The sequence below is a fragment of the Parasteatoda tepidariorum genome, chromosome 5 (assembly GCF_982258835.1).
Source record: "Parasteatoda tepidariorum strain Cologne lab strain chromosome 5, Ptep-v5.0, whole genome shotgun sequence".
Lineage (NCBI taxonomy): Eukaryota > Metazoa > Arthropoda > Arachnida > Araneae > Theridiidae > Parasteatoda > Parasteatoda tepidariorum.
The window spans coordinates 109,008,470-109,080,558 of record NC_141759.1 but is presented as its reverse complement, the minus strand read 5'-3'; the positions used below and the strand labels follow the sequence as shown (position 1 = coordinate 109,080,558).

The following is a 72,089-nucleotide window of genomic DNA, read 5'->3' as shown; positions in this document are numbered from 1 at the left end:
GGTTGGTAGGACGTCGAGCACGTGCTCACGATAATGAGAGTTCGCCTCCGGCCGACCAAAAAGTCCCCGTGTATTAAGTAGTGACTGATGCAGGCTAAATCAGTCGGGGTCACAATGTCCAAGTGCTCATAACAAATTAATACCTCTGGGGGTACTGGATTAGAGATTAATCGTTCTCTGGTTCAGATCAAAATTACGCTGTGTGGATGAATCAATGAAGTGTGATTGGGTTCTAACTGTAGAACAGGCTGTGACGTGTGTGTGGCTGAAGTCGTATTTTTGGCCATAGATGGCGCCACAGAAAGAAAAACAAGAAACGCACTCTCTGTCTTAGAAAATCACTTGCTTTCAAGCAGGCTTGCTAGCTGGCAAGTGGCATAAGTAACATCATTTCTTCAACGGTAACGAGAGGTTCTGCATGAAAAAACTCGTAAATCTTCGCTCCTTACGTTGAAAAATCCAGATATTTACCCTTGATTTAATTAGTAGGCTCGCTAGTGTAAATACTTTTTGATATGTCTGTCAGTTTATGTAAAAAAATGGTCAAAATGTTAAATGGCAATTGATTTTACTGGCGGTTAATCTTTTTTGTAGCAATCAGGAAAACTATGGGCACTATTTATACTATACAGCAGAATTTCGGCTGAAAATTTCCATCCTCTAGCTTGTCGGAAAGTTGTTGAAATTGCGAAAGATGAATTACCATTAGCAATTCGAGTTCTGCTATTGTAGCCAAGCAATTGTCGTTAGACACATAGCTGAAGAAGAATTTAAGCTCTCGAGATAGGAGAGCTGTCGAATCTCGAGTGATGCTACACTCCTTTTCGCCATTTTGTGAAAATGAATTACACTTGCTACAAAATGAAACAATTGCATTTCTTTTTCTCCTTCAAAATCTCAAAATAAGATCTGTTAAATTAACAATTGTCAAACTTCTCCAGATTCTGAGTCTACGGTTGTGAAGTGAAGTTGGATTCTGCCCACTCTGACACACAATCTTCACTTAATCATAAAAGATATTTGGATTTAATTTCCGCAACTTCATGTTTTCCATCCCAAATAGAAGAATTCTTTTTCTTTGTGAGGAAAACCCAAGATGTTAAAAAACATGTTCGTCACATCTCATAACATAGATTTCAGTCTTTTTGAGATGTAAATATTTGCGCATGTTTTAATAATCTTTTTTAAAACTCTTGCTCACCATATTTGTCAACAGCAAGCTCTGGGGAAACCATGGTAGTTTGAAAAACAATATTTAACAAGACAAAACGTACTCGTCGGCTCTTAAAATTATCATCAATGGCGAGCTGTAGAAATTTCGCCCCCTTGGCTAGATGATCAGTAAAAGTGAATAATCAAATCATATAATTGAAGACGAAACCCTAAAAAGCTCAAAGTTTACCAGTTCCATCTCGAAACAGAAAACTATTAATTGCAATCACTCTCTAACACAGTAACGTGAAATAACTTCAATGTTTCTACTAAATTCTAATGGATACACAGCATAGCAAAAACAGTAAAAACTATTCTTTCATGGGAAATGACTTTGTGACTCATTCTGAAAAATAGAAACCTTTTCTTGCTCTAACAAGACCGAATCATAAAAGTTGACAGATGTTCGAGTCACTTTAGCGTGGCTGAAGAATCTTATTTAGTCCAAAGCTTTGATCTGCCAACGCTCCTTCAATTCCAGTTTTTATGTAACCTCGATTTCAAATTTCATATCAGGATCGAGGTGGCGCTGGGAATAGAGAGTTTTCTTTCCAATGAGGTGACCCGGGTTTGAATCCCAGCGATGACTGTTCGATTCGAATTTCGCACCCAGGTCGCGCCGACCAGCATGCTGAAGTAAAATATTTCCAGGGGTAGGCGGATCATGGTCTAGAGTTTGCTAGCCGCTGGGCAAACCATGGGAGGTTTTCCACTCCAAGTAACGCAAATGAGGGTTAGTTTCATCAAAAATTCCTACACGAAAGTAAATTTCTCCAGGATTATTTTGGCTTTCGGGATTGGGTTAAAAATTAATAGGCTACTGAATTGAACATTGATAGTTTAAACCCAAAATTGGGTCGGTGTATCAAAAACGGATGTAAAATAAAATTGATTCATACCATTCATTCCTTGACCCAAAATCGCTTTTTAATGATGGACCGACAGTAACACCCCACTTCAACAAATAATGCCAGTTTTACGCAGCATTAGCTGCCATTTTAAAAATAAAATTTAGCGCTATTATGAGTAAAATTCTTCCATGTTTGCGTCTTGTGATAAAAATAGGGATTATTTCGAACGCATTCTTTAACCGTCAATTATTAAATTGTGTTAAACATGCGATTTCGCTTTTCACACAGTCGGGGATTGGCGATATTAAAAACTGTATTCGGAAAAGGCTCAATACTTTCAAGACAACCTAATAAGAACATGACAACCATTGTGCAATGTTTACAAATAACCGACTTAACATATTTCCCCAGCATGCACACCATTCTTTTAAAGTATAAACTGAAGCTCACATACGAAAGATACAGCAGTCCAGAGAGTAAACAACCTTAACAAATCTGCTTGTCATGAAACGAATAACAGAAAACCTTTTATTATACAAAACGTTACACCACATCTTACAATACAAAAACGTTATACTGCCATTTTGCTTTAGTAACAGTATTAGTAACAGTATTAAGTACTCTCTGTCTCCGTTATCGAAGTAAACAGTGAGCGTGGTTTTTTTAAATCATTCATCTCTACACAGGTAGAGAGAATTTGAAGCTCTGGCTTCCAGGGCGTTGGGAATACAATTGAAGAATTAAGTTACGTTTCCGTTTGGCAAACTAAAGAAGTAATAATTAAGTCCTACATTCTATTTAAGCAGATACAAATGGCTGTCTATTAAGCAAATGGCTGTCTAGAGATTCAACATAATAGAGACAGGGGTCTGTCCAGACATTTTGTGAAAGGTCCGTTTTTCGTGAAATTGTGAAAAAATTACTCACATTCTTTCAACCAGGGTCCGCTTTTATGAATTTGTGCAAATAGGGTTCGTTATTGCAAAAAAAAATTTCTTCAAGGAGTTTTTAAATTGTAAAGACATACAAGATTATGCTCAACACTGTAAAATTATAATTAAAGAAATTAAATTTTAAAAAATAAACAACAATTGCTGCTTCTAAATTAGAGATGCAACATACAAATATTTGGTATTTAGCCTATACTGCTGAACGCAGAATATTAATTCCCGACGAATAATGGAAAAATCGTCTGCCGAAGACAAAACTTAATTCGTTTACATCTATCTTTCTTGTTTTCTGCCCTGGAAAGTGTTTATTCGATTAACAAAATAATAATGAAGATAAACAAATTTGTGAAGGGTCCGATTAAAAGAAAAATCATTTTGTGAAGGGTCCGTTTTTAAGTTAAAATATTTTGTGAAGGGTACGCTTTTATTAAAAGATATTTTGTGAAGGGTCCGTTAACGGACCCAAATTTCTTCTAAACAGACCCCTGAGAGATAAACGCTATTATCTTCCAAAAAAATAAAGAATTTAATGCTTTGTTACTTGAAGGTAATTTATGAGCAAGGTAGGATTTTAGACAGGATATCGAAAACCAATAGCAAAGTGCGACCGCGTGTAATTTTATATGTACTTTTATAATTACTTCATATTTATTATAGATAATTTTTTTATACAACGCAAGTTCTGCTTTTAGTCAAATATAGTATTTTTCATATTTTTGCTGCATTTTTCTTATTTGCGAGTATAGTAAAATAAAGTGCTGTATCTTTCATTTCTATAAAACTCAGTTTATACATTTAGGCATTTTTTCCTCATAGCATACTATCTCAAAAGTAATAAGACTGGTCAGATATTTAAAAAAAATCGGGCGGTACATATCAGGCAGACGCTTTACTATATATTTTTTTCAACAACAGCGAGAAATGATACTTGATGCCAAGGATGATTCGATGAGTTCTTCTCAAGCCCTACTTCTACTAAATTAGGACTTCTACTGAATTGGGGCTTTTAACATAATCAATGCCAATGTTATAAGTCCTAAGTAAAATGTACTCGCTTCACATTTTCATCTCTTTTTTAATGTATACTGGAATACTGGAGTGTTCCTTTTTTCCATGTGTTCAGACCATATTTGGCAGCAATATGCCACTTAAAACTAATGGACGAGACAGGATATCACCTCTGCAAAATTCTGAACGTGTTCACACAGAAGCTGTCGAAACTTAGTTTCAGAATTCGTTGGCATAACGTTGCTCCAATTTTTCTTTCTGTCTTGAATCGTGTCGAGACGAACTAAAAATCTTCAGCAACTGCGATATCTTGATCATTCCAAAGTTGTAGCCAAATTACATTTTATTCGTTAGAGGGCGCTCTACTGCTGGAGAAACGTTGTATGAAAAATTCTGTTTTATTTACGTTAGTAATTTAAAATTTAAAGTATAAAAAAATAGTTCAGATAAACTATGAGTCAAACAAAGTATCAAAAGTTGAAATTCTTTTTGTTCAAATATCAAAATACAAACAAATTCAGACAGGATTATGCAGAAGGCGATTAATCCTGCCATAATTTGTATTTTGATAGTTTGAAAAAAACATTTCCGCATTTGGAACTCCAAATTTTACTCTTAATTTATCTGTACTTTCTATGTTTATAATCAATAATGTAGGTAAAACAGAAATTACCATAAAATGTTTTTTTCCGCATTATAGCGTCCTCTTAAGACCATCCAGCATCAAATAACCCAGTTCTTTCATCAACCCAACATACGCTTTGTACTTAGAAAGCGTACAACTTATATACGCTTTCCATGCGATGGGTGACCATAGAATATTAGTCTCATTACTTTTGAGGCAGAACCCTACATGTATCAATAACAAAACCAGTTTCTGAACATTTCACAATGGTATGCATTCCATTAAAACAATTACAAAGAACAAAGATTAACAGGGCTGCTAGTGAGGTATCATTAATTTAAATAAATGAGATATCATTTATTTAAATAGAAAAATTAAATTTTACCTTTTAAAATGCGAAATATGTGGATCGATTTTTGACGCAGAATAAAAACAGTAACTAGTTAATCTTGAAAAATATTTACCCTTTACTACAAAAATACTAATGAAACAAGTGTTAAAAAATTTTAAAGAAAATAGGAGGATGATTTCGTATGCATCTTGAAGAGGATCAATAACGAGCAACGTGCTCGGTTCTAAAATAATAATTGGAAAGAAAAAGAAAAATCTAAACTATCACTAACATTTTTTTTTTCTCTTTTGGCTACTTCTGTTAATTAACCCTACTATATCTTTTTATAGTAAAACAGCAATAAATTGATTGCAAATATCTTTTTTTTCAAATAAAAGAACAAGTTCAATAGTACAAACAAAATAACGAAGGGAGAATTTGAAAAAGGAATTTCAAAAATATTATAGAAGAAAAACGGATTTTTTAGCTTTCTATAAAAGGATTTTTAGCATTGAATTTTGAATAAAGGTACTGAAATAAAACCTTGGTCAGAGGTTAGGAGTGAGTTATTACAAGTGAAACACTGAATTTGAATAAATGTATTGGTATGAAACCTTGCTCAGAGGTTTAATTCCTTTAGAAATTAAACTATTATTTTTATCTTTAAAAACTAAATTACTTCATTTTCATACTTTTAATAGGGCAACGTCTACACCTCTGTAAACTACCTCAAAATTTATTTTTTGTATTAACATTATTCTAGGTATTTTAAATAGCACATTGTATGTAGTGTTATAAGTCGAATTTTATATATACTTGTTTTTTATATTGAGTACGAAAAAAACTTATAACTATATTAGAATTCAAATTTAAGATATCTGGCCGGTCTCGAAGAATTTTTTTTTTAAATGAAGATTTGTTTAAAATTTTAATTTTATGCTTGGTAAGCAGGGGTCCTAAAATTATAAATTTTTAAGTTTAGAAATTTGTTAAATTATTTTTCAAAATAAGAGCAAGTTTGAGCTTAAAAACTACAAATTTTTAATTTTTTCTACAACAAATTGGAATGTATAAATTTCAAAATTTTTTTTTTTACAGATCAATAATATGGTTAGCTTTGTTTTGAACTAAAATCCTAAAATTTAAGAAAAAAAACTATGAAATAGCTTTTAGTTAAAAATAACGCTAAATTTATACAAAATCTACATTTAAAATTTGAAGAATTATTTAATAAACTTGTTTTTTGTAATGTGTGTTAGAGTAAAGAAATTCTCAAAATCAACGTTCGCCGGAAAATGCCTTTAAAATGCAAGAAAATGTTGAACGTGAAAATATTCTGACAACACAACAATTAAAAATCCGAAAATTTCATTTTGAAAAAATGAATTTTATTTGTCTTAAATCTATAATTCATTCAAATAAAAAAAAAAGGTTCCAATACTCAGTGTAAAACTAACATTTTAGTTTCGTTTTCGTAAATTTATTTTTGTTGTGGTTTCACATACGAAAAAATAACTTCATTTCTAAAAATCGGAGATTAAAATTTTAAGGTTTTGGGAAAGCTAAAGAACAAAAGTTTAAATATGAATAACAAAATAAAATCAAACAATTTTTTATCGTAATTGCTGATTTTCACCCAGTCTGATGCCTAAAAAGAAAAGTTGTTGATGTAATATTCGAAAATTACAAGTTTATCTAAGCAATATCCAGCTATCAATTTAGCTATAAATCACTTTGTGCTCACAAAAAAGCAGAATAAATGTGAAGTTGCTTTAAAATAAACTATAATTAATGAAAAAGATGTTTAGATATTTTTATATCTATGCTATTTTTTTTTCTTTTAAACAATCTTAAATGAAAAAAGCAAAGTATTTTTTTCTGTAAGCAAATACAAATTTTAGAGTAATTTCTTAAGCAATTTTTTTTTATAAAAATACAAAATTTATTATGTTGCTATTGAAATTAATATGTGGCTTAAAAAACCTATTTCATGTCGTCAAAGTTTTTATTTATTTAATTCTAATATGGAACAAAGTTAAAAAATTAATGGAAGTACAGATTTATCATTCTGTAATTATTCTTCATTTCAAATATTTTTCCCCTTAAGAATTTTAAAAAATCAATCCTATGTTATGCATTATATAAAAATTACATCAAAACTTAAGATTCCTTAAAAAGATGAACTAATGAAAAAAAAAAAAACGTATATTATAAAATTTTTACACAACAAAACATCAAATGTAAAGAAGTGAAAAAGTAAAATCTTATCTGCCATTATACTTGAGAACGCTTTAATTGAAATTTTTTATATATATATATATCAGCCCCAATCACTCATGTCAAAATCAAAAACCAAAGGGTTAAAAATCCTTGTCTTCTGGGCTAGGTACGACGGAGTTGAGAGTGAGGTCAAAAATGGGTCGGCTTCTCAAAGCCGGTTACAAAGTAAAATCTAAATAAGCATTGTTCACATAATTTAACCAGATTTCAGTGACCCCTAGCAGCCTGTGACATTTAAATACAATTAATAAGAATTAATACAAAAAGTACTTATCCATAATATTCCATTAACATCAGAGAATGGCATTCACTTTCTGAGAATCAGGTTGTGTTGGTCAGCTTTCAAAACAAGTTGAGGCTAGACGAATCTAAAATATGCCAAAGTAAAATAAAATTTCAAAAAGGAAAACGTTCAATTTTTTACTTTGTTTGTAATTAGAACTTCATAACAAAACTCATTAAGGACAAGGCATTTAAAATTTTCAATTATAGATATCTCATTACCCCAGCGAAAATATTGTAAGTAACCTTAGTAACTGTAAAATAACTTATGTTTTAAGGGGAAAAAATTAATAGTCGCAATCGACCTTTGGGCAACTAAATATGACAAATGAGATTTTTTAAAAAAATTGCATCCCATGTGCACTTTATTATTAATTTTAATAAGTATGAAATTATTGTGAATATTTTATAGTATTCTAAAAATTACTTTATTTTAAGAAGTTTTCTTAAAATTTTTCCTTCATTTTTAATAGTTGTTCAATGTTTTTTAAAAAAAATCAAGATAAAAATTTACATGTTACATTAAGTCACGTTTATATTTTTACAGTTTTAAAATTCTTAGTAAATATATTGCTGTGTTAATAAGTTTCAGGTAGCAAAATCATATTTCTACTTCTTTCGAATTTAAAAAACTTACAATTGTTCGAATTTTGCAGTATAAGAAAAAAAGGAATATTTTCTTATACTACAATTTTGTTTTATACTTCAGTAAATAGTATGGAATTTTTTCGGAAAAATGAAAATTCTATACCATTTCCACTATATTCAAAAACTATTCTACACTATATTCAAAAACACATTTTATTTTAATACCTCAAGTATATTTCTGAATTTTAGTTTATAACTAGGATTTTTTGTGCGATTTCTTTTATGATTAAATTTTCGTAAGTATTCTATGTATGTTTTGTATGCATTCACGTATGTTTCTAGCAACAGTACTTAAGTTTGTTACTTATATATTTTTTCATACCGATGCAGGGAACAGAAACCTCTGAATTAATCTATAACGTCATGAGAAAAACATTACTTCTAAGAATATTCCTTGAGATAAAGTAAGAACCCTTATTATACTAAGAATAATTGCTCACGAAATAACATAGATTTAGTAAGAAAAATTCCTATTACTCCTGTAACAGTAAAATTAAAATCAAAGATTTTTTTTAAAAAAATATCAAGCGATTTAACTCATTTGTGCTTGGCGTCCTTTTGAAATTATTCAAAAAGGAAAAAGTGGTAGCACAAGCGTCTCAATTTCCCGAATTATTTTGTAGAAACTAGATAGTTCTATACATTAATTATGTATAAATATTTATGTTTCGATCTCAGTTCATCGAATAGTTCTTTTCTTAAGCTTAAGTGGTTGGCAACAGAATGAAATATCCACTTGATGTAGTGTAGATAAATGTGCTCTATAACTTTTTTCACCCAAGTAGTTTTCATAGATAGACTACTATTTGTGGCTAGGCACATTAATGGGTTAAATCATTATTTAGTACTTAGCTGAATTTTAAACTTTACTTAATGAAAAATATAAGAAAACAGTGGGAGAATATATTTTTAAAATACTGAAGAAATTTCAAGCTTGTGTTTACCAGGAGATAAATCCCACTGAAAAGCATGGCGCTTACCAATTACTCATATCAAATAAAATACAATCGAACGCATACAGTATAAAATTTTAAATATCTGAACATTTAACAGAACGGTACAGTTTTTCCATGAAAAGTGTAAAATTAGACGTGGAATTATAAACGCAAAACTTTAAAAATAAAAAAAATGGAATGAAGAAGGTGGTGGAAAAAAGATCATATTACATTTTGACTTAGGAAGGGCAAGCGGAAAGAAGAAGATCAATGAATTATTTGTTGATTAACTATTATCTGAATCGATGAGAACAGCAGTTCCCAAGTTGTGTTCCGAGGAACCCTATGGTTCCTCGGTATGAATTATGAAAAGGATATGGATTTAAAAAAAATTCTTTTACTATTTCGCATCGATTAAAATTAACCAAATTCCACAATAAAAAAGTCTGTTTCCCTGATAACCAGCCTCAACGTTTATTTCTTTTTATTTTTCCGTTTTCATTTTAATGGAAACCATATTCCAGCTTTTTTCATTTTCAGTCTATGCATTAATTGAAATCAAATTAAGACTTATACTAGATGCTACTCTAGAACGGTCAATTCAACCATCGGGCGTTAAAAACTCCATTTTAAGATTAATTCTGAAAAAACGAAGACAATTAGAATTTCCTATAGAATATTAAAATGTGTTGAAAATTCTTTGCAATTTTAAAAAATGCTGACAAAGATCAGACCTAGAAACAAAACATTTTAAACTCAATTTCAAAACATTTTATACCCAATTTCAATCATATAGTCGAAAATGTAATACTTAAATTTTTTAAAACAAATGATTTTGTATAGGTTTATGATTTTCGAAACAGTTTTTTATATCTCGAATTTTTAAACCGTTGTTTAGAATAAAACAATATCTATCTAAATTTCTTTTCTAATCTATGTAAATTTCTTTTTGATCAAAAATGTTAAATTTCCTTGAAGGGTTTTTATTTACAGAATAACTTTATTACTTTTTAGTCAACTTGTTTCTCTGCCTTAATGGATAGAAAGTTATGATGAAAAGTTCAACTTTCCGATTGACTAGAGTGCTTGAATTTTATTCAGAGCACCTTACTTCATCCCAATTTGATTCCTGTCTACATTTTATGACTAAAATGAGTTTATCGTCATAATAATTTCTTTTGACGAATAAAGAGCTTTTTAGAACTTTTAAAACTAATCGAAATATTTTTAAACACAGTACTAAAATTCTTTTAACCAAATATAGTTATAAACTACAAATGATTTTTCAGAAATATTTCTTATTTATTTAATATTAGTAAAAAAACTTTAAAAATTTTAACAAAATTTTTTACATCTTTTCTAAAAAATTTTATTTCAAATGGCAAAATAAAAAAATTGAACAAAATGGGTCGAAAAGTTTTTGAGCTGTTGTAAGATCACAGGAGTTCCGTGAGTTGAAACATTTTTAATTAGTACCTAAATGTTAGTTAATATGCAAGCAATAAAACTGACCGATAAACTAGTGAGAAAACAGCGCTTATTTTAAAAAAAATCTAGTTTTTATAGATTAAAAGTTCATCTCTCAAAATATTTTTGTAATAATTTTCAAACTAAAAATCTAAATAAGGAAAAGGAGAGAAATGAAGAAATTTAATCATACAAAAAAGAAAATGAAGTTATATATCAAAGTCATTCAAGGTTATTAACCAAAGTTGGCCGCCGATTACAGAAATCGATTACATCTGTAATTGATTACAGATAATCACTGCTATGTAATCAATTACTTGTTATCACGATTACAAATAATCGCGATTACAAGTGATCATAATTTTAAATTACATCAGAGTAGAGCAAAAATGTAATCGATTACATTTTTCACTTACAGTAATAAGTTACTTGTAATCATGATTGCAAATTTTGATTTCAACTGTAATCATGATTACCCGTAATCGTTTTTGTTGTGATTACTTGTAATCGAAATTACTTGAAATCATGATTACAGTTGCAATCAAAATTTTGATTACAGCTGTAATCAAAACTACAAAATAATTTATTACTGTCATCGACTATTGTAATCACGATTACAGCTGTAATCAAAGTTGTAATCACGATTACAAGTAACTGATTACTGTAATTGTTTATTGTAAGGACGATTACAGTTGTAACAAATTATGTTTTCTTGTAATCATGATTAGAAGTAATTGATTACTGTAATCGAAAAATGCAATCCATTACATTTTTGTCCAACTCTCTTATTAACTTTTAAAAGCTTTGTAACATCCTGAATGCCAAAAAATACATCGAAACTGCCCTGAAACCTTCCATCAGCGACCTCTTCAACAACAATGCATCCGGAATCTGCAACAGAAGACTTTGGCCAACCTGAGGCTGTCGTGCCAAATACGATGTGCAAAAATACAACTCGACATCATTTGCTGCGTTTCTCTGCCGACTGAAAACAGTCGAAAAACACAAAAATAGCTTACAAAAAAAAATATCTAGAAACTAGGTTTACCCTGAAAAATTTCGAGCACAACTACAAAACGTAGTTTATGCTCGTGAAATTAATGTAACTGAAAATTACAAAATCAAGTTGTATGGTTTTTGTTTAGATTGATGTATGGTAAAGGTCATTTTGATTTCCTTATGTTAAATTAATTAGCTCAGAGGTAGTAATAAAGTAATCTCTTTTTTTTAAATTACGGAAAAATATCGAAACAATCAAGACAGCACAAGTTCTTAGAAGAAATAAATAATATAGGCCTAGAGCTCTCAGAAATTGATGAAGATGAATTTTCTGAAAATGTAGATATACTGGTTGAACGTAAGACATGCCAAATAGGATGTTGTAACGACAATAAAACCATCAAAATCTGTTCTAAATGTGAAAAATTTGTCTGCGGAAAATGTACAATTCTAACATACCTGTGTATGTAAACTATGCGCTGAGCAATAAAATAAAAATTATTATTCGTTGCGTTTGTAATATATAAAAATTGGCAATATGCAATTTTGTTTAATTATAAAGTTTCTTTTAATGTTTATTTCCTTTCTAACATTAATATTTCATACATTCAATCAAGAAACAAAGTCCGCTCATTCGACCGGCTATGGTAGAAATAGGTATAGATTAAGTGTTGGCATGTTTAGTATTAATATTGTAATTCATTTAAGTCGCACTAGAGCAGCACAATGGAGTATTGGCGACGGTCTGGGAAGCATCCCTGAGGATGATACGAAGACATGCCATCACAATTTTGATCCTCTGCAGAGGGGATGGCTTCGGTAGTCCGGCGACCTGCACGCGAAGTAGAGCACTTTACATTAGAAAAGTTTAACGAGGACCGATACCGCACACCTTCGATCCCTACGCAGACTGATCCAAGTGGTCACCCACCCGCAAACTAAACGCAGCCAGTGATGCTTGACTTCGGTGATCTGCTGGGAAACGTGTCTTAACTATCAGTCCACTGCGGGACTGTTTAGAGTTAATAGTGATCAAAATATTCTGATAAAAATGTTTGCGTGAAGAAAATATTTTTAAATGAATCAATATCGAAAGAAGAAATTGAGAAATAAATTTAAAAGTATGTATTAATAAATAAAACTTGCTTTAAAATACAAAGAATAAAAGTCTAACAGGAGTCTACAAATGGGCGAACAGTATTTTATTTAAAACTTGCACGAGTTACAACTCAATAAAAATAAAAACACCGCACTTAATCGCCAAATTCAACTTCACCTACCAAAGGCTATAAATTTCGTTTTTAAATCATAGAGAAATTCATTTTACCGTGAAACCATTGTATCATTAAATTAAAAAGTTTCTTGATTTATTTGTACTTTTTCAATTTTATAAAACAATGCATAGCCAAAATATCATTTTTTATGCGTCAGATAGGAAACATCGATTAAGCAGATAGAGAAAAAAAATTACGCTTTAAATTAGTTATTTCAAATTTGAGTACTATAATAGAAACTGTATTTTACAATTCTAAGACTACAATTCTCATGAAATATACCAGGGCTGTCCAACTAGCGGCCCGCCAACTTCTTATTCAGGCTGAACGGTCTTTGTTTTCCCATTAAAATGTAAGCAAATTGTTTTATAATCCTTCTGTTCTATTGTTTTATCTATCTATACATCTATACATAATAATAAACGCGGCTGTGTGTGTGTGTGTGTGTGTCTGTAATCACAATATATCGCCCCAGAAGCCTCGCCCGGGCACGAAACTCGGCCCATAATTGTGTTTTGACATAATGAAGAAGTATTTTTTTCTTTTTCAGAAATTTTGATTAGTTATTTAGTTATCAGTCATTTTGTAAGTCTATGCTTTTCGTCTGCTTTTTCGTCTTCAAAGAGCCATATTCAAAAAACTATTAAAAAATACATATACTTTTCCCCACTCTTATAAATGTATGCTAATGCGAACCTCACAATTGAAATATTAATTTTCGACAACTTAAACCAATAATATACGAAGGAATTAATAATTTAACTGTTAAGTTCGCATTAGTTTACATTTATTAAAGTGGAGAAAAGTTTAACTTTTGTATTAAAAATGTGGCAACATATTCGATACGTAAATAGAACGCTTCGCTTTGATATATTTGTCGCTGTTCATAATTGTTATAATAAGTTTTTCTTCTTCTTTCCACGCTCTATTTTTTTTTTTCTTAAGCGAAGACGATAATTTTTATAGCGATATTGTAGTACTTTGTACAACTAAAAATTCTTTTCACAACACTTTAAAAATATTTACTTTATTTTCTTTATATATACAGAGAACAGTCGGCAAAGAATTCGATTAGATTGAAAAACATTTCGCTAAAAAGGAACGAATTCCAAAAGAAAAAATAAACAACTTAAAGAATAAAAATGCTGATGCCAGCCAATTTTTTGAAAGTTAACTTAGAAATAACAAACCAAACGATGTTAAATAACAAACCAAACGATGTTCACAAAATGACGTAGAAAGCGCAACTAGATCAAAATTATACAAGCGCAACTAGATCAAATTATAATACCTGAGTGCTTGACGTAACAGATATAGAAATAGAATTTGATACCATAAAAATTATATAGAAATGGAAATTGATACCATAAAAAATTTATTCGTTTTCGTGTTCTTTTCATATATTTAGCATTTTAGTTTTTTTTTCTTGAGCGTTGTAGCTATATAATTTCAAACATCCTCAAGAGCTATAACACATCTGCAGCAGAACTGGATATGAAGACAAAATTGCTGGACAGGAACACGTTAATTGTCCACTAATCTTCAGATTTCCTGCTATGTTTTAAAAAACTTTATTTGTGAAAACCTTCAGCGTGGCGGACAGATGGCCGCCTTAGGCGGCTAGTACATAATAATAAACGCGGCTGTGTGTGTGTGTGTCTGTAATCACAATATATCGCCCCAGAAGCCTCGCCCAGGCACGAAACTCGGCACATAATTGTGTTTTGACATAATGAAGAAGTATTTTTTTTCTTTTTCAAAAATTTGGATTAGTTTCTTAGTTATCAGTCATTTTGTAAGAAAATCTATGCTTTTTCGTCTTCAAAGAGCCATATTCAAGAAACTATTAAAAAATGCATATACTTTTCTCCACTCTTATAAATGTATGCTAATGCGAACCTTACAATTGAAATATTAATTTTCGACAACTTAAACCAATAATATACGAAGGAATTAATAATTTAATTGTAAGGTTCGCATTAGTTTACATTTATCAAAGTTGATAAAACTTTAACTTTTGTACTAAAAATGTGGCAACATATTAGATACGTAAATAGAACGCTACCCTTTGATATATTTATTGCTGTTCATAATTGTTATAATAAGTTTTTCTTCTTCTTTCCACGCTCTTTTTTTTTTCTTAAGCGAAGACGATAAGGGAAAATTATACTTGAGGATGCCCCTTGGCGAAATTGGTGACTTATGTTTGGCGCTATTCCTGTTTGCGCGGAACACCGTGGTAACAGAAATAACGGCCAAAACATAATGATATTTCAAAAAACATTGGAAAATTTCAACAAAACATCGGATAAAGCTTGCAATGAACTCAATATAAGCAAAATTAATAAATCCAATAAAAAGGATTTTGAATCGAAGCAAAAATTAATGGAGTAGGTGCAGAAAGAAAAGGAAAAAAAAACAACTCCTTCATTAAGCTTGAATATACTCAGATTTAGGTGCACAGAATTATCTAATAACAGTTAGATACTGTCTAAATTTATCGTGAATAGAATCTGTGTACCTCCATCGTCACATAAATTCGGCGAAATATGAATCGAAAATGGCGTTTGTGGTACCGAACTGGTGATGACATTTTTTTATAAAGTCCCTTTTTATGACTGCCCACATACCTTCGATCTTATTGACCAGAAGTAAAAGTAACCTTACCAGCCGGTATCTAACGAAGAACTAATGGACCTCTGAAATTACGTATACCGTTGAACATTAATAACGCTAAAATTTAAACCGTTGAGAATCACAATTGGGTTTCAACATCGCCCAGCTTGGCGCTCAACCGCGATCACAACTTGGCGAGAATCAAGGGGCACCCTCAAATATAGTCTACCCGACGTTAATTTTTGTAGCGATATAGAAATAGAAATTGATACCATAAAAAAATTATAGAGAAATAGATACCATAAAAAATTAATTCGTTTTCGTGTTCTTTTCATGTATTTAAAGCAACTTTTGTATGCTTTTACAATTTCTGAGGCCTTTTTTTAAGAAAAAAAAACAAGTCTCCACCTGATAGTTATATTATAGGTTAGGTTACCATAGCAAAGTTACATCTTCAAACATCCTCAAGAGCTATAACACATCTGCAGCAGAACTGGATATGAAGACAAAATTGCAGGACAGAAACACTTTAATTGTCCACTAATCTTCAGATTTCCTGCTATGTTTTAAAAAACTTTATTTGTGGAAACCTTTAGCGTGGCGGACAGCTGGCCACCTTAGGCGGCTAGTAATTAATAATTCAACTATTAATTGTTATTGTATAAGAGGTTATTGTTCAACTTTTTCAAACTGCAGCCCGTCAGGTGATCAGTGACCGGAATTCTGGCCCGTGGGCTCTTTGCAGTTGGAGAGCCCTGAAATATACTATACTTAGACATATAAAAAGAGATTTCATCATGAATTAAATTAAAATTTAAAAAATTTCGTTTTTTTAAGTCGAATTAGAGCGAAAAAAGAAAAAAATTCTATCTGTGCCTTAATTAAAAAGATAAATGTAGAGCTAAATATTCTGAAAGACGGAAGGGGGGGATTTGGGGTATTAGCAGTCATTACAATGAAATTACTTTCTTCTTTTAATCAACTTTAAAAATATTAAAAAAAATTTCCATTTTATTACTTTTCTTTTTATCATTGTTTAAGTTTACGTCAGAAAGTGGTTAACATCCCATACAGCAAATTTCGTCCTAAAGACATCCCAAAACATTCCGAACACTCCTGGAACAGTCATATCCGTAAAGTGTCAGAAGAAAGAATTTCGTAGGATGTCACAAATAGACAGCAATATGACAGGCCTCTCAAAGGAGTGTTTTAGGAGTCTTGTAGGATCATCGTTCAGCGCATGCGTGTTAACTTCAACTTTGCCGTTAATGTTATTTCTTTTATCCAGTGACAAGAGCAATTCTGCTAGTGAAATCTAAACAATAAGGTATTTATAAGCTCAAATATCTTATTAGTTTCTTTTTTGTTTATCTTTCTTTTTTTTTTATTATCTACTTATATATTTGATTTATAAGTGTACTTGAACCCCCGTCATTATCTTTAATATCTCAATTGCAATGTTTACACGCATGTTTGCAATGTTTACATACATTACTAAATGTTTAAATGCGTGGTTTATTTAATTTTTTCATAATTATTGAGGAAGTTTTACTTTTATTATTTCGTGAGGCAAATTTTTATCTGTTCTGATAACTCATTCTTTCTATTATTTTTGTTTTCTTCCTTTAAGTTCAACTTGTTATTTGGCATGTTTTTTTGGTAACCCTAAATTAATCATTTCTTCTAACTACAAATGAAATGACATTTAAATTATTTCAATATTGCTATTCATCTTCATTATTTAGTATATTGTTATTTTACCATTTTTTACAAAATTTTGTCTATGAATGGTGTTTTCAATATAAATGTAAACAATAACAATCTCCAACTCAATACTTGCTACTGCTTATTCCACTAGGCTATATTTTCAAACTGATAATTTTGTTTTTAACAAAAGAAATAAATTATATAATTTTTAAGCTCAAATCTGTTGTATTTCATAAGATAATAACGATAAGTAATTCTGGTGAGTAAGAAGTGAAAATTTGTTTTATTTCTTTAGAGATGTATTGCGAAAAAGGTGACATGGTTGCTAGATTTTGAATAACTCCCTTTTTTGGCAATCCTGATTTGGCCTCTTTCAATTTGTTTATTATTGTTTGTTCTTGTTGCAAGCTGTGCATCATCTTACGTTAGTGTTAGCACCTTTAGCATTGTAAACACAAGTAATAAGTAATCAAATACCACGTTTGCAAGAATCACAATGTTCTCTTGCAAGTTCTCAAAACACAATGATCGCGTTGTGAGCCAAATGGCTTTAAAATACGCCCGAAACAGTAACCTGGAAGCAGGGTTGGCAAAGTTTAGGACAGAAGGGATTAATCCACGGTTTAAACCGTCCTGTCCAAAACCCCTTTGTCCAAAACTATCTTAAACTGTCCAAAACCCTTTCACTCAAATTATGCCACAATTTTATCTGAACAATATTTAAGAGGTAAAATAAACATAGAACTAATAACATATTGATAATTAAATATACTAGAGAATATTTGTTTTTAAAAGAATAATGTTTTATTAATATTGTTTGACTCTTCAATTTAAACAAAGGAAGATTAATCAAGTTCAATTGGTCCTCTCACTCAATAGTACATAACTGAAGTTTGGTCTTGCCATACAGGTTAAAATATTAGGGACTAAGTGCTTGGTTTGTCATAAACAGGTTTATTTATCTATTGTACTATTCAAGAATACTTTTATTTCATTCATGTTCAATTCTTTTAGCATAGTGGTGATACATCATCAGTGTCAGTAACAGAAACTGATGTTATGCCCTTCAAAACTGTGAATACATTTTTCAGTTATTTTGTATTTTCAATTTAAACTAATATATTTATATTCAAAAACAATTTTTTTTTAACAAGATGTCTTTTTTATCATCCTGTGATGCAGAAATTATAAAATTTAAAAAAAAAAAAAATTGTGAAAAATAAAAGGATAATTTTTGAATAATTTTAGTATTTTTTTTAAAGAAAAATTCTTATTTTTTAATATTGCCATATTTATCCTTATGCAAAAATATTATTTATCAGTATTAAAAGCATATTTATATTTATAGGATTAGGTATTCACTTTTGATGTTCAATGAATTGTGGAGCTTCAAAAATTATAAACCTTTTCCTATTATATTATTTTCCTTTAATAAGTTATAGTAAATTGTGTAAAAAATATCAAATATTTACTGATACATGTAATTATTATGTGTACAATGGTTACACCTATAGAATTTTTACCTTTTAACAAAGTTCAAGGTTTTGGACAGTTTTACCCAGTTTAAGACAGTAAAACCCACGTGTCCTGTCCAAAACCAGTGTAGGACGTCCAAAACCCCAACCCTGCCTGGAAGTATAGGCGTATAGAGCTTGCAGCGTTCCCTTGTGTAAAAAATGCGGTCCATAGGGATTTTTAAAATTAGAGATACTTAGCCAAGTAAATAACCAGGCAAAAGGGCTGCAGGTTTTTTTTTCCGTCCTAGTCTGAGTAAAGTGCAGCATTTGCTGCAATGAATTCAATTTTTCTCCTTATATGATTGTTCATAATCAATCTGTCTTAAAATTAATAAAAAGTTGCAAAGTTATTTAACTATTATATTAAATTTAATCAGGCTACCAATTTTAACTGCTGAAGATAATTACACATTATTTTCACTATCTCAGTAATTCATATCTTTTTAAAAATAGTTCTTAAATTATATTTATATTAATATTAGTTAAGTTTATTATTTAAAAAAGAATCATATGGACGCGATCAAAATGTCTATACGTGTAACTAATTTTATACAGAATAGTGTCTACATTTTCTCATTTTAATGTCATTGTTTCAAAAGCAGTTATTAGAATTTCTCCTGCTTAATGCTTAGTTTCATGCTCACTACTTAGTATTTCAAGAAATACTTTTTTTTAAAAAAATATTGAAAAGTTAATAAAAGTATTGAAAAAAGTTATTGAATCTGTAAGGAGTTTATTTTCTTTTAAAAAGTTCTTGTAAATATATTTGTCATTATTCACCTCTTGCATTGTGAAGCTGGTTTAAATATATGTGTTTACATTTTAATTCTTAGTTTACTTTTATAGATATATTTTAGGTAGGTATCTTGTGTTTCATAATATGTATTTTTTGATGGGGTTAAAAAATATTCAATGATCTCTTAAGATAAAATATTTAGTGCTTTAAAAGGCATATAAAACTTACTTGTAGTTGATCTGCATATTTTCTCAATTATTAAATTTTTGTTAACATTTTTAACTGATAATTGTGGTTGAAACATTTAATTAGTATTTACATATTTGTATTTTTACAAAAAAAAATTGTATGCTAAATTTTAGTATTGTCTTTTTCTTGATTCTCCAAGAGCTCGTTCTTTTACAAGGACAGATTTACGATAAACTATTTTCAGAATGAAATTTTGTTTTCTTTAAAATAAATTTTTATTAATTATATCATTTACATGTCAATTTGCTTTTTTAAAATATTGTTATTTGTATAATTTTTTTTCTTTCTCATAGTCTGCTAGATTGCAAAGTCTTGATGGAACTGATTTTAAAGAACGTACAAGACGAGCTATTCGTCACATCATGCCTGATGATGTTGTTGAACTCTAAAGCTGGATGGGCAATAATGAAAAAAAAAGATTTTTTGGTTACAGAGTGTCAGGTGCAATTATTGGTAATATTTAATCTCTGTTTATATATATATATATATTATTCCATTTGTAGTTTGACAGTATATAGTTAAAATTTGTGCTGCTAAACTTTTTAATATACTATAAATTTAGTATTCCATGAATTTTCAATGAGTTTATAAATTTCAAACATTGGAATAATTTATGAGTGTGTTGTTTGAAATAATATTGTTATTAGTATCACCATCTTTTCCAGTCATAGTAGAATGGTAATCATACGATACTTCAGTTATCCAACACTTTTTTTGACTTGCACTTTAAAATATTCTGATCATTGTTACATGTGTTTGCACTAATAGCTTTATCATTATTACAGTTGTTGTTACTAGATTATTCTTATAACAATGAATCAAACATGTATCAAATCATTTTATTTTTTGTGAACTAGTATTAAGTTACGTATGATGGGCAATTGAAAAAGCAGCTTAACAAGGTTACCCCATAATATTTTTCCTGAGAGTAACAGAAATCTGGGCTTCTACTAATTTAGTTTGAGATACCTTTTAAACAGGTTCTGAAATAATTTTATGTTTATTCATGAAAATACCTACTGGTTTGTTTATATTTTCTTTTTGTTACGATTTAGAAGCTGTTTGCAGTGTTTTCACATGCACTAAAGTAAATGAAGTTGGAAGCATTATTAGAGGCTGGTTGCGCCATGCTAAAGAAAGAAGAGTTTATTCTGTAAAAAAATTAAGGAAATAATAGTGTAAATAAAAGTTTCACTTATGTGATTCTAATATTGTTTATTTTTTTCTATTCTCATATTTATTTGCATACACTAAATTTATGCTGCAAAAAATAGATAAATCCTTAAAACAAGTTATTTTTAATATTTTCAAGATACTGATTTAAGTATGCCTTCAGCTAACAATTCTTCAGCAAAACATGGCAACAGCTGTTTTAGTTTGTATATCAAAACAGATAATTTTCTAATTTTAATTGTTTTTTTAAATTGCATCATTGACACAATAACTAAACAATAAAGTATGTGATCCATAAACATCTATTTTGAGTTTTTGATAAAATAGTCACAACTTCATTTAAACTATTTATAATATAAAATGTTTTTTAGTAAATTTTGCAGAAGAATGTAATGAGAATTATTTTGCCAATTAACTAGTTTCAATTGATCATACGAGAAATTTAAATATTAATGCGAAGTTCTCAGTATTAGAGCAACATTAAAATGAAAATTATTCATTATTTTATTATAAGATATTTAATATATCTACTACATTAAACAATATGAGCAATAATGAAGCAATCATAAATTACAATGTACATAAAAGATTCAATAAGTCTCATAATTTAATTTAATAAGAAATATTCTTTACAGAAAACTAACGCTAATTAGGAGACTTGTAACCTTCCTTGGTGTTCAAAGGGTACATTCAATTAGACTTTTTAATAATGGCCAAGTTTTCATTCCAAGCAATAGAAATGTGAAATCCAATTATCTTGCATATTTTTGTATTAAAATGATACATTATTCTTTTCTTTAGATACGTTTGTTTATTAACTGTTTTACTCCCTTTTCCTTCACTAATTTTCCTAAAAAGTAGAGGAATAGCCCATTTTTCTGGAAAAATAGAGTGGTATACAAATTAAAAACTATCACCTTTTTTTTCATTTAGAAAACATTTTTCTGACCTCTAATTCAGTAAATTTAAAAGAAAAACCTTATTTAAGTTGCTAAAATTAATAAAAATTTCGAAGATGAAATTTATTTTCAAAATAAGACACCCTCCTATTACTATCATACCATTTCCAACATGCATCCCACAAGTTATCTAAATCCTTACTAAACAGGTTTTTTTTATATCCTAATGCCATTCTAAAGCGTTCTAAAGGTATCCTGAAACTGTCCTAGTTATGACATCATTAAGATATCTGCAGGTGGGACATTCTAACACGCAGATGACATCCGTAGGACATTTAGCGGTAAATATAGGACTTCCTCTGGAAGTCACAGAATCCTAAAGATGACAACTTTAGGATGTCATAACGAAGTCAACGTGCTGTATGGGATTTCTATTGGGGATAAAAATAGAGATAAATTGTAGCTTACAAATTTAAAAAAAAAAATTAAAAAAAACAATAGTAACTTGCGGTCAGAGCACTATTTGAAATTTGAGAACTTTAGCTAGGCGAAAAGTGATCAATTTTAATTTTTTTTTGGTATAAATTCTATTTAGCAATAAAATTAAGGTGACATTTGCTTGTGGTTTTGAGGGATTTTGTAACACATTGTCAATTTCATCACAAAGCTCCAGTTGAGATTCTAGCTAATAGGAAAGATGACGATATTTCGATTGACGATAAATGCTTCGAATGACGATAAATTAATTGAGTACCAATTAAATTTTGATTGCTAGTAAGAGAGATGTCGAAGTTTTCAAGATTCCAGCCTAATACAAACGAAATAAATTTTAGAAGCTTATTAACTTCTTATAGTAGACATGTTATGAGGAAAATTTATATGGATCAAAATTGGAGTTTTAATGAATTACGTACATTAATTTTGAAGTTCCCATAATAAGGAAAAAAACGCTAAAATGACGAATCAAATATTCTTAGTTCAAATAGTTTCAAAAACATTAAAAATTACGTCGTAGGAAAATCTTAAACCGCTAAAGAAAGCCAAATCAGATAAAAATTGGAATTTACTTATTAACTCTATTTAAGTATACTTAGCTGTAGAAATTTTCTGCATTTATTTTCGACACAAATTACATTAATTCTTTACAATTATCTGAAAACATAGGAAAAAAATAGTTTGGAATAAGCAAAAACTAACTGATTCGAGATCCATACCGTCATGCCTCTAAAAATTGTCGCTATTGTATAAAAAATATGTTTTAAAAGATTTAAACAAAATTCATAACAAGGGACAGGAAGAAATGAAACTAATGCGAATTTTTAAAAAAAAGTGAAAAATTACTTACACTCGAACTTAACAAAACAATAAAGATGCTGTCTTAAATTCGAATTAATAATAAACGAATACGAACAAAAAAAGAAAGGAAATGTAGATTTATAGTTCATCTCTCAAAATATTTTTATAATAATTTTCAAAATAAAAATCTAAATCAGGAAAAGGAGTGAAATAAAGGAATTTAATCATACAAAAAAGAAATTGAAGTTACGTTTCAAAGTCAGTCAAGTTTAAAGAAATATTTTAAATTGTCTTTTATAAATCTCGCCAAATCAAATCGCTGCATCATATTTCACCACTTTATGAGTTGCGCGTGAGCAGCGGGTGTTTGCAACAAGTGATTTTTTTTTTGTGTGTGTGTGTTTCTCATTTATTAATTTTCAAGATTTTTTTAAATACGTTTCTTGTATTTGTTACTATTATTTTAATTATTTGCTTTGCATTTTTGTTAAAAATTATTTTTCGCTAAGTTATTAAAAAAAAAGATAAAACAGAATTATGGTTAAGAAAATTCCATTCAATTATACTTATATTATTGCATAGAATCACATGTTACTTGATCAACGATCAATTAAATCTTTGGATGCTTCAAATGATTTTAAATTGTTCCAAATTAATAACTGTGGTTCAGGAATCAAATTTCCAAGATTTTTTTTCTCATCTGTGTAAGGAGTGTCTCGTTCATTTTTATTTATTTCTTTGCAACAGACGATTTTAAGAACTCAACATCTGTCCATTTGTCATCTATGAAAGAATTCTTCAATTATCAATTCAAAAAGTTTTATCCTTCTTTGGAATATCATCTTATTTAAGTATGATAAAATGCGGTTAAAATGAATAATCTATCAGAATTTATCACATTTGCTAGTTGTTTTTATCAATAGTTACTGATATATTAAGGCTTATTAACGATAAATAAGGGTTTATTTATCGTTCTCTGATTCAGGTCAAAATTACGATCTGTGGATGAATATATGGATGTATGAATGGATCCGCCCTATTAAACGGGCTGTGACGTGTGCCTGGCTGAAGACGAATTCTTGGCCATAGGATGGCGTGACTGAAAAAACAAGAAACGCACACTCTGCCATAAATTTGCTCGGTTTCACCAAGCAGGCTAGCCCGTGCAGCAAGTGGCATTAGAAACAACAAAAACATCAATAGTTACAAATGAAATTTGATTAGTTTAGTAATTTTCAACGCATTTGGCTAGAGTTTCTAATACATATGGTAATTTCCTGTGCAACCAGCTAGATAATATCCCTTTCTTGTTTACTTTAGAGGCGAACATCCGCCATTTCTGTACGCTGCTCATAAGTTATATGAATACTTGTGTGATGCTAGACTGTTTTTAATTCTGTCTGAACATTTTTACTTTTTTGTTTTTTAAAACACTTAACCTAAAAAAAGCATCACTGTATGATATACTGTGTCAATGTGTACCAAGCAATAGCCGTTAACTTAAAGAAGAAAAAGAAGAAAACATAAGTGCAGGGACATAACGGGCCGTGGAACTCAATAACTATGAAGAACTATCAACTATGAAGAACTATGAACTCAAGATTTCTAAAACTAACCAGCATCAATAGATCTATTATTTTAAATTAGATCTATTATTTTAAATTAGATCTATTATTTTAAATTTAAACTTTATGATATAGTAAGATTAAATTTTTAAAGCTCATATCTTAAATTTAAACTTAGCTAAAAATTCGCCTTACACCAAGTCCTTTTTTTTAATTCGACAAGGCAGATATATTATCACAGTACATAGACATACAAAAATTACACTTCAGTTGAATTTGCAATAAATTATGATGAATTAATTACACTTACCAAACTTCAATGGCAAATATTAATAACAACACAACCACTTAGTAAGAGTGCAAGACATTTACCAAAAAAACTTAATTATAATAACCGGTTATTATTAATAACAAGCATATTCGTTGTTGTTGTTATTATAGTTCATCTATGTCGCACTAAGAATTGCACAATGGGCTATTGGCGACTGTCTGAGAAACATGCCATCACAATTTTGATCGTCTGCAGAGGGGATGGCACCCTCGCTTCGGTAGCCCGACGACACCTGCATGCGAAGACGAGCACTTTAAGGTAGAACAATTTAATGAGGACCCATACCGCACACCCTTGGTCCCTACGCAGACTAATCGAAGTGGTCACCCAACCGCACACTGACCGCAACCAGTGATGCTTGACTTCCGTGATCTGCTGGGAACCGTAAATTAACGATCAGTCCACTGCGGGACTAAACATATTCGCGACATTTATATAAAGAATCGTATGTTTTTCGCCGGAGCATATAGTCGAAAATAATAATCAGTAATCTTTGAGGTTTTCACAGAATTCTTTAGTAATATGAAACTATTTAATTCACGATAATTTTGAAGAAAAATTATGTTTCTAAGTAAAACCTAAAATTTTCAAATCAACATGTGCTCGAAGCGACAGATGCAAAACAAAAATTAAAAAAAAAAAAAAAAAATATTTAGTACTATAAGGGTTTTCAGGCTTTTCTTTCCCATCGGTCAATTACTTACAATACAAAAATCATCGTAAGTCGATTTTTCTACTCAGGGTTCCCACTCTTCTATCAAAGCAAAAATTAAGCACTTTTAGGGCCTTTTATCAAAAAATTTAAGGACTTTTTTTCTAGAAATTAAGGACCTTAAAAGTGGCATAATGATTATTTATCATCAAATAAAACATCATAGATTAATAATAATAGATTAAAAAAATGGAATAGCTTTTCTTCAACTCAGTCATCCTTTAAAAAATTTTTAAAAAAAAACTACATAAGAAATGTTTAATACAAATAATCTGTATTTAATTCAAATTCGAACATTCACAACTCATTTCTTACAGGAAGTATAAACAGTATCCTTCAGTTCTGATTTTAGAGATCAGTGCGCGGTATGACGTCATGATCAGCTTTGAATAAGGAATAAACCATACCCACCGAGAAATTCTGAACCACCAAGTCTGAGCTAATTAATCTTGCCAAATATGGCTTTAAACTCACATTAAAAACGCTTTCTCCTTCCAGCTTAGAGAGACAAAATGTGAGGTTGGTATTGCAAATTTTTAACGATTTTGTTAAAAATGCATTGTTAGAGGTGGGCCAAAAAAAAAAAACGATCTACCACACTATGAAGACACTTCTTTATTCATAAAAATAATTTTAACTAGGTGGAAGATTGTGAATGTTAAAATTCCAAATGCTGGCACAAGAAATAATGATAAATTTAAATTTTCCTTTCACTACTTCTGATGATAGGAATATATTTTTGCAAGATTCTTTACATTAGTTAGAGTCGTGAGAACAAATGAAATGTACGACAGGCATGTTTAACAAAGACACACACTCAGCCCTCAAAATAACAACAAATGGTATTTTAGAATTAGCCTCCTATTGTAAAGACGAGCTTAAACTTAATTATATATTACCTGGGAAGTTTCAAACGGGCCATTTGAAAAGCAGGTTTAGATTATTCCGTCAAATGTCGGGAAGCCATTATCACATATCGATTAGACAGCTTATTTGAATCTGAAAATAAATTAAGAAGACAATCATTAATGAAATTAAATATTATGTCTAAATCTCAAGGTAAAATTTTGATTATAACCAATATTGTTTATAACCAATCTAAAAATAGCTTCGTGGAAAAAATTACAATGTCCGGGTTATATATCTATAAGAAGAGAGTTCAAAATCAATACTTTATGACAAAAAGAGAAATTAAGATACTTCAATATCACGGTTTTATTAATACTTAATATTTACCAAAATTTATGCTAACTTTATACGTAAATTTATCAAAACATAATATATTTGGAAAAAAAATTTCAGTATTTATATGCATATATTTATTGAATATTACTCTTACTTCCATGCATCTAGTTTTCTTTTCTTCTGTTTTTCAGCAAATTTTGATTGTTTATCTATTTCGTGTTTTTCTCTGTAATAATTGTTTAAAAATAAATCTGTTGACAGGGGTATGTTCAGAAGAAATTTGGGTCCTTCACAAAATAATTTATCTCTTAATCGGAGCCTTCACAAATTTGTTTATCTTCATTATTATTTTGTTAATCGAATAAACCCTTCCCGGCGGGGGGTGAAGAAAGACGGTTCGAGACAAACTAAGTTTCCCTAAGTTTAAATTCCTAAAGTAGTATTGTAAGAAAATATTTCTACTTTTATAAACATCGTGAGCGCATTCCTATTAATATTAAATCATATTTTTGTTGTAAATAAATAATTGATAAATTTACATTCATTCATAAAATTAATTAATTGAAAATTATGTAAATAAAAATTTCTGGCAATTTTTTAAATAAAATATTATAAATTTAAGAATTGTTTAAGTTTACTTAATATGTATGTCACATTAAAAGTGGTACATTACTAAGTTGTGTTATTTAAAATATGTCAATTGAAATTATTAAAGATGTGAGTGATTCTGTTTCCATTATTCGTCCGAAATGAAGATTCAGCGTTGATAAGTATAGGCTAAATACCAAATATTTGTATGTTGCATCTCTAATTTAGTAGCAGCAATTGTTCAGCAGAATCTTGTATCTATTTACAATTTAAAAACTTCTTGAAATGTTTTTTAGCAATTTTGCAATAACAGGACCCTATTTGCACAAATTCACAAAAGCAGGACCCTGGTTGAAAGAATGTGACTTAACGCTCATTTCATATTCACAAATTATGAAAGGTTTTTCACAATTTTACAAAAACAGGACCCTTCACAAAATGTCTGGACAGACCCCGGACTAAACATAAATTTCAGTCCTTGTTAAATCCTTTAAAAAAATAATTTTGCTAATATTAAACACTAAACATAAATTTCAGCCCTAATTAAATCTTTCAATACAGGAAACAACCCAGAATCAAATCATTCTTCTTGAAGATTTGGCAAAATGATTAGTCAACATTTTGAGTCTGTCAGGTTCCATTAATTACGTTATTTCTTGCTCTATAGATATTAGAGCTAGTCCAGATTTGAAGTAAAAAAATAAATATGAAAGCACAGATACTACATATTATATGAAATTATGGACTTTTATAGCTTCTCAGAGAAGTAAATTATATTTTTGATGTATTATAACCATTTCCTAAATATAACAAATACAAAGACAACAATTTTTATATCGTTTTTAACTCAAAAATAATATATTCTAAATTAAAAAGAAAGGCATTTTAAAACGAAAGTATGTATTTAAAAATAAATATAAAAAAGGCGACAATTATTTACTTTGATCTTTAGAAAATTATGACAACTGACCAATTACTTAAACAAAAATTATTAAATATGTGCGTTTGAATTATGTAATTATAAACTTTTTCTTAAAAAAAAATAAGTATAAATTGCTGCATGGTAATGAGCTTACTGCATGGTAAAAAATTTTTGATTTTTCTTTTTGTTTTGAAAAACAAACAAAAAAATATTTTCCTGATTACATTATGTTACAAAAAAGAAAAATACTAGTTTAGAAAAACTTTATTACAGTCTTCAGAATAAATTTGCGTTTCAGAATAAATTTGCGAAAAGAAGCCTGTCTGAATAAAATTGGTCATCGGTAAATTTCGAAAAAAATTTTCAATGTAAAGTGTGTTCGTTACTCCTTTTCTAATTAAATTTAATTACCAGACAGCCTGGTAAAAATTCCCTTACTGTACGGCTAACCCTAGAAGGGATTCGTTTTCACAGTATGAGAGAACTGCCGTGTTCGTTTTTCGTGCAACACATTTGTTTGCCACTTGATGTACGAAGTACTTCATGTTTTGGCGATCAAAGAAACAAGAATACGGAAATAGTTTTTTAACATTAAACACCGCAAAACCTCTTTATGAGCCTTCTGTTCAACATTGATCATTGATCAAAATGTCTGTCCAGACAATTTGTGAAAGGTCCTGTTTTTGTAAAATTGTGAAAAAAAACTACTCATAATTTGTGAATATAAAATAAGCGTTAAGTCTCATTCTTTCTACCGGGGTCCTGCTTTTGTGAATTTGTGCAAATAGGGTCCTGTTATGGCAAAAGTTGGCAAAAACCTTTTCAAGAAGTTTTTATATTGTAAATAGATACAAAATTCTGCTCAACAATTGCTGCTACTAAATTAGAGATGCAAGATACAAATATTTGGTATTTAGCCTATACTGCTCAACGAAGAATATTCATTTCGGACGAATAATGGAAACAGAATCACTCACATTTTTAATAATTTTAATTGACATATTTTAAATAACACAACGTAGTTATGTATCACTTTTAATGTGTTACGCATTAAGTTTACACACAATTTTTAAGTTTATAATATTTTAACTTAAAAAATTGCCAGAAATTAATTTTCATTTGCATAATATTCTAGTAATTAATTTTATGATTAAATATAAATTGATCCATTATTTATTTTTAAAAAAATTATCATTTAATATGAATCAGAATGTGCACACAATGTTTGTAAATATAGAATTATTTTCTTAGGATATTACAATTGGAATTTAAACTTAGGGAAACTTGGAAAACTTAGTTCGTTTCGAACCGTCTTGCTGTCCCCCCCCCCCCCGGGAAGGATTTGTTTGATTAGCAAAACAATAATGAAGATAAACAAACTTATGAAGAGACCGATTAAAAGATAAATTATTTTGTGAAAGGTCTGCTTTCATGAAAAGATATTTTGTGAAAAGTCCGTTAACGGACCCAAATTTCTTCTAAAGGAACACCTATTATTAAATAAAAAAATTTCATCAAGTTTCGAAAACTTAAACAGATTGTTCTAAGGTAGATCGCCTTGCACGCAAACTACGTTTATAGTTGTCAGGTAGTTTCAATTTATTTATCACATTATTGTATTTTTAAAAGACTACGTTCAGCCGAAGCTAAATTAGTAAATACTATTGAAAATTTAAGTAAGTCAAATGAAATATTAATTGGTTATAAAGTCCCCTAAATAGCACATGCACCACTTCATAGCAAAGTTAATTACTTCGTTAATTATGTGTTAATTACTTTGCAGTTATATGTTAATTACTTTGCATCCGCGAATAGTCAGTCATCCCAGACTTCTTATCGAAATTTTTTTTTTTGAAATTTAGTTCAAAAAAATCTAAAAAATAAAAACACGTTTTTGGTTATATATTCGTGTAATAAACATCTTTAGATTTATATTACCTAAAATATATTTTTTCTGTAGAAAATTAGAAATCCAAATTTCACCAGTTAACCCGGAACCGGCAGGGAAAGAGATCCAATTTTCACTGTGTACGTAAACCAGTCAAAATTTTGATACATCTCTATAAATGTCATAAAAATGTTCTAAATGTGCAAATGCTAAATCTTCGCTTACGTTTAAGATGTTAATTTAATTTCAGCAAGAAAAATTGGTTCGGAAATGCTATTTTCAAATCACATGAATACAAAACAAGACTTGTGGATTTTAAATATTGTAAATACAAATCGCGATATTTGATTTTAATATCGCTCGAATTTTCAAACAGGAGTGATACTGAAATATCATGAAACCGTGAATCATTCTAGTTCTCTCAGTTAATAGTAGATAATAACATAATTAAACAAATTTAAACACGTATGTTTAAACAACCAATCTTCCTAAAATAACTTTAAAGCATTCAATATTTGTAAACCATTTAATATATATTCTTGTATAAAACATTTCTATTGCAATTTAATTTCTAATGATTTGATATAAATTTTAATAAAACGAAATTCTATGTTATTGAAAAAAACTGAAAACAAAACTATTGATAAAAAACAATGATACTAAAATAAATGGAAAAAAAATGCACAGAAATATAAATATATATATAAACATCTTTAATAAACATATCAACAAAAATGGAAACTTACATTATAGATTGCAAGTCCTATCGAAAATAAAATGCTAACTCTTGAAATAGCGATTTTTTTAAAATTTACTTTCACTCTACTGGACAAGAGCGAAGACTGAAAAGGTTTTCTAGGGTTGTTATAATCGAATATTGTTTCTGTCTGCCAGTTGGAATTTGCCGAACTAAAGTCGCCAATTCAAAAGTCGCCAATTCGAAATTCGCCAATTAAAAAAGTGTGAAATAAAATGCCACATAGAATATTTTAACATCTTGAATTTCTTGAAGTGTATTAAAATAAGCTAAGAAATACTTTATCATTTTAAAAAATACTAATATTAATCAGAACTAGATACGAGAACGATATACTTTACTACGCATTTAAATCGTGTAGTTGCATTAAATGTAATGCATTTTATTAAAAATCAGTATCACAAAAAACTTTTTCTCGTTAGTGGATTTTTTTCTTCAACATTTTTATATTTCAATGATAGAGGGCGTTATCTAAAGATTGGCTTAACTTGAGTATGAACAAGAGAAAAACCATTTAAATCATATTTCCATTTTAAGGATTTATTATATACGATACACCAGTAATTGGTGGCTCAAGGAAAAGAGCGCTTGCCTTCTAATGAGTTGACCCGGGTTCGAATCTCAGCGATGGCTGGTGGATACAATTTCCTCAGCCGCCGCACACTGACCACAGTGCTGACGTGAAATATCCTCAATAGTAGACGGATCATGGAATAGAATCTTTTTGCACATGCTAACCATGGGGGATTTTCATGTTTTTCCTCTCCATGTAGCGCAAATTGGGGTTAGTTCCATCAAAAAGTTTCTCCCCAGGCACATTATTTTCCGTAATTGATCCAGGAGTTCCTTTGTCTTCTGACTTGGGTTCAAAATTACAAAGCTATGAAGTTGAACATTGGTAATCTTAAACTCAAAAAAATTGTCCCGACTGTTCAACGACAAGTATGTAATAATAAATGAAATGCATCAATGAAGTGAGGCGTAATTGAGTGCTTGAAGTAAAAAAGTTCTTTCTCATTATAAAATATATCAATAAGGAGCCGCAGTGGCTCAGCAGATAGAGAGTTCACTTCCCAATGCGGTGTCCCAGGTTCAAATCCCAGCAGCGGCTGGTTGATACGAATTTTTCTAGGAACGATCACAGTTCTGACGTAATATATCCTCAGTGGTTGACAGAACGTGGGTTATAATCCCCTCGCCGAAGTGCTAACTATGTCAGGTTTTCCTGTTCAGGTAACTCAAATGTGGGTTAGTTCCATCAAAGCATCCTCCACGAAGGCTAGTTTCTCCCAATGCATGATCCAGGAGTTTCCTTGTCTTCTGGGTTGGGATCAAAATTACAAGGCTACGGAATCGAACATTGATTGATATTAACTCAGAATTGGGTCAGCTGTTCATCACCGTTTATAATATACAAATATACATTTTACTTTTTTTTATAACCGTCGTTGAACAGCCGACCCACTTTTTTGGGTTTACAACTACAATGTTCAACTCCGTAGTCTTGTAATTTCGAACTCAATTCGGAAAACAAGGGAACTCTTGGATCAAGTTTTGGGAGAAATATGCCTTAATGGAAGACTTTTAGATGGAACTAACACGCGTTTGTGTTACATGGAGAGGAAAAATGCGAAAACCTCCCACGATAAGCCTCACGACAAGGAACTCTATGCCATGACCAGTCTACCATTGAGAATATTTAACGTCAGCACTGTATTTGGTGCAAGCCGTATGCTGAATTCGTATCGACCAGCCATCGCAGGAATTCGAACCCAGTCCACCTCATTGGAAGGCGAACTCTCTATCCCCTGAGCCATCCCGGCTCTTATAATATACATTAACAAGGTTTTCTTTAGTCTAGACAAGATGGGGTTTATTAAAACTGTAGTGTATCTACCACTACAAAAATACAATTCTAATTCACTAGTATATAAGACATGTTAACTCGATTCTATGATGGGGTACCTTTTCATGGATGAAGGTTGATATGGTTTGTAACTTCCCTCCCCACAAAAAAAAATTTATCACAGAGAAAGTTTCTTTTTTTATACACATAACACTCATTTCTACATACTTTTTATGCACATTTCCTTTTTATATACATTTACGCTGCATGAAGAAAGTTTTTCCTAGTATGAAAAGTTGTTGAGCATTTTATAATGTACAAAAACCTCTTTTGTGAATGAAAGTACTGTTTTTATATATAGAACACCTTATTCACGCTAAATTAACGAAAATATTGAAAAAGTTTAAAAAATAATATAAAATAAAATAAAAATAAATAAATTATCCAGAATTTATCCTTATTTCCCTTTATACCCTATTTCCCGAAGGAAAAAAGGAAATTTTTTACATGTAGGACCCTTTCAAATATCGAAAAACACATTAAAAATATAAAATAAAATAAAATAAAAACCAAAAAACAGGCGAAATTTAAAGGGAGTTACATGGTTTTGACATGACTTGACAGTAAGTAAAATATCACTTGCTTTGATCGATCCTTCTATGTTTTAAAAAATAAGGATTCAAATTTTGTTTCTTCTGCACATTTTATTTGCATAAATTATATTATTTATAATCTTCTTTCATAAGCACAAAGGCACCAACAGCTTCAATGCTTTTAATCAAGAAGGAGACTCAGGAAAAAATATTGCTATAACCAGATTCATAAAAATATTTATTCTGCCGAAATTACCAGAATTCAAGAAGGTTATAAACAGTTTTTTCACACTTAAAAAGTACTAGTTTCAAGTACAGCTTACAAACAAGGAATGTGTATAGTTTCAAGTTTTGAGAATGAAGAACCTGTGTTTGGAAAAACAATTATTATTTTGTGAATAGGCTCCAAAAATTTATTTATGTGTAATTTTTTTTAAATCTTGTTGTGTTTTTACAATCAACTGAAAAATTTGATATAGTTAAAGTCATAGCATCACAAAATGTTTAATAACGAATATGTAATAAAAATATTGGTTTTTCTCCAATACTCACCATCATTTACAAATTTGTAAAAAAAATTACAATATTTTTTTTCCTAACTGTATAAAATTTTAATCTTTTTATCAAGTAGTAAATTATGTTTGTAAAAAAGTAATTTAGTTAAATTGTAAATTTTAATTCAGATGAGGCAGAGTATATCAAGAAATTTAGTATCTAGTATCTTGTTAAAATATTGAAAAATTTTTTCAGATGAACCAAAATTTCAAAACTGTAAACCTTGAGGCATAACATAATTTTTATTTTAAATTACTGTAAATAAAAAATAAGTTTGAGTTCAATGCCCTCTCTTAGTAACAAAAACATCTATCATATTTTTGTGTGAATATTTTGTATTTTTTTAATTAGTGCTGTGATATGTATAAAAAATATATTTAAATTTTAAAAATTTTGCATAAAAATTAAGACATTCTGTTTATGTATACAAATATCAAAGTGATTGTAAATTAATAAATTTTGTTTGAATATTGATCTGGATCTGTATATTTTTTGCTAATATTTCCAAGTTATGTTATTATTTTTACACTTCTTAATTTACTTTAAATTTATTATTTTCATATGCTATTAATGTAATTAATATTGGACTGTTTCCTTAATTAGAGATTGGGGGTTGACCAATCCAAAATTTGTCTACTCTTTTATATAAATTTTTTTTGTGAAAGTAATATTTTCATTTTTAAGTAATAAAATAATTTCAAAATACACAGCAATAAGAATTTGCTTCAGGCTAAAATTAAATTTTTATTTTTTATTTTCTCGTAAAAACATTAGTGGCACTAACTCTATAGCAGTTGTTACCAACTGGCGGCTCCCGGGCAGCAAACGGCCATCGAGGTAATTTTTTGTGGGTAGTAACTAAAATATATTGTCATTTTTAGGGGGGCAATATTCGTAAAAAATCTAAATGGGTTTAAAATACTTTTCTTTCGTTAAAGAAACCTAATTTCTTCGTTTCTGTGAAAATTAACATACCAACAGTGCAAAAAGATTTATTTCTCAGATTTTGCTTTCAAAAAAATATTTATTCCAGAAAATATTTATTATTATTCGTAATTCAATACTTTTATTTCGTACAACTGGATAAAAATCTGAAAGAAATATTTAACGTTCCTTCAAACATTAAAGAGTCCTTTATAAAATTTTGATAAAGTTGAGCCCCGCTACTTGACTGGCGTTTTTAATTGCGGCCTCATGTAAGTTGGAAACCCCTGCTCTATAGCATCCGTTGGTGCTTTAACGAATAAAATGTAAAAAGGAGTTTTAATTTTACATATATCAAATTAAAGAAAGAAAAATCATTTATATGAAAGAAAATATTTTTAGAACGCCAAAAAACGGAGAAAATTAGCACCATTATTAAATATGCATAAAAAAAGAAAAGATAATTCAAATCAAATTCATATTAATTAAATTATAATTTAAATCTATTAAAATTTAAAAAAATTATTTTTTATTTTAGATGTGTTAGGTTATATATATATATATATATATATATATATATATATATATATATATATATATATATATATATATATATATATATATATATATATATATATATATATATATATATATATATATATATATATATATATATCCTATCTCGAGCTACCACTCGTCTCAGGTTTCGCCTGTCTCGGTCATTTAGGGCCTGTGGACGCTCGGTATGGTGTCTGTTGTGGACTGTGACACCCTCATTCTCCCATTCTCGGTAAACTCTCGACACGGTTGACCTTGGGAAGCCGAATTCCTGAACCACTTCCGAAACGGAATGTCCCATGCGTCGGGCACCCGCAACCATGCCGCGTTCGAATGCCGTCAACTCACGACGACGTTGCATTTTACCTGATCACTCACACAGCCACTTCAAGCAATGTCTAACACACAACTGAGACCGTCGCGGAGCAACACCTCCTAGAAAAGAGTAGGCCTCTGCACGGGTTACCATAAATATCCTTTAGTAGTCCAAACGTAATGACATACGCCGTATTTTCAACCACTGCGCAGCTTAGTACCCCGAACGTAATGACATCTTTCTTATTTTTCATCAACTGCGCAGTTAACTTCGTCACATCGGACTACTAAATTGATCCGTGCTAAGGCCTTCATACTTCTAGGAGGTGTTGCGCGGAGGCCACCAGGTGGCGTTGGTCACACGTACTGTCCATCCACAAATCAGAGCCCTGCTATCCCATGAGTTTTGCTCAGTCAGTGTATATACTAGGAGGCTTCGCCCCCTGCTCGCTGGCGCTCGCCAACCCCCGGAACTGCTTTTGCAGTTCATTTCGGATTGCTTCGCAATCCGATGCTCGCATTGTTCGCGCGTTGGATACGTTCTTAACGTCTAGCTTTTGTATACTTTTTTGAACACTGAAGTTCCGAAAACTTTAACTGTAGAAAATTCTAAACCTGTGCATTTCAATATTAATTTGAAATTGCAAACAGTTAACATATTTTTCTTAATCACACTATTCTAAATTTCAGTTGTTGAGAAAAGTAACTTTTGTAAGTTTTGTTTTAAAGTCTTTCAAACCAGAGGGCTAAAACCATGTGTTGTAAAACAATATGAAATAGTACTGAACGCCGATTTTTGTAGATTTTCGCCTAAGATTAATAGGAAGTGAAGGTCTGTTTTATAAGTTGGCAACGATTAAAAGGTTACTATTTTAATTCTCGTGGCTTCATTATTTGCTGTTTTAGTCGCCAGCCAGTGCTTTGCTTTTGCACTGCTTTGTGCTTTGGCTTCATTGTAGAGTAGCAGTTCAGTGCAGCACGTGTTAGATTCACTAGTGATAAATATTGATTTTATTAATTTTAGTTCTTAATTCTTCATTTTAAGACTTGGATAATCTATTAAATCTCTTATGGTGAGATTAACTATTTATATAAGTTTTGAAAATATTCAACTTTTATGTTGTTGTATGTTACATCCCATGTTAAATCTTATATTTATACATATTATAATCGCTCGATTATTGATATAGTTAAGTGTTTTTTTTTCTTCCTATGCACGTGTAAATGTTGAATAAACAACGTATAACTAATATAAAGAAACTTACTACGATTATATTTAATTTCGTAAGTATGTTATCAGATTTGTTATGTTATCAGATTTGCATGTTATCAGATTTGTAGGGTTTTATTAATTTCAAAAGTTTAATTTATAGTTTTGGATTTTAAATATTCTATTCCGTACTATTCAATTCATATATTTATTTTAACTCATGTAACCTTTTTTGTTTTTAATAGTGTAGTCGCTTGATTGTTAACATTATGTATAAAAGTGTAAGTGTGCAGTAAATAACGTATGACTATAATTCTGCTACATATTATAGTATATAAATCTCCTGTGTTGTATCTTCGGATATCACAATTTAGACTGTTACAGTAAAATGTGTTCAGGTTGCAGGCATGCATTCGCTTACAGAAAACATGTGGTCTAATTTATAACTCAGTATTGTATAATACATGTAATATTGTATGCATAAAATCAAAAATATGTTTTATAATTAACTACATTTAAATAATTTTAATGAATGTAAAAGAAATACAAATAAACTGAAAGACTTTAATTAGTTATCACACTCAGTGATCTAGTATTTGTTTAAGCATGTTATATAGTATTTCTTCTAATAAGTAATTTCTTTCATTTAGATGGTTAAGGCTTCAGTAATCCAGGATTAAAAGTTGAATTATTTGAAACCCCATCTTCCTGATGTAATTCTGGGTCGCAATGTGCAGCTTCAAAACTTTCCAGGATTTAAAATTAAATGTTTAATGGAGAAAATAAAAGAGTTTAGTAGATTTGGTGTGACTGTTCTACATATTGGTAAGTACCTTGTCTAAGAATTTTGTTTTTAGTTGTTATATCTTGAATAAATTATGAGAAGGTTCTTGAGAATATATGTATTTTCTGTTACGCTTTTCAAATTGAAATAGGATAGCTAAATTTGTTAAGAAAGAATGTGATTTTCTAACATGATTTTCTAACAATCTTTTCAATGTTTATACCTCTTTAGCTCCCGTTTCAATGGGAACCATATTTCTCCCTGTTCATTTAATTCTCAGCTTTTGTATATATACCAAAAACTTCACGAATGTGCATTCAACTGCCAAACACAAATTCTGATTTGTAATTATTAATGAATCAAAATAATTTCATTCCTTTTATTTTATGTTTTCAGAATATAATATACTTTAATTTGTTAATAAACTCCCTATTGTCTTTAGATATTATTTTTATAATGTTGGTTTTTTTTTCTCCTATATTTATAAAGACACGAAACTGCTGTAGTAGAAGCAGTTTTTCATATTCGTTTTAAATATTTTGTAAGTGTTTAACATTAATTTCAGGTTCTATCGATTGCTCTGTGGATGGTAGAGTCAATATAACAGTTTGAAAGATTAAGAAATTTTGTTGAACAATCCTAGAAGGGTATAGTATAAAGAAAATGTCATTAATATTTTTGCATTTTAATTCTTGTATTAGAAGATTTATAAATGGTGTTCTTTTGTATAGTGTCATGGCCATTTTAACCAACAATAAGTGCCTAAGGATTTTATAAAATCCGTAACATTCTTTACCTTTTTTAATAAATTTGAACAGGTGTGCCATTCATGATTAAGAATTTTATAAAACCAAGTAATGTAAGGCATAAGATATTTATAGAATGTAAACCTTTCTTCCCTTCAAGTTAAGGATAAAAAAAAATTCAAAGATTTAAGTGATTAAAAATATTTAATGGTCATGACACAAAAGGAATATATGCCTCTTGGGGAACCCGCCTTGCTATATGCTGTTAGGTTGTTCCGTATTGAATTATGATTATAGTGTACTTATTACTTGTTCCTGGTTTTCTATATATAATAATAGATTATATAAAATGTTAAACCCTAAGCAATGTTTTAAATTTATTATTTTTTTTTTTAGATATTTAATCATTTGAAATTAAAAGAAAATGAGCTAAATTATAGCATGTTTAGGTTTTTAAGTATAATAATTTGTTTTTAAATATGTTTTTGGAACAACCTAATAAAAGGGGGTCAACGCATCTGTGCAACTGTACCTCTTGAGCAGAGCTGTATTTACTTGGCTTATTTGTAAAGTGTTAAGAGTTTCATTTAAGATTATTCTAAGAATAAAATGAAAATAAAAATTTGAAGTTTCACTTCAAAAAAGCATAGAGAGTTTACAGCCCTGCTCTTAGGTGATGTGGAAAATGGTTGCAATCATGCATGTTTTAAAACTTGAATTTCAGGTCTGTTCTTTTCATTATTCTGAGGAGAGCCAAATTTACAAGCATTTACTTAACCTAGAGGTGGAAGCTGGAGCAGCCTGTCATTATTAAACATCTTGTCTGTCCTAGGTGATGAAAATTGGTTCAATCAGCTGTATATTCAAATTTGTTTAATTTTTGAACGAAGAGCATGTTTAAAACTTCAGTGTTACCTTTTGAAGGGCAACTCAATATTTTTAGAATGTATTTGTATGTCATCTTTAAGCTGTATATAATCAAACTATTGTGTTTGGTTTTTGCTCAACAATTACTGTGTTTATATGCACGTTTTTTAACTAATTTTCTGTTCTCACACTGCAGAGTTAATGTACCTTTTAATAATATATCTTGCAAGCAGCACCCGCTTTTTTGTGCGAGGTGTATAATTTTTACATAAAGTTTTTTGTTTTTTTAAAGAGAGAATGTTTAGTTAAGATTCTATCTCATCAAAACTTTGTGCATCATTTTACAGAATTCTAACTGAAAAAAAAAACTATTTATATTAATAAATTATGTATTTAGAATATCAATTAACTTTTCCCCTGTAATATTTTTTCTTGACATAAATAAGTTGTTAGAAGCTCATATTCACTTCAAATTGATTCCATTTTTTATTATTATTCAAATGGCAATCGAATCTCCAGTATACGAAACTGTTAAATTTTAAAAACTGTTTCAATTTTAAATAAACACCAATAAAAAAACACCAATAAAAAAAAACCCCGTTTTATGCAATAATCTCTTTTTAATTATTGAAGCTCTAATTCAATGTTATTTACGGGGTTCCCTTGGTCCTTGAAAACTGCTTAAATTTTACTATGGTACAAGATTTTAGTAAAAATTCCTCAAATTTCAGTATCATTATAGTTGATAGAAACAATTTTTTAGTCTTACAAAAATATTAGAAACAACAATTCGTTCTTTTATCTCCTGGAATGAGACCATGCATTAAGAGTAAAACATTTTAGCGAGACAGGCAGAGATGTCATTTCATTAATATATTGGTTCTTTTTATAAATTCTTTCTTTTGCTTAAGATGGTACCCTTTATGGTAAAAAATGGTTGCATTAAAATTAGTTAATCCTTTTGCTTAGGGTGCACCTTTGTACCAGCTGTAAGTAAAAGATGAATGTTTTTTTCTAGATTACTTAGTAATATGTGATAATAATTCCAACACATTCAAGGTAGCACATTCATAATAACAAGGCCACATTCACAACAGTTTTGGCTGGAAATAATAATTATAATAATTAATGTAACATATTTGCCATTCAGTAATAATTTCAAAATATTTAAATTGCTTACTATTTTTAATGAACTGAATCATAATAATAGTAGAGAATTATTTTACAAAAGAGTGACAAGAAAATTATGAAAAAATAATTTTATATTTTAATTAAGGAACCTTAAAAATTTTCTGACCATGAAAAATCGTTTTAGACTATTTAATTAATCTATAGCATTAAAAACTAATATATGAAATATCTTAGTTTGAAAATTATAAATCCTCTCAAGCTTAATCGTACTATTATCCTGTATAAAGTTTCATACGATATTTAATGCAATGAATTTAAAAAATGTAAAATTAGGGCTTGTGGGTAAAAAAAGAAGTAGAACAAATTAAGGTGTTGGGATATTAGTAGAGTCTTGTATTTACTTGGAATGAAACTTAATTTAGCATGACATAATTAAGAAAATTCTCATGCGTAACATCACGAATTCTTTTATTATATACCCTTATAAATGAAACATTTTATTAACAGATGAAAAAAGATGTGAAAAAAGTTGTACAGTAATTTGCATAGGGATGCACAACCTTTTTGAGTGAAGGGCCACATTCACAGCAAATTGACCATTGAAGTGCCGCATGCCAAGTATTTAGAAAGACATGTTAATCATGTAATATGTTTGCATAAAATTGAATATCTTTAAGTGCTTAAAATTAAAAGCTGATTACTTAGGGAAAGAACAGAATCAATTATCAGAAAAAATTTCAGATAAAGTAAAAAATAATGAGAAAATTCATGTTTTTTTGTTTCATCACATTGCATAATAAAGTTCATTTAACATTAAAAATTTGTAATGTTCATACAATTAAAATTTTAAAAAAATTAAATATACTAATTGATAAATTAAATGCAAGTTGAATAATTTAAAGAAAGTTTGCAGGACTAAAAATGATGTAAAATTGAAACAAAACCCTTGCAGGGAATAATAAGATTCAACATTTAGTAGGCAAATTAGTACTCCAACTTTAAAACATTTTAAATAAATTATAAGAGAAAAGAAAATAAGCATTAATTTTGAAGGAATTATTTTCCTTAATAATAAAAAACTATTACGATACTTGTTTACAACTCTTTATGACCAATACTTTTTTAACATGTTACTACTTACAATTAATACACATATATATTAACAGCTAATTAAAATTTACATTACGCTACTCATCTTGATTAAACTTTTTTTTTCTGTTAAAATTTAAGGATATACAAATTTCCCAGCATATGATGATAAATGATACAAGATGGTCCATGTAGATAGCAAATGGCTTAAAAAATTTCTTACGGTTTAACCTACGATGTGCAAATTTTCAAATATTGTGATAATTTTATCTACTTGATCATCTGATAGCTTTTTCGGGATATTAAATGAAAATTTAATAATTTTTTTTAAAGACTGCTCCACAAACTCTAGAACAAGCCCAATTCATTCTGGAAAACAGTCTTTCTGCAGAATCTGATCTTGTGATCTGCTTTAAACTTAAGGCAAATAACTTAATCAGTTTTTGGAATTTGTCCCACATGGTGCTCTTCCTTTCCTAATTTTTGAATCGTGTGAATACGAGTAGCGATGTGTGATTTTTAAATCACTTTACGAATTGTTATGTGTGATATTTAAACAGCGTGAATAAAACACTCGATGCATGAACACAAATCAAGATGCGTGATTTTTAAATTGCGAGAAGATTCACAGTGTATGATATTTTAAACGCCAGAATACGACACACGATGGGTGACTTAATTACGAGAAGAATCAAACCAAATAATTTTAAAAACGCACGAATCACGACATGTGAATTTCACTTCATAAAAATAGATAATTTTTTATTAATGAAGTAGTTTAATTTTTAATTTAATTCACTGTAATACGTCTAAATATTTGAAAAAAATGCAATATTAGTTATCATATTAAAAGTTAAGCACTTGTAATGGAAATTTTATTAACAACAACAATTATTTTATATAAATTAAAAAATATTCTCAAGGTTTAAGAATCCTGGCTGTTTTATAAAGGACGGTTACTTCATTTTTCCATTATAACTAACTGCACATTAGTATGCTCTTAGAATGAGTTGAATATATACCAATTTATGTATCAAGTTAATTTTTCTTTAATTTTTAAAAAGTATTGTTCTAAGGACAATTATTATGCTTAATGATCTCGTTTAATTAATTTTCAAGAAACACCACCTTGGAAAAATGTGAATTTCCTTCTTTAAATAGGCCCACTCGAACAAACCGAGCTCGGGTTCGCGAAATTTTCCTGGTAATCAATACAATGGTATCAGTGCTTGAATTATAATAAAATTGCTCTCTTAGTATTTATTTATTTTTTAAATGCAAAAATTGGCATTGTCACTGGGGGCATATGTAAATTTTAGGATGAACAATTATACTGTATTTAATGCCCTTAGTTTTTTAAAACAATTACTTAATTTTTTTCAAAAAAAGTTCTAAAGAGTTCTTAATTTTTGTTTTGCTAAAAAAATGGGAACCCAGAATTGAGTTTTACTGACTTATAACAAACTTTCGAGGTAATACTTTTTAATATTTCGTGAAGGAATACAAGATTAGTCTATTTCTTCGTCAAAATAAGTGAGTTAAGTATGGTTTCAAATTGCTAAAGGAAAGCTTTTGGATTAAAAACAAAATACAGTCTCTAAGTAAGAAATAGACAATGTCTTTTTTAATGTTATCTAGTGAAACTTTTGGTAATTTCTTTGGTAGGTCTTTGAAAATTATACTAAAGAGCAGTTTAAGGTTAAAATATTACTTTTGGAAAACGTTATATTCATTCTTCTAGGATATATGACGAATTTCGGAAATTTCACTCCAGTGGTTTGTAACATTTTTAACAGAGGCCATTTTTACAGAATTTGAAAGTTTTAAATGATTAAAAAAAGCTTCATATTATAAGGCAATTCTTTTAAAGCATTTCTTAAAGTAAGCATGGTAAAATTTATAAGGATGATTTCGAAAAAAGAATAATTTTAAACTTGAAATAAAAAACTAAATTTCGCAATATTATAAAGTATTTTTAACAATTTCACCTTTTTTTTGTAATAAAAATAATAAAATGGGATGCATTTTCGAAGGAAAAGTTACTACCGAATCTTGGGAATTTATTTATTTATTTTTGTATCAGAGATTTTCTTAATATTAATGCTAAATCCGGGTTCAGCTAAGTTGGAGACAGCATTTTAAACTATTTGTATAATAGAACTTCTTCCTAAAAAGCTAACGATTTTAATTAACATGATTTCTTCCTCTTTGGAAAAAGAAGAAGAAAAAAATCAACTGTAATTGTACTTATGGAAATAAAAAGTACCTTAAAAATTTACAAGTTGAAGCAAACATTTCTCTTTCCAGTAGATTTTTTTCCTCCGAATGAAATTTTATTTGATAGAATTTCATTTTAAATCCAATTTAGTTGTTAAACTCGATGGAGAAGGATTTTAAATCTTTGGAAATATATGCGCAATCAAGTTTTCTTGCCTACAGCGCTTTACAGAGTTAAATCTTTTAAAAATTATGTTGTTTTTTTAATTTCTTTCACTATTTTTAAAAATCTTCATTAATTTATAATGTGTTTTAGATTTTTACTCTATTGAGAGAAGTTGACGTAGTTAAATTTTATAGCAAAATGAAACATTAATACTTTTGCCTAGCAAATATTTCCTGAAAATAAATATTTTCCCTTTAAAAAAAATAAATGAATAAACAACTGTTTTTCTAAGAGCTTAATTAACAAACATCTTCAATGTTTGTTAAATGATGGTCTAAATTTATTTTAACATCATTTTTAAATTTTTTTAACGATAACAATCAAGCGATATGAATGTTAAAATCATGTATAATAAAATTCACCTTTTAATGTGATTTTAAAAGACATAAATGGTGAAGTAATATAATCTTATTGTGTTCAATATCATAATAAAATGACTTAATTGAGTAAGACTAAATAATATCTTTGTGCAACTGCGAATCTATTTCCAAATTAAGAAATAGTACATCGTTAATGACAGTCACGTGTGCAAGATACTTCGACGTAAGATGTTCTAAAGCTTAGAGACAGTAATAAATCTGTCCAATCATAGACAGGGCATGAAATTTCAGATTTTCGCGCTCACTAAAGATTCGCCAATAATGAGATAAACCACTCGACTAAGGTAAACCTGAAAGAGGGTAAGCTCTTGGAATTTTGTTGCCACCAGTAAGATAGGACCTTCACTTCCTTCTAATCCTAGGCGAAAATCTACGTCACTACTGAACGCCGGATGTAAAGCATCGGCTTCAATGAAGTAAATTTTGTGAGAATTTTTTTGATAATTCGGTGAGAATTCACCCGATTAGACATATGATATGCTCACTACGTGCTCCTGAGCGCCGAAGCCTATCAATTAAAAATGAAAACTGTTGCCAACGCGAGAAAAGAAATATCGGTTTAATTGATACATACATATTAGCGTTTTATATAATATATATATATAGTGCCAGTTCCTGTGCTGTAAGCTGATCTAGCTAGAAATCCAACCAGATTATGTAAGCTGCAAGTTAGACCCCGTGCAAATTTCCCTAAGACTAAGTTAGTTGTGGAACTAACCAAAAAGGAGACGTTTATGGATTCCAGAGAGGAGTAGCAATGATAATTTTCTTTTAACTTCACGAAGACGAACTCATTTATTTTGGTGTTATCTATGTGTTTGTTTATCGCCCATCTTTATGTAAATTTAGCGTTTAATATATGTTTTGTTAAAGTACAGTGTCTCTCATTTTCAAAGACGACCACTCATGCCGTCCCCACAAAATCAGAAGTGGTTTCGAGAAAAAATTGATGGTGAAGAAATTAGATTGAGAAAAAATTGCTAGTAAAAAAAATTATTGGCGAAAAAATTGGATGCTGAATGGTTTTATTCTTGTGAAAGTAACGGAATAGCGTTGTGATTAAACTTTCGTTTCTTTTTTTTTATTTTATCTCTGCAACTACAATTGGGGTACGTATTGTACATTTGTGACATCTACATTTATTATTAGACTTTTATTCATTAATCAAAAATGATTCTTAACGATATTAAGCAAGTAAGCAAAGCATTGAAAAATTTTAAGAAAGACAAAATAAGACTTTTACATAAATTTATTTTCGATGTAGAAGGCGATCGTTCAAATAGAAAACGATTAAGAAATTTTACTGGTTTCAATTTTACTTTAGACAGCGAAGAATTTCAAAATAAATTAAAAAATATTGAAAAAGAATTCACTCTTAACCAACTTATAACTCTTTCCAATATTTTAAATATTTCGTACGAAGGCAATGAAACCGAAATTGCAATAAACATGTTGACGTTATTAATGGATTTGAATAAACTAGCAGAGCTCGCCAACGCGTCTAGCTCAGAGTCGTACAAAGACATAAGCAATCCTCAAAGTGAAACTGAGCCTTTGAATAAAGAGAAGGAACACAATTTTCCAGTGCTGAGCAATGATGAAAATAAAAACAGTAATTCGTGTTTAAAAGATAAAAATAATTCCTGTAGAAATTTTGAATTTCAAAATGTTGCTATTAATTATTCTGATATCGAAAGTACCATTTCTAAGTATAATGCAGGATCGCATGAAATTCATTGGATCGAACATTTCGAAAATATTTCAAAATTGTTTAATTTGTCAGATTTACAAAAATTTATTTTTGCCAAAAGATCTCTTGGTGGTAACGCCTCTTTATTTGTCAGAACTGTACCGGAAATAAATTCATGGCGAAAATTAAAAGAAGCTTTGATTGATGAAGTTTCTTTTGAAATTAATTCTGCTAATTTGCATGATCTTTTAAGTAGACGTAGAATGAAGGATTGTGAATCAGCTCAAGAATATTATTTAAAGATGAAAGAGATCTGTAATTTCGGAAAAATAGACGATGCTGCTTTTATGCATTATGTAATTAAGGGGATTAACGATAAGCATGAAAACAAAATTGTTTTGTACGGCTACAAAAATTTGTCCGAATTTAAAGAGAAACTTAAAGTTTATGAAATAATAAAAAGTGATTCCGCAAAGAGTAAAAATGCTTTCGATAAAATCAGAACAAAACATGACTTTGATAGTAAATATAATTCTTATGATAGAACAAAAGCAAAATATGATGATAGGTATAATGTAAGAAAAGATGTTTCAAATAGGAATAAAAATAAATATGAAAATAATAATGAAAAGATAAGGTATAATACTGATGTTGAAATTTTTAATAATAAATTGTGTTACAATTGTGGTTTAAGAAATCATATTTCAAAATATTGCATACATAAAGATAAGGGTTTAAAGTGTTTTAAATGTGAAGCGTTTGGACACAAAGCTTCGCAATGTCCAAAATCAAATGCAAAAACGGAAGCTGCTACTCTAAATGTTAGCGTAGAGCCAAAGTTGTTTAAAATGGTAACGGTTGATAACTTAACTGTGAAGTCTTTGATTGATACAGGAAGTCAAGCCACTTTAATCAAAAGATCAATTTTTAATAATTTAAACTCCAAAGAACTATTTCCATTTAATTTTACTCTAAACGGATTTGGTAAATCAAAAGTGACAATGAAGTAAATTATTGAAATAACTTTTGAGTGATAAATGATTTATAACTAAAACTCTGAAAATGCTGTATGTTAGAAATGTCTATGCTATGAGGCAAAAATAGATGAATTGTCCACCAATCAATTATTGGTGTTTTTAAAGTTGCTAATGGCAACAATGTATTCTTCCTTTAGTTCAATGAAGATCTATTGATCATTTAAAAGGGGGTCTATAGTCTGATTTAAATTTTATGAAACTACTGACTTTTAGTATAGATTAAAGTAATAATTTGATTGCTTCGGGCAATCATTTAATTAATTGAAGCAATGTTTAAAAACAGGTAAGGTGAGAAACGTTCAAGTATTGGGTTGTTCAGAAAGTAATTTTTTAATTAGTCACATTAAGAAATTTTACAGCTGAATCATTGGTTAATGAATGAAGGGGTTGCAAATTAACATTTTACTAGTTAAAGTTGGTTGCTTTGATTTTGTATATAAAAATTAGTACAGTTAAAAAAAAAAATCTTGATTTTCAGAATTTATAAATAAATGTAGATTATTAAAATGATGTACCCATATAATTTGAATGTTTCAACTATCTGACAGCTAACTGTACAGCTATCTGCAATAAAGAAATATATCAAACATTTGCTAAAGGGTTCTTTTGAACCAATGACTTTGAAATTGTAACCGCTACCTATCAGTTTTGTTTCATTGAAACAAAATTATTTTTTCATCATATTACTGCCAGCAAGTATGCCTCTTTTTTTTTAAAAAAAATTATTCTTTTTTACTTACGATTTATGACACTTAGTGTAAACTTCCAACAAAAACAATTCAATTTTAAACACTACTCCAGGTTCTAAAATGTCTATAAATACTTTTTTAATTAAACATTTAAAAGTTACATTGACTGAACTAGGTAAAAATAAATAAATAAATAAAATGCTTGGTACAAATTGAAACAACGAAACTTTCAGATTTTTCAGCATATCTAATTAATAAGCGCATGCTTCATCATTTTCTTTTAGAAAATTAAAATGAGTAAATATTTTTTGAGGGAAGAAGGCTAATGAGATAAAATCACAAAAGATGGAGTCAAAAAAAAAACCGCACCTTTAGCAAATGTCTTCTAAACTGTCTAAAAATTTTTATAGACTCAATTCAGAAAATAAATAGCCTGGCAAAATACAACATAACCAGATTAAAATTGTACATATTGACCACAGATTAACTTAATTTTATAACAGTTTTAATTTGTGAAAAGGTAACGTTGAAGTAAAGATAAAAGAGAAGCATTTTTTTAAACTACAGAAAATGTTACATAATTTAGTTTTACACTATTTTTTATGCCTTATACTTTATTTTATTCAGTTCTCACATCTACCATGAATATGGAATGAAATATCACTGCAATTAATTATGCTCTTTAAAGCTAGAACTTTAATTATCAGTGACTCAAACCACTTATCAATATTTTTCAGTGATAATCATGAAAACTTTTAGTAGCTTTATAATAAATATATATTTTGACAAATCTGATACCTTTTTTAAAATATTGCTCAATGATGTACAATAGAAAAAAAGACATAAAAATAGGAGTTTTAAATTTTTATTTTGTATTTAAAAACATTTAAAAAGAAAATTCAGTTACCAGAACAATCATTCAACTACTCAAATGACAAAGTTAGGAAAAATACAAATAACCAATATTTCGCATTTCTTTGAATTGATAAGGCATAGATATTCTTATTGATATAAGTCTTTAAGTTTCTGACAGCATTTTCATTTGTTACATAATGAATGTTTATTTTTATACATGCTTAGAAGTGAATAATATATAACTTCTATTCAATAATATACAACAACTAATAACTACACCATTTCAATAATGTGAAATGTTTTTTTCTAAAACCAGCAAACAAATTTTAAAATAAATTAAAAATTCACAAAATTAAAATAAACACAACACAAAATTAGCAAAATAAAACACTTAAAATATACTTTTGAGTTTTTCTTCTGTAGATAGAAAATCTATTTGTGAGTTTGTAATTTTCATTTTAAAATCATTCAGTATCAGTAAAAAAAATTACTGGAGAGACAAAAATTAGTTTATAGTAAGAGGTAAGATAGCGTTATGGAGAATACATAGCAATTGGTCCATTATATGTAAAAAATAGAGAGGAAAACCAACACATAGTTAATCCACCAAGTATGTGAGGACTGAAATATCATTCAAAGAACAGTTGATTTGTACACATAACAGAAGAGCATAATTAGCACTACACAAAAGGTTTGAAAAAAATTAGTTAAAAAAGTTTGTTGCAAAAAGTTGCTACAAATTTATTTTGTATTACTTTCTTGCACCCTTCTTATACATTTATACAACTGCAATTACGAATGTATGATGTATCATAAAATTATATTGCATCACCAGTGTTTTCATTACAGAAAAAAAGTGGGTGAGAATTTCTCACCCTTTCTCAAAAACTGGGTGAGATTTCAAAAAGTTAGGTGAGATTTCTAAAAATGAAAAAAACACGAATAGACTTGGAAAAGAAATATTTCATTTCTAACATCTTCTAATTTTTAAAGCATTGAATATTTTTGCTGCATTATCACATGGAAAATTTTCTATATCAACTTTTTCATCAGCTATTCTCATTAGGTTGCTCAAATGCTTATCAGTCAATCTGTTAGTATATTTTGTCTTAATTCGGTTTTGGATGCAACAGATGCTGAACTATTCGGAACCACTAAGCAAATTTGTAGCATTGTGCACACACTTTCCTATCCTCTTCACCTGCCAGCATAGGCTTTTCAATTATTTCTGCTATAGAATAGCGAAGTTATTTTCATGTTCTTACTTCATGCTAGTATTTGATTCGTATCCATTGAATATCCGTACTTGTTTTGTTTTGACCGTTCCTACCGACATTTGTTTCCTTTTCATTTGTGCGTTATGGACTAGAAAATGTTGCCTTAACAAGGTATTTGTCCATCTTACATTCAAGCTCAAAAAATTTAAACGTCTTACATGAACAAACCTTACCTACGGTTAACACGTGGTTGAAGAGAAATGTGTTCTGAAAGGGTTTCGGAGGTGGGAGGCATTGTGTTCTGCTGTTCGCACTGGTTCTGAACAATACTGGTAAATAGGAAAGCTTGATAACAATGACCGATGTTGAAAATAAGGAAAGATCAAGGGATTAAGGATTGAGAAACGTATTTCATTTAAAATAGTGGAAGACGAAATTTTTTCCAAAATTCGCGAGATTCGCTCATTTTGAAATTCATTAATAGAGTGCGAGAACTTCTCGCGTTAATCATTTTTTAATGCGAGAAAAGAAAAAAATATGCGAGATTCTCGCGTTCTCGCTTTGTAGTGAAAACACTGATCACACAGTTGAAATAAACTATAATAACAGTTATGATCTAAAATCTGTGATATATTGAACCTTTGAAATAACAAGATTGTGATGAAATGAAAAAAGTCATCAAGATCATTACTACAAAAAGCAAATATGACTATATTAGTCTTATGAAAGTAAGAGCTATCAGGTATACACTCGATTTAATTTCAATGCATTCCAGATACATTAGCAGGGCTCATATACAAATAGTAAATTAATAGAGTTTAAAAATTGAATTTTGTAAGCACTTTGTAGATAAAACACTAAAATATGAACAATCAGTTCACTTAAAATTAAGATACATTACAGCTCAACAGTTTGGGAACAAAATTACAATTTCAAAAGATTAGTAATTTGTATGCAAGAAAATATTTTAAGTGTAAGAATAATTTTTAAACAATTTATTGAGAAAGTTTTGGATTTATTATCAGAGATTGCCAAATGCATAACTTAAAGAAGCCCAAGGCACCATAAACAAAGAAGATTGACAAAATGTGCTTATCTACTACATAAAAAATTATATGTACATAAAAAATCTAAATGGATATTTTTCATAAACTTTTAGATAGGATTTTTGGATTTCTTCTTGTAAAAAAAACTTTTTTCATAACTATACTTTCTTTACTTGTGGTTAATATACAGGGAGATTCCAAGTAGTTGCAGCTGTTAAAGAAAATTCAGCTTATTGTATTTATGTCTCATTTACTTGTTCTCATCAACGTCATCTTCAAGAGAAATAGAATAATTTCTGTCCTTTTGAAACATGCTTCAACATTTGTGATAGAAGGATTTTTTCATCAAACCTACAATTTCAAAATATCTTCAAAATTTTTTTTCATCGTCTGAATTATGAGCAAGAATGCTGAAACGGCTATTGAATCTGACCCTCTAGATTAACCTTACTTTTATCAATGATAATTCAAAAATTTTAAGAAATTCTACTTTCAATAGAATAAAAGGAAGTATGTCCTGATCTTGACTGATCAGTTAGTTAACAATAAATTGCAGCATATTTGATGTAAGATAGAAGAAAAAGCTGTCCCTATCAGTAGAAAATTGAATTATTATCTAGTAGTTATAAGGCAATTACAGTTTCTGGCCTAACATAACTTATTTTAATTATATTTGAAAGCATTTTAAAGTTTTCAACCCTTCATTTTATGCAGTTGTAAATTTATAACAATATGTTCATAATGTATCCTGTTTGAATCAATCCTCTTGAATTTGAAAATGTTCATCTAGTGTCCAATATATGGCCTTCGGGTCTCAATTAAGAATTTTAAATGTGGGTTTTACCTCACAAAGAATAAGAGCTGCTTCCATAGTTTTCATGCAAATTGAATTCCACAGAATATGTTTAGCATACTCATGATGTTGTAAATGTGCAATATACTATATATTTGTTATAAAATAATAATAAAGAGTTTCTGCAATTATTGAACTTCCTTATTTTAAATCCTTTAATCAAAATTTCAAATAAGAAATTTTCATGAAAAATTATAAATTCATAAAATGAATGGTTAAAAGTTTTTGCTAGAACTTAAATGCTTTTAAATCTCAACAATAGAGTTAAGGTCATTTCAAAAGTGGTCCATGAAAATCAGATTTCATAATTTATTAAGCTATAAACAACATGGATGATGAACCTTTTTCTTACCAATGAAACTATGTTTCTGGTTTGTTATTTTTAAGTATCCAGTATACCACAAATTGTATTTCATTTTAAAACTCATATTTAAACCCTTACTCTGATTTTAAACTATCAAATTATGTTTTATTACTAAATTTTCTGTTGTAGAATTAACTTGTATCAGATATAAGTTGAATAAATTTCTCTGAAAATATTTCAATTTGATATTAAGATTTTTAAATTGCACTGAAGAAGACCGTTGTAAGCGAAAAAAATAGTTAATGTTTAAAGTTTTTAATTTTTTATAGCATGGAAAATTAAATGCATCATTACAACTGAAAATATTATTTTAATCTAAATTTATTTTCTTTCAGTTTCTAAAAAAATTTTGTTCAATTTAAGATGCCTTCTTAATGCACTTATTACTTTTCAAATTGCGTTTATATTACATTATAAATAAATATATAATATCACATTAAAAACAAGTATTAAAATATTCAATTTTCTAAGGATTAAATTACCAGATTTTTTGTGTTCAATTCTTCAAATCTGCATTCTTAAGTTCTTCTAAAGCTTTACCAAGATCATTCTGTCAGATTCCTTTCCAAAATATCAAACCACTAAAAAAAGTTACATTTTATGATCATTCATTTTAGCAAAGGGAGATCTTAAAACAAAACTTTCATGTTTTCTAAAATTTACAAAATAGAGAAAATAGCATAATTGATAATATTTCATCTGAATTTTGTAACATCCAAACAGCTCTTAAAAATATTTTTCCCCCATCAGAAGATAAATCACATAAACTCGCTATTCCTTTAAGGAATATATATCAAGTTTGCACTTCAGGGATCTCAAACAATATATTTTCAGTTTAAACTTTTCTTTGCAATTCCTAAGTTAAATCAGTTGATAGTGCTGCATATGTAAAAAGAACATGAAATCACACAGTTAAATTGAACCCATAAATTAAGAAAATTCTTTTTATGGTATGAAAAATCAAATTTCATCTAAAAGTTCCTCAAATTTGAGAAGAATTTGTATACAACATAAAAAGTTTGTCCTATTGAGATTTTATTTCCTGTAACAACTCAGAGAAGTTGTGATTTTTTAAAGCACATTCAGATATAAATTTCAAGAATTCTAGTTAAAATAGACAAAGGATCATAAAATAACTGCATATTAACTTCTGCACACAATGGTACTCGGTTCTGAATCTACCTTTGCTGTTGCCAGTCTTAGAGATTTTTTTAAAACGTTTTGCAGTAAATGTAAGTAAATAAAGCAAGTTATAGTATACTTGTTGTGTGCCACCATTACATCTGAACACCTAGTGGCACGAGTGCCGTAGATTTGCCATCTTTGTTTTATAGATTATAGAATGACAACAAGTAGTCATCACAAAAGATCATACATAAGTGATTTTGCGATGCTACATTTCAGTGATCTAATTTGTAAATTTATCCACAAAACACAACCTAAATAGAGAATTATAATTTTATGGAAAAAAATATACATGGCAGTAAGATATCATTAAATTATAAAAGTTTATTAAAAAAAGGATAATTAAAAAAATAATACATAAATTTAGTTCAATATCATAGTCTTTCATTCTCAGATATAGGGAAAAGTAGGGAAAGATCGTTTAGCTAAGATTTAAGGGTGTTGGAGCTGATCTGCTCAACATAGAAACTGTCAGATATCCATTGTTTAGTTTTGTACAAGATAACAGTCATGAAAAGTCACACATGTACAACTTCCGTTATATATGATTTTTTTCTAGAAAAAGTCGAATCACCCGGTCTTACCCCATTAGTGGGGCAAGACCAGGAATAAATGCTAACTCTATAGAAAATTTAGAAATACTAGAATTTCAAGAAAAAAGTAGCAGACATTTCCATTTTATAAGGAAATTTAGGGAAATTATGCAAGCAATTTACATGTGATGTAGTCAAGACTGTACTCAAGGGAGAGGACTGACCAAACATCTGGGGGCCTGACCAAAATTCATTACGAAAACTATAGCATTTTTTTAAAAGAAAATTGCAGAGAATTTTTATATCAAAGTATAAACTACAATTCTGCTGTCTTCAAAAACTACTCAAAATATGAAAATAAGGTTTTTTTGCTTGGAAGAAGCAATAAACTTTGTTCCATGAAACTTTTGTTCAATCTTGAATGCAGTTATTTTCATCCTTCAGTGTTTTGTAGCTTTCGTGGGCTCAGCGTAGACACACATCAAGGGGAAAGATCGGGTGTTACCCTGTCTAACCCCAAGAGTAGAGGTTATACTGAACAGTGATACTAATGCATACCCTCCAACTTATGAGGATTTTGAAAATAATTCTTTCTAGTGGTAGCGAACCAAAGTAGAAATTTTTAAAGCAAATGGATCTCTCATAAAACTTTTATCAGAACTTAAGAATCGAGTCATGTGGCATGCACTTTTATAAGTAATAGTGGACAAGTTACGCTAAAATTAATTTTTTTTGAATATTAAGCTTGAATATTTTGCTACCGTCTGAAAAGAAGATTTCTGAAACTACGGAAATTCCGTAGCAGTTGGAGGGTATGCTAATGAACCTTATTGTTTGTTATGAATTATTGGTAAACGTATATTAAGCTGAACTAAAAATAATTTTATAATTGTCATAAGGCTAAATTTAAAAACAAAAGAACATTAAAGTTGATACGGAAAAAAAAGCTTATCTACACAGATGCATTGAATTAATCCCCAACAATATGATAGGTGCATCTTTTTGACTAGTGAAGTGCAATTCAGAGTTTGGCCACTGAAAAACAGAATTAATTTTGACACAATCAAGGTACCCACTTTCCCCCTACTCTCCCTTTATAATATTTAAAATAATAAAAGAATTAATACCTTTGTTAACTGGATTAGAATGAACAACTATGTTGTTTTCTTTTCTTCTTTCATTTAGCTTAAACAAATTTTTCCAAAAATCACACAAAGCTTCAGAATAAGTCTGTAAAAAATTTATACTAACAATTTAGTAACAATTCAGCAAAAGAATATATTAGCATAAAGACTATGGAGAATGCATAAAAAGAACACTGTGAATAATTGTTAATCTGGTGAACAGATTTTCACATACTAAGGTGCAATATTAATTGCTTTGAGAATATTGATATAGTATCAAATCAAGCATATTAGCATAAAAAAGTATTATTGCCACAAATACTATAAAACAAAGTTCAAATTGGAACATAAGATTTCGTAAAGATATTCATAAAAATTTTCTAGAAAGTTAGTTACAACTTCCTGTAGAAATTATTGATGAACACACCTTAAAATTTATTATTTTTATTATTGAAAAATGGCTTGCAAGTTTTAATTTAGAACAAATTGGCATATTATTAAAACAGTTATTAATGTAACAATTTAACGATTAAAAATATTAATGAACTTTAACGTAAAAACAACAATTTGACTATGTGTGATGTCTTACAATAAATTTTTTAACTCTAGGAAATTTTAGGTGATTTTTATTTTACTTTTTAAAATACAAACTATAATTTTTAGCAAATAATTGTGAATTCTTTCGCTTTTTATTCATCATGACATTTTTATTCATCACTCATACTAAAAAATTGTTAATCTAGAAGAAACAGTGTTGGGAGTTGCATAAAATGTGCGCATGGATCCACATATTAATGCACTTAGATAAGAAAAAAAAAAGACTTAATACCCAAATCCTGAAAGTTAGTAGTCTGAAAAAATATACAGTTTTTCAGGTAACTGCAAATAAGAAAAATATTTACAAAAAATAAATAAAAAACTGAATAACTTAAGATTTAATGATTAATTTTTTGCACACTAATAAGGAGATGGCACCGTGTGTAGCATAAAATCTTAATATCAAACAAAAATTTTTTTACATTATGTGGCACTGAATTTAAATGTGCTATTCTGTTTAAGGCCACAGAAAGGTTTTCTGGGTTATTCACACAAGTTTTGTGCTGGTTAACAAAAAGAAAGAGAGTGGGACCATTATGATATGTTGTTCTGGTGGCTTTGTGTGTGCATAATATATGAAAAATAAAATCTTTTTAATAATAATGATATGCATTATGAATATCAAAAAATGAAAAACTAAAAGTAAATAAATAAAATTAAAATGCTAAGTATAAGTTTTACAATTAAGTGTATGTTTCATAAGGATCAAAATAGAAAAATAAATTTAAGAAAAACTTGAGAAAAATTCTACATCTAACTGATTAGAAAAGAACAGTTTTCCCTTATGTGTGAGACCAATTAAAAGTGCAAAATTTGAGGTGAATATGTATAATAAAAGAAAATTACAATAGCTTTTTTTCATTTCATAATATTAAAAGGGAAAAAACTGACACAAACACAGTTATATATTAAAAATGAAATGACATAATAGATCACATTAAGAAATAACAAATAAGTACTAAAAAGTTAAAAAAAAGTTTTATGAAAAGTATTTCAAAACTTTTAAAAAAAATTTTTCAAAGTTTTTAGAATTCTTTATAAAAATATACAAATTAAAACATATAAAAAAATTAATTTGAAATATTAAGAATATAGGTAAATAGATAAAACAAAATAAACATTAATTTTAAAAATTATAAATATATTTATTGAAAAACGGAAATAAATGTTTGTGTGCCAAACGTTGGCTCACCTAATATGGTGCCCCTGAAAGAGAGGCCAACTAATCTCTGCCCTGTAAATGCCTGAATTGACGAAAATGTTAACACAGGTGGGCATTGAAGAAAGAGAAGAAAAAAAATTTGTGTGCCACTGGCTGTGAACTATTTGTATAGATATATTGAACAAATATTGTGCTTCTTTGCATACTATATCAAAAAGAAAATATAAAAAGTATTTAGGATTCTTTTCTTTTCCGTTGACCATGAGAAAGATTCGTTAAAATCAAATATATTTACAAAACATTAACACTGTACATAAATATTAGAAATTTTCAAGAGTTGATTTTAGTAATTTAATTGTTTTCAACTAGAATGTTAAGAAAAAAAAGGAGAAAAGTCCATAGAAACTAAACAAATTGTTGTTTTTCCTATAAAGATGATTTACAGCAAAAATTAACTTTTTTATTTCAAAACACAAAAACTCAAGCCTGTATATGATGTTATAAGATATAAATAGATAAATCTCATTTCTGAACAGCAATAGTTTTGGTGCAGTCTAAGGAGTTCTAATAAACATAGCTGGTTTTTTAAAATTTGTTTTCTTTTTCACAAAATTTTAAATGTATCGACATACTTCCTAAACAATAACTGTTTTGAAAATATCAAAAATTTTAAATTATTATATCTGTAAGACTTTTATACAAAACTTGGAAGATTGTATAAAGAAGTCTATTGTGTTACTCCTTAAAATTCCTTACTTTAATTTTTTATGATCATCAGTATTATCAGTAATCGTACAATTTCCAAAAATGATTTTGAGCTTTTTCCTTTCTCTTTTTTTTTTTTTGAGAAAAGTATAAGCTGAAGTTATTTAAGCTCTCAGAAGTACCTTGTTTACATAATATGATGTTTTTACTTGTGAGAGTTGTTTAAAAAACGTGTTTACAAACTCACTGAGCAGTGAGTTTGCAAACACGTTTTTTAAACTGGTAATATATGTCTTTTACATATTTTAGGTAAGTAAAATGATTGAAACTTATTTTGAATTTATATGGCGGATTTGCTAATTTCTTTTTAGAAATTAAATGCCCAAAAATTGCTAAGCTATTGCAGTTAAACAAATAAAATCATTAGTGGAAGTTTAATTCTCTGTTGAGACCATTTAAGTGTCATGGTCAAATCTGTCAACCCCATAAAAAGGTGAAACATACCTCAATAACACACATCTTTTTAAACAAATTTTTTAAAAAATAAACAACCTAAGTTTAATTTAAGTAGTATCATTAAAAAAGTATTATTGGCATATGAATTAGTCATATTTCACAAAAATAATAAACTTAAATTATTCATATTTGCAAACAAAACTAAGTTTTATTTAAAAGAAATCAAAAATTTGGCTCATACAACCAAAATTAATTACATAGCTGCTAGTAGTATACAAAGTGTGACAAAACAAATGGTTTCAACAGTTAGGGGAAAAAGAATTTTCCAAAACAAAAAAAAACTTTCACCATACAATGTGTGGGCTCAAAAATCAAAGGGCAAGCTGAAAGAGAGTCCTTCTGGAGAAAAATGGAAACAGTAAAAAAATTTTATTCCCGATTATCAAGAAATTTTGCTTTTCTTTGGTAGTTAGGAATATTTACAGGAAAAAACTTATTTTTTCCAGGACATTACAAAAAAATGAATAAAACCGAAACAAATTAAATTAAATGGGTGATACTAAAAACCAAATAGAATTGTTTAGCAATCCATTCGTACATAAACATATTTGACTTTAAACTAATTACAATTTTTATATAACAGAAAGTTAAATTTTCTTACAATTCTCTTCGTAAATAACTATATTTGCATTATTAAAGTTTCATACAGAATTATAAAACCTACATAACATAGAATCAAAGAGTTTGCTTGAGTATTAATACTTCACATCACAGTATTTCATTATAAAAATTACTAGTATGCAATTTACGATTAAGATTTCAAAATGTGATTTATAGTAGAAAATACAATAAGTGGAAATAAAACTAACCAAGCATATAGCTTCATCAAAAGCATACCTGTTATAAATGTTCTTTAAAGATAATACATATGCTTAATATTCTTTAAAGGAATTCCTAAGATAAGGATTTCCTCAATGAGGTCCATTCTACATAGTCTTTCAAAATTAGAAAATTTTAATCTCATTTCTCGAAGCTTATTTAAACAAACAAAAATTTAAATTTTCTGCCCAATTTTTATTCTGCTTGTTTTGATTACGACGTTTATGACTTTCTATTTCTGTTACATGAGTTCTTTAATATTAAAGTAAATAATCCATGTAGTTGTTTACCCTCAAGGGGCATTCTCACTGTTTAGGGTAAATTCGCGAATGGAGAGATGTGAAGCATAACCTGGGTAAACGATTATTTCTTGAGGGAAGGTATAAAACAAAACACACGCTTATAGAGAAGTTGTTGTAGTTCTTTTACGTCGCACTAGAGCCGCGTTCTTCTACAAAGAAAAACAATTGATTTAATACATAGAACACTTTTGCTATGCTAAACTGTTGTGAAAATATCGTAAAACAAGCTTAAAAAAACAATATAATTTAAACAAGTTAATTTTCTGGGTTTTTTCCAGTTTTAAAGCATTATTTCAATTTTCCCGAACCAAAAATATATTTTTTATACCTAGGATACTTTAATACATCGAAAAACACGCTAAATAAATAATATAATCTATACATAATAATAAAAGCGGCTGTGTGTGTGTGTGTCTGTAATCACAATATATCGCCCCAGAAGCCTCGCCCGGGCACGAAACTCGGCCCATAATTGTGTTTTGACATAATGAAGAAGTATTTTTTTTCTTTTTCAAAAATTTTGATTAGTTATTTAGTTATCAGTCATTTTGTAAGTCTATGCTTTTCGTCTGCTTTTTCGTCTTCAAAGAGCCATATTCAAAAAACTATTAAAAAATGCATATACTTTTCCCCACTCTTATAAATGTATGCTAATGCGAACCTCACAATTGAAATATTAATTTTCGACAACTTAAACCAATAATATACGAAGTAATTAATAATTTAATTGTAAAGTTCGCATTAGTTTACATTTATTAAAGTGGAGAAAAGTTTAACTTTTGTATTAAAAATGTGGCAACATATTCGATACGTAAATAGAACGCTTCGCTTTGATATATTTGTCGCTGTTCATAATTGTTATAATAAGTTTTTCTTCTTCTTTCCACGCTCTAATTTTTTTTCTTAAGCGAAGACGATAATTTTTATAGCGATATTGTAGTACTTTGTACAACTAAAAATTCTTTTCACAACACTTTAAAAATATTTGCTTTATTTTCTTTATACACTGGTTATCATAAATTAAGGAAAATTCACAAAAATCGCGATAACTCAAGAAATTACACATGGAATTTTATGAAACTTACCCACAATATACAACACATAGTAAGGTATTAAACAACATAAAAAGAAATTATCAGACATTAATAGTAGTATAGAAATTAGCACATGTATAAAATAAACAAATTGGAAGTATCGGTTTGCAATAGAAAAAGTACCTTTAATATGGAATATGATTGCCTCTAGAAGCAATACAGCACAAACAGCGATGTGTGATGCTTTCAATTATGCGGTCTATCAGTTCAATAGGAAGTGAGAGCCATTGCTCTTGTAAAGCAGTTGCAAGCGTGGCAAGGGTCTGAGGGGGCGGATTGATGGCAGATACACGCCTCCCTAGAGCATCCCAAACGTGCTCGATAGGATTCAAGTCCGGGGATCGAGCTGGCCACTCCATGCGAGTAATTGTTTCCTGTTGAAGATAATCATCAACAATGCGAGCTCTGTGTGGTCTTGCATTATCGTCCTGTAACAGGAAGCAATCACCAATTGCCCCGGCATATGGGCGCACATAAGCATCAAGGATGTTGTCTCGATAAACCTGAGCATTCACGGTTCCCCTTGGAAAGACATGGAGGTATGTGCGCCCTCCTAAGGATATGCCTCCCCAAACACAGACACTGCCTCTTCCATATGCATCTCTTTCACGGATGTTTGATGGATGATAACGGGTCCCAGGTTCTCTCCATATCAAATAACGTCTACTGTCACTTTCTAGACTAAACCTGGACTCATCCGTAAAGAGAACAGGCCTCCATTGATCTGACGTCCAGTGGACATGTTGTCGGGCCCACTGCAAACGGTCTCTCCTATGGCGTGATGTGAGCGGCACGCAAATGGCTGGTCGTCTCGCATACAGACCACCTTCGTGGAGCCTTCTGCGCACAGTTGACGTTGACACCAACCTTCCGGTGGCTGCAGCCAGAGAGGATCTAAGATGTGTCGGAGTAGCGGTTCTATTCCTGCGTGCACTTAATGTCAAATATCGGTCTTCGGCACTGGTCGTAACAGTTGGCCGTCCTTGACTGAACCTCCTAGATGCCGAATCTGTGGTTTGAAATTGCCTCCAAAGTCTATGAACCACAGATGGACTCACATTTAGCCATCTGGCCACTTCTGATTGACTCTGCCCTGCCTCTAGTCTCCCGATGGCTCTCCATCGTAGTTCTTCAGGCAAATGATGCCTAGAGGTCATTATTACGAATTGGCTATCTCAGATTTTCAATGTCGCAATCACAGTAAAATTTGTGTGCTTTCTCTCAAACTTGGACTTTTATGCTCCAGGCAGATGACGTAAGCCGAGTGCAGCGCCACTAATTTGCATATTGCAATTTTACTCAGCTACTCTTAGTGGACAACATATGCAAATTTTGCACGGTTTGGCTTACTTTTGAAAGAGTTATCGCTATTTTTGTGATTTTTCCTTAATTTATGATAACCAGTGTATATACAGAGAACAGTCGGCAAAGAATTCGATTAGGTTGAAAAACATTTCGCTAAAAAGGAACGAATTCCAAAAGAAAAAATAAACAACTTAAAGAATAAAAATGTTGATGCCAGCCAATTTTTTGAAAGTTAACTTAGAAATAACAAACCAAACGATGTTAACAAAATGACGTAGAAAGCGCAACTAGATCAAAATCATACAAGCACAACTAGATCAAATTATAATACCTGAGTGCTTGACGTAACAGATATAGAAATAGAATTTGATACCATAAAAAATTATATAGAAATAGAAATTGATACCATAAAATGTTTATTCGTTTTCGTGTCCTTTTCATGTATTTAGCATTTTAGTTCTTTTTTTCCTTAAGCGTTGCAGCTATATAATTTCAAACATCCTCAAGAGCTATAACACATCTGCAGCAGAACTGGATATGAAGACGAAATTGCTGGACAGGAACACTTTAATTGTCCACTAATCTTCAGATTTCCTGCCATGTTTTAAAAAACTTTATTTGTGAAAACCTTCAGCGTGGCGGACAGCTGGCCGCCTTTGGCGGCTAGTGTAAAATAAACAAAAGAAAAAAAAATTAACAATTGACGACAGTCGAGATTCGAACCCGTCCCCCCTCGCTCCAATCGTAAGTCACTAGCACATGGTCTTAGCCGTTGGACCACGCTTTTACAGCATTCATGCTACTACATAGCTTTAATTACCCTCTCCCGATTAGATAAACAAAAGACGTAAGGGGTCACTGCAATCTCCCTAATCTATCTATAAAAATTTACTTTAGTAGGGTGGTTCTGTTCATAGAGGCCTACTTTCGGTCCGAGTTTGAAAATTATAGCTTAATATTCAAGGGAGTTTGGCGGTCTTCAAATTTGAGCCTTTTTAACACCATTTTATTTATTTTTTATTTTTTATTCCATTATGCATTCCTTTACAAAGAAAGAGAATTGATTTTACACATAGAACACATTTTTATGCTAAACTAACGTGAAAGTATTGTAAAACAAGTTTAAAAAAAATAATATTATATGAATAAACTAATTTTCTGGGATTTTTCCAGTTTTCAAGCATTATTTGAACTTTGCCAAACAAAAACAAAAATTTTTTTATACATAGGATCCTTTATTACATCGAAAAACACGTTAAATAAATAATATAATGTAAAATAAACGAAAGAAATTTTTTTTCTAAAATTTGACCGCAGCCGAGGATCGAACCCGTCCCCCCCGCACTCCGATCGTAAGTCACTAGCACATGGTCTTAGCCGTTGGACCACGCTTATACGGAGTTCGTGCTACTACATAGCTTTAATTACCCTCTCCCGATTTGCTAAACAATAGACTTAAGGGGTCACTGCGACCTCCCTAATCTATCTATAATATTTTACTTTAGTAGTCTGGTTCGGTAAATAGAGGCCTATTTTGGGTCCGACTTTGAAAATTATAGCTTAATATTCAAGGGAGTTAGGCGGTCTTCAAATTTGAGCCTTTTTCCCGCCATTTTTTTAAATTTTTTTTTTTATTCCATTATGCGTTCCTTCACAAAAAAAGAGAATTGATTTTAAACATAGAACACCTTTTTATGCTAAACTAACGTGAAAGTATTGTAAAACAAGTTTAAAAAACATAATATTATATAAATAAACTAATTTTCCGGAATCTTTCCAGTTTTCAAGCATTATTTGAACTTTCCCCAAACAAAAAAAAAATATTTTTTATACATAGGATCCTTTATTACATCGAAAAACACGTTAAATAAATAATATAATGAAAAATGACCAAAAGGAAAAAAAAATTTAAAAATTGACCGCGGCCGTGGATCGAACCCGTCCCCCCTCGCTCCGATCGTAAGTCACTAGCACATGGTCGTAGCCGTTGGACCAAGCTTACATGGAGTTCGTGCTACTACATAGCTTTAATTACCCTCTAACGATTAGCTAAACAAAAGACTGAAGGGGTCACTGCGACCTTCTTAATCTATCTATAAAATTTTTCTTAAGTAGTCTGGTTCGGTTAATAGAGGCCTACTTTCGGTCCGACTTTAAAAATTATAGCTTAATATTCAAGGGAGTTAGGTGGTCTTCAAATTTTAGCCTTATTCCGTCCATTTTATCTTATTTTATTTTTTATTCCATTATGCGTTCCTTCACAAAGAAAGAGAATTGATTTTGCACATAGAACTCCTTTTAATGCTAAACTAACGTGAAAGTATTGCAAAACAAGTTTAAAAAAAATATTATTATCTAAATAAACCAATTTTCCGGGATTTTTCCAGTTTTCAAGCATTATTTGAACTTTCCCAAGCAAAAAAATATATTTTTTATACGTAGGATCCTTTATTACATTGAAAAACACGTTAAATAAATAATATAATGCAAAATAAACAAAGAAAAAGAATTTTTAAAAATTGACGACAGCCAAGGATCGAACCCGTCCCCCCCCGCACTCCGATCGTAAGTCACTAGCACATGGTCTTAGCCGTTGGACCACGCTCATACGGAGTTAGTGCTACTACATAGCTTTAATTACCCTCTCCCGATTTGCTAAACAATAGACTTAAGGGGTCACTGCGACCTCCCTAATCTATCTATAAAATTTTACTTTAGTAGTCTGGTTCGGTAAATAGAGGCCTACTTTGGGTCCGACTTTGAAAATTATAGCTTAATATTCAAGGGAGTTAGGCGGTCTTCAAATTTGAGCCTTTTTCCCCGCCATTTTTTGAAATTTTTTTTTTATTCCATTATGCGTTCCTTCACAAAAAAAGAGAATTGATTTTAAACATAGAACACCTTTTTATGCTAAACTAACGTGAAAGTATTGTAAAACAAGTTTAAAAAACATAATATTATATAAATAAACTAATTTTCCGGAATCTTTCCAGTTTTCAAGCATTATTTGAACTTTCCCAAACAAAAAAAAAATATTTTTTATACATAGGATCCTTTATTACATCGAAAAACACGTTAAATAAATAATATAATGAAAAATGACCAAAAGGAAAAAAAAATTTAAAAATTGACCGCGGCCGTGGATCGAACCCGTCCCCCCCTCGCTCCGATCGTAAGTCACTAGCACATGGTCGTAGCCGTTGGACCAAGCTTACATGGAGTTCGTGCTACTACATAGCTTTAATTACCCTCTAACGATTAGCTAAACAAAAGACTGAAGGGGTCACTGCGACCTCCCTAATCTATCTATAAAATTTTTCTTAAGTAGTCTGGTTCGGTTAATAGAGGCCTACTTTCGGTCCGACTTTAAAAATTATAGCTTAATATTCAAGGGAGTTAGGTGGTCTTCAAATTTTAGCCTTATTCCGTCCATTTTATCTTATTTTATTTTTTATTCCATTATGCGTTCCTTCACAAAGAAAGAGAATTGATTTTGCACATAGAACTCCTTTTAATGCTAAACTAACGTGAAAGTATTGCAAAACAAGTTTAAAAAAAATATTATTATCTAAATAAACCAATTTTCCGGGATTTTTCCAGTTTTCAAGCATTATTTGAACTTTCCCAAGCAAAAAAATATATTTTTTATACATAGGATCCTTTATTACATTAAAAAACACGTTAAATAAATAATATAATGCAAAATAAACAAAGAAAAAGAATTTTTAAAAATTGACGACAGCCAAGGATCGAACCCGTCCCCCCCGCACTCCGATCGTAAGTCACTAGCACATGGTCTTAGCCGTTGGACCACGCTTATACGGAGTTCGTGCTACTACATAGCTTTAATTACCCTCTCCCGATTTGCTAAACAAAAGACTTAAGGGGTCACTGCGACCTCCCTAATCTATCTATAAAATTTTACTTTAGTAGACTGGTTCGGTAAATAGAGGCCCACTTTCGGTCCGACTTTGAAAATTATAGCTTAAATTCAAGGGAGTTAGGCGGTCTTCAAATTGGAGCCTTTTTCCCGCCATTTTATTTTATTTTTATTCCATTATGCGTTCCTTCACAAAGAAAGAGAATTGATTTTACACATTGAACACCTTTTTATGCTAAACTAACGTGAAAGTATTGTAAAACAAGTTTTAAAAAAATAATATTATATAAATAAACTAATTTTCCGGGATTTTTCCAGTTTTCGAGCATTATTTGAACTTTCCCAAACAAAAAAAAATATTTTTTATACATAGGATCCTTTATTACTTTGAAAAACACGTCAAATAAATAATATAATGAAAAATGACCAAAAGGAAAAAAAATTTTAAAAATTGACCGCGGCCGTGGATCGAACCCGTCCCCCCTTGCTCCGATCGTAAGTCACTAGCACATGGTCTTAGCCGTCGGACCAAGCTTATGCGGAGTTTGTGCTACTACATAGCTTTAATTACCCTCTAACGATTAGCTAAACAAAAGACTGAAGGGGTCACTGCGACCTCCCTAATCTATCTATAAAATTTTACTTTAGTAGGCTGGTTCGGTAAATAGAGGCCTACTTTCGGTCAGACTTTGAAAATTATAGCTTAATATTCAAGGGAGTTAGGCGGTCTTCAAATTTGAGCCTTTTTCCAGACATTTTATTTTTTTATTATTTTTAATTCCATTATGCATTCCTTTACAAAGAAAGAGAATTGATTTTACACATAGAACATCTTTTTATGCTAAACTAACGTGAAAGTATTATAAAACAAGTTTTAAAAAAATAATATTATATAAATAAACTAATTTTCCGGGATTTTTCCAGTTTTCAAGCATTATTTGAACTTTCCCAAACAAAAAAAAATATTTTTTATACATAGAATCCTTTATTACATCGAAAAACACGTTAAATAAATAATATAATGCAAAATAAACGAAAGAAAAAAAATTTTAAAAATTCACCGCAGCCGAGGATCGAACCCGTCCCCCCTCGCTCCGATCATAGGTTATTAGCACATGGTCTTAGCCGTTGGACCACGCTTATACGGAGTTCGTGCTACTACATAGCTTTAATTACCCTCTCCCGATTTGCTAAACAAGAGACTGAAGGGGTCACTGCGACTTCCCTGATCTATCTATAAAATTTTACTTTAGTAGGCTGGTTCGGTAAATAGAGGCCTACTTTCGGTCAGGCTTTGAAAATTATAGCTTAATATTCAAGGGAGTTAGGCGGTCTTCAAATTTGAGCCTTTTTCCCGCCATTTTATTTATTTTTTATTTTTTATTCCATTATGCATTCCTTTACAAAGAAAGAGAATTGATTTTACACATAGAACACCTTTTTATGCTAAACTAACGTGAAAGTATTGTAAAACAAATTTTAAAAAATATTATTATATAAATAAACTAATTTTAAGGGATTTTTCCAGTTTTCAAGCATTATTTGAACTTTCCCAAGCAAAAAAAAAATATTTTTTATATACATAGGATCCTTTATTACATCGAAAAACACGTTAAATAAATAATATAATGTAAAATAAACAAAATACTAAAATTTTTAAAAATTCACCGCAGCCGAGGATCGAACCCGTCCCCCCTCGCTCCGATCATAGGTCATTAGCACATGGTCTTAGCCGTTGGACCACGCTTATGCGGAGTTCGTGCTACTACATAGCTTTAATTACCCTCTCCCGATTTGCTAAAAAAAAGACTAAAAGGGTCACTGCGACCTCCCTAATCTATCTATAAAATTTTACTTTAGTAGGCTGGATCGGTAAATAGAGGCCTACTTTCGGTCCGACTTTGAAAATTATAGCTTAATATTCAAGGGAGTTAGGCGGTCTTCAAATTTGAGCCTTTTACCCGCCATTTTATTTTTTTTAAATTTTTTATTCCATTATGCATTCCTTTACAAAGAAAGAGAATTGATTTTACACATAGAACACCTTTTTATGCTAAACTAACGTGAAAGTATTGTAAAACAAATTTAAAAAAATAATATTATATAAATATACTAATTTTAAGGGATTTTTCCAGTTTTCAAGCATTATTTGAACTTTCCCAAGCAAAAAAAAAATATTTTTTATATACATAGGATCCTTTATTACATCGAAAAACACGTTAAATAAATAATATAATGTAAAATAAACAAAATACTAAAATTTTTAAAAATTCACCGCAGCCGAGGATCGAACCCGTCCCCCCTCGCTCCGATCATAGGTCATTAGCACATGGTCTTAGCCGTTGGACCTCGCTTATGCGGAGTTCGTGCTACTACATAGCTTTAATTACCCTCTCCCGATTTGCTAAAAAAAAGACTAAAAGGGTCACTGCGACCTCCCTAATCTATCTATAAAATTTTACTTTAGTAGGCTGGATCAGTAAATAGAGGCCTACTTTCGGTCCGACTTTGAAAATTATAGCTTAATATTCAAGGGAGTTAGGCGGTCTTCAAATTTGAGCCTTTTACCCGCCATTTTATTTTTTTTAAATTTTTTATTCCATTATGCATTCCTTTACAAAGAAAGAGAATTGATTTTACACATAGAACACCTTTTTATGCTAAACTAACGTGAAAGTATTGTAAAACAAATTTAAAAAAATAATATTATATAAATATACTAATTTTAAGGGATTTTTCCAGTTTTCAAGCATTATTTGAACTTTCCCAAGCAAAAAAAAAATATTTTTTATATACATAGGATCCTTTATTACATCGAAAAACACGTTAAATAAATAATATAATGTAAAATAAACAAAATACTAAAATTTTTAAAAATTCACCGCAGCCGAGGATCGAACCCATCCCCCCTCGCTCCGATCATAGGTCATTAGCACATGGTCTTAGCCGTTGGACCTCGCTTATGCGGAGTTCGTGCTACTACATAGCTTTAATTACCCTCTCCCGATTTGCTAAAAAAAAGACTAAAAGGGTCACTGCGACCTCCCTAATCTATCTATAAAATTTTACTTTAGTAGGCTGGATCGGTAAATAGAGGCCTACTTTCGGTCCGACTTTGAAAATTATAGCTTAATATTCAAGGGAGTTAGGCGGTCTTCAAATTTGAGCCTTTTACCCGCCATTTTATTTTTTTTAAATTTTTTATTCCATTATGCATTCCTTTACAAAGAAAGAGAATTGATTTTACACATAGAACACCTTTTTATGCTAAACTAACGTGAAAGTATTGTAAAACAAGTTTTAAAAAAATAATATTATATAAATAAACTAATTTTCCGGGATTTTTCCAGTTTTCAAGCATTATTTGAACTTTCCCAAGCAAAATAAAATATTTTTTATACATAGGATCCTTTATTACATTGAAAAACACGTTAAATAAATAATATGATGCAAAATAAACAAAGGAAAAGAATTTTTAAAAATTGACGGCAACCAAGGATCGAACCCGTCCCCCCGCGCTCCGATCGTAAGTCACTAGCACATGGTCTTATCCTCTGGACCACGCTTATACGGAGTTCGTGCTACTACATAGCTTTAATTACCCTCTCCCGATTTGCCAAACAATAGACTTAAGGGGTCACTGCGACCTCCCTAATCTATCTATAAAATTTTACTTTAGTAGGCTGGTTCGGTAAATAGAGGCCTACTTTCGGTCCGACTTTGAAAATTATAGCTTAATATTCAGGGGAGTTAGGCGGTCTTCAAATTTGAGCCTTTTCCCCGCCATTTTATTTATTTTTTTATTTTTTATTCCATTATGCATTCCTTTACAAAGAAAGAGAATTGATTTTACACATAGAACGCCTTTTTATGCTAGACTGACGTGAAAGTATTGTAAAACAAGTTTAAAAAAATAATATTATATAAATAAACTAATTTTCCTTGATTTTTCCAGTTTTCAAGCATTATTTGCACTATCGCAAACAAAAAAAAGGTATTTTTTATACATAGGATCCTTTATTACATCGAAAAACACGTTAAATAAATAATATAATGCAAAATAAACGAAAGAAAAAAAAATTTTAAAAATTGACCGCTGCCGAGGATTGAACCCGTCCCCCCTCGCTCCGATCATAGGTTATGAGCACATGGTCTTAGCCGTTGGACCACGCTTATGCGGAGTTCGTGCTACTACATAGCTTTAATTACCCTCTCCCGATTTGCTAAACAAAAGACTTAAGGGGTCACTGCGACCACCCTAATCTATCTATAAAATTTTACTTTAGTAGGCTGGTTCGGTAAATAGAGGCCTACTTTCGGTCAGACTTTGAAAATTATAGCTTAATATTCAAGGGAGTTAGGCTGTCTTCAAATTTGAGCCTTTTTCCCGCCATTTTATTTATTTTTTATTTTTTATTCCATTATGCCATCCTTTACAAAGAAAGAGAATTGATTTTACACATAGAACACCTTTTTATGCTAAACTAACGTGAAAGTATTGTAAAACAAGTTTAAAAAAATAATATTATATAAATAAACTAATTTTCCGGGATTTTTCCAGTTTTCAAGCATTATTTGAACTTTCCCATTCAAAAAAAATATTTTTTATATACATAGGATCCTTTATTACATTGAAAAACACGTTAATAAATAATATAATGCAAAATAAACAAAGAAAAAGAATTTTTAAATATTGACGGCAGCCAAGGATCGAACCCATCCCCCTCGCTCTGATCGTAAGTCACTAGCACATGATCTTAGCCGTTGGACCACGCTTATACGGAGTTTATGCTACTACATAGCTTTAATTACCCTCTCCCGATTTGCTAAACAAAAGACTTAAGGGGTCACTGCGACCACCCTAATCTATCTATAAAATTTTACTTTAGTAGGCTGGTTCGGTAAATAGAGGCCTACTTTCGGTCAGACTTTGAAAATTATAGCTTAATATTCAAGGGAGTTAGGCGGTCTTCAAATTTGAGCCTTTTTCCCGCCATTTTATCGTATTTTATTTTTTATTCCATTATGCGTTCCTTCACAAAGAAAGAGAATTGATTTTGCACATAGAACTCCTTTTTATGCTAAACTAACGTGAAAGTATTGCAAAACAAGTTTAGAAAAAATAATATTATCTAAATAAACTATTTTTCCGGGATTTTTCCAGTTTTCAAGCATTATTTGAACTTTCCCAAGCAAAAAAAAAATATTTTTTATACATAGGATCCTTTATTACATCAAGAAACACGTTAAATAAATAATATAATGTAAAATAATCAAAAGAAAAAAATTTTTACAAATTCGACCGCAGCCGAGGATCGAACCCGTTCCCCCCTCGCTCCGATCGTAGGTTACTAGCACACGGTCTTAGCCGTCGGACTACGCTTATACGGAGTTCCTGCTACTACATAGCTTTAATTACCCTCGCCCGATTAGCTAAACAAAGGACTTAAGGGGTCACTGCGACCTCCCTAATCTATCTATAAAATTTTTCTTTAGTAGGCTGGTTCGGTTAATGGAGGCCTAGTTTCGGTCCGACTTTGAAAATTATAGCTTAATATTCAAGGGAGTTAGGCGGACTTCAAATTTGAGCCTTTTTCCCGCCATTTTTTAAAATTTTTTTTTATTCCATTATGCGTTCCTTCACAAAGAAAGAGAATGTATTCTAAACATAGAACACCTTTTTATGCTAAGCTAACGTGAAAGTATTGTAAAACAAGTTTAAAAAACATAATATTATATAAATAAACTAATTTTCCGGAATCTTTCCAGTTTTCAAGCATTATTTGAACTTTCCCAAGCAAAAAAAAATATTTTTTATACATAGGATCCTTTATTACTTTGAAAAACACGTTAAATAAATAATATAATGCAAAATAAACAAAGGAAAAGAATTTTTAAAAATTGACGGCAGCCAAGGATCGAACCCGTCCCCCCTTGCTCCGATCATAGGTCATTAGCACATGGTCTTAGCCGTTGGACCACGCTTATGCAGAGGTCGTGCTACTACATAGCTTTAATTACCCTCTCCCGATTTGCTAAACAAAAGACTTAAGGGGTCACTGCGACCACCCTAATCTATCTATAAAATTTTACTTTAGTAGGCTGGTTCGGTAAATAGAGGCCTACTTTCGGTCAGACTTTGAAAATTATAGCTTAATATTCAAGGGAGTTAGGCGGTCTTCAAATTTGAGCCTTTTTCCCGCCATTTTATTTATTTTTTATTTTTTATTCCAAGATGCATTCCTTTACAAAGAAAGAGAATTGATTTTACACATAGAACACCTTTTTATGCTAAACTAACGTGAAAGTATTGCAAAACAAGCTTAAAAAAATTATATTATATAAATAAACTAATTTTCCGGGATTTTTCCAGTTTTCAAGCATTATTTGAACTTTCCTAATCAAAAAGAAATATTTTTTATACATAGGATCCTTTATTAGAACGAAAAACACGTTAAAAAAATAATATAATGTAAAATAAACAAAAAACTAAAATTTTTAAAATTTGACCGCAGCCGAGGATCGAACCCGTCCCCCCTCGCTCCGATCAAACGTTATTAGCACATGGTCTTAGCCGTTGGACCACGCTTATGCGGAGTTCGTGCTACTACATACCTTTAATTACCCTCTCCCGATTTGCTAAACAAAAGACTTAAGGGGTCACTGCGACCT

At 29.8% G+C, this 72,089-nt stretch overlaps 3 long non-coding RNA genes across 4 annotated transcripts; 2 read left to right on the top strand and 1 right to left on the bottom strand.

Annotated features, from left to right (window-relative positions):
• The first annotated feature begins 16,545 nt into the window (after positions 1-16,545).
• Positions 16,546-20,896, top strand: LOC147809975 (uncharacterized). Its single transcript, XR_015433977.1, has 3 exons — positions 16,546-16,805; positions 19,981-20,140; positions 20,743-20,896. It is a non-coding gene; the product is annotated as an uncharacterized LOC147809975 (long non-coding RNA).
• A 15,703-nt stretch (positions 20,897-36,599) lies between these two features.
• Positions 36,600-39,544, top strand: LOC147809974 (uncharacterized). Its single transcript, XR_015433976.1, has 4 exons — positions 36,600-36,867; positions 37,655-37,829; positions 38,354-38,435; positions 39,259-39,544. It is a non-coding gene; the product is annotated as an uncharacterized LOC147809974 (long non-coding RNA).
• Positions 39,545-48,709: 9,165 nt separating this feature from the next.
• Positions 48,710-59,073, bottom strand: LOC147809973 (uncharacterized). Of its 2 annotated transcripts, none has more exons than XR_015433979.1 (4): positions 58,827-59,073; positions 55,041-55,143; positions 52,678-52,776; positions 48,710-51,329 (listed from the first exon to the last, which is right to left on the bottom strand). It is a non-coding gene; the product is annotated as an uncharacterized LOC147809973 (long non-coding RNA). The 2 variants fall into 2 exon arrangements; XR_015433978.1 differs by having other exon boundaries at positions 58,855-59,073.
• Positions 59,074-72,089: the final 13,016 nt, after the last annotated feature.